Source organism: Neomonachus schauinslandi, chromosome 1 (assembly GCF_002201575.2).
Source record: "Neomonachus schauinslandi chromosome 1, ASM220157v2, whole genome shotgun sequence".
NCBI classification, from domain to species: Eukaryota; Metazoa; Chordata; class Mammalia; order Carnivora; family Phocidae; genus Neomonachus; species Neomonachus schauinslandi.
Genome location: NC_058403.1, coordinates 63,489,979 through 63,556,636, shown reverse-complemented (window position 1 = coordinate 63,556,636; position 66,658 = coordinate 63,489,979). Strand labels below are relative to the sequence as shown.

General features: G+C 44.5%; 3 protein-coding genes across 3 annotated transcripts in view; 1 reads left to right on the top strand and 2 right to left on the bottom strand.

Moving 5' to 3' along the window:
* Positions 1–9,860: 9,860 nt before the first annotated feature.
* Positions 9,861–33,731, bottom strand: PLA1A (phospholipase A1 member A). The gene is made up of 11 exons (XM_044920110.1): positions 33,580–33,731; positions 26,792–26,993; positions 25,114–25,291; positions 24,498–24,606; positions 23,379–23,480; positions 20,484–20,573; positions 18,297–18,464; positions 16,802–16,891; positions 11,359–11,416; positions 10,863–11,027; positions 9,861–10,067 (listed from the first exon to the last, which is right to left on the bottom strand). Exons 1-11 carry the CDS (start codon positions 33,650–33,652, stop codon positions 9,977–9,979), a joined length of 1,326 nt encoding a protein of 441 aa, XP_044776045.1. The 5' UTR covers positions 33,653–33,731; the 3' UTR covers positions 9,861–9,976.
* A 9,631-nt stretch (positions 33,732–43,362) lies between these two features.
* On the bottom strand, positions 43,363–49,526 carry ADPRH (ADP-ribosylarginine hydrolase). The gene is made up of 4 exons (XM_021691948.2): positions 49,410–49,526; positions 47,083–47,408; positions 45,702–46,062; positions 43,363–44,083 (listed from the first exon to the last, which is right to left on the bottom strand). The coding sequence occupies exons 2-4, from the start codon at positions 47,393–47,395 to the stop codon at positions 43,669–43,671; spliced, it is 1,089 nt and encodes a 362-aa protein (XP_021547623.2). The 5' UTR covers positions 47,396–47,408; positions 49,410–49,526; the 3' UTR covers positions 43,363–43,668.
* A 14,706-nt stretch (positions 49,527–64,232) lies between these two features.
* The window catches only part of CD80 (CD80 molecule), a 19,829-nt gene continuing 17,403 nt past the window's right edge, over positions 64,233–66,658 (top strand). The window contains exon 1 of the mRNA XM_044914223.1: positions 64,233–64,363. Within this exon, the coding sequence (XP_044770158.1) occupies positions 64,261–64,363 (103 nt within the window). The 5' untranslated portion in view covers positions 64,233–64,260. The remainder of the gene's footprint in view (positions 64,364–66,658) is intronic.

The window sequence follows — 66,658 nt, the reverse complement described above, 5'->3', positions numbered from 1 at the left end:
CTCTGGGACCACCTCCCTCAGCTCATCTCCCTCCAGACTTCCTGTCTCGGTGCTTGAGGGCTGGGCATATTCTTACTTATTGCCCTGGTCCCAACACCTTACATGGTGCCATGTGCCTGGCATTCACAAATGTGCCAGGCATAACAAAGTTCAGCAGAAGATACAACTTCCTATTTCTGGAATCAGGAAGGATTCATGATGAAGCTGACTTTGAGCCGTGCCTTCAAGGACAGAGTTAGGCAAGGCAGAAGCAATCCAGGGGAAAGAAATACCTGAGTCAAAGACCCAAGGCTGGAAGGTACAAGAAAAGCATGGCTGGAGAAGAGAAACTCAGAGGATAAACATTTGTTAAACTCAGAGGATAAACATTTCAACATGGGTCAGATTAGGATCTTAGAAACTTCTAGTTCACTTTTTTTTAAATTTTATTTATTTATTTGAGAGAGAGAGAGAGTGAGAGAGAGAGCACAAGAGGGGGTAGGGTCAGAGGGAGAAGCAGACTCCCCGCCGAGCAGGGAGCCCGATGTGGGACTCGATCCTGGGACTCCGGGATCATGACCTGAGCCGAAGGCAGCCGCTTAACCAACTGAACCACCCAGGCACCCGAAACTTCTAGTTCACTTACCAGCGTTCTTTTGCTTCTGCCCCCTTTCAAGCTAGGGAACTTTGTCTTTGACTCATGCGTGACTGAGTAAGGATCCTTTCTGTTTGGTTTCTCCAGGCCCGGCTGAGGAGCTCAGGCCTGCTGCCTCCCATCTCCTGCCTGTGGACAGCTCACACTGCTTGCCTGCCCCTTCCTGAAGTGTGCGACAGGAGAGCGTTGGTCACCCCTAATTTCTCTGGTCTGGTTTCTTCTCTTTTCCCCGAATTGTGTTTCTTGTAACCTGATTCTTCACTATTCACCACATACCTTCTATTTCTCTTCTTCTTTTTCAGCTTCAGGAGCTCTCAAATTATTTGACAGCTGTCATTTCTTCATCACAAACATAAACACATATTTTTTAAACCCTATTTATGCTGTGTTATTTTATCTGACCCAGTAAAACTGACTTTAATGCATCATGGCCAGACACTGTGCCATTGCCAGGAAATCACGTTTAAAAAAAAAGGAGGAGACGGGGATGACATAAATAGACGTTGATTGAGTTAGGATGCCCCATCAACATAGTGTAGGGTTAAGAAAACAAAGTTCTGGGGCTAGACGACCTGGGTTTGAATTTCAGCACTGCCACTTTCATTGTCTGGTTTCCTAAATGCTCTGCACTTCAGTTTGCAATAAAAAAAGAACCTCATGGATCACTACATCAAAAACTAATGATGCCCTGTATGGTGACTAATATAACATAATTAAAAAAAAAAAAAAGAACCTCTCTCATATGTTGCTGTGGGAGTTTAATGAGACTTAAAACTATGCCTGGCACATAGTAAGCATTCAATACATTGCAGTTATTTTTAAGAGAATTGCCATCAGAATAGTGCCTGGCACATAATTGGCCTACAATAAAGGTTTGCCACATGAGTGAATAAATGAACGAATGAACAAACATTCTGGTTTGGGGGATCACATGTCTCCAGTTTTGCCCATTTCCCTGTACTCTCCAGAGAGGAAATACAGCAGAGGGCAGCTTCTGAAATGAACCCGGGGCTGAGAGTGAGAAGGAGTGATCTTGAGGTTGGGGTCCGGACCAGGAGGGCTGAGTGAACACTGGAAGTTGTACAGTTGTGAGGGCTGGTAACTGCAAGAGAGTAGGCGCCTTTTCACTGGACTTGGCCTAACCCCAGGGCCTTGAAGAGAGGTGTTCCCAGAGTGGGCTCTCCTTCCCTGGATATTCGCCTAGATCTCTTTCTACCTCTCCACCCTCTGGTTCTGTCCAAAATAAGGACTGTTTGTACTGACACAGGCCTGGATAGATGGGAAAGACCCAGAGCTTCAAGGTAGCAGCAGGAATTCACTTCCAGGCAAACACTGTCCCTTGTTAACCTCCAAAAAGTTCCTAAAGCTCACGTGTCTCAGGTAATGAAGCGTCACTTTGAGTTCCTAAAATCCAGCAGAAGCGCAGTGCAGGTCTAGAAGTGCGATACCAACGGGAGAGGGGCCATGCTGTTTCTCCAGTGGCTGTTTGACCTCAGGCGATTCCCTCCATCTCTCTGGGCTCTGGTTTCCTCCTCTGACACTCTGTGGTTTGTTGACTAATCCAGGGCCTCACCACATGTCTGAGAGAAGAGAGAGGAAGGGACAAATATCAGCCACATTTTGAAGAAATTAAGAGAGATGGTGTCTAAGTGTAAATAAGGTATTGGGAGGGAGAAAGGAGGATGGCTTTTTTTGTTTTTGTTTTTTGAGCATTATAGTGTTCTGAGCCAAAGATGACTCAGGCTTCAAGCCTGCATTTTGGATGATGGTGTCGTGGCTATTACCGTTGAGGAGAGGAAGAACAACTTCGGGGGAGATGTTGAGTTGATTTTGGATGGGTTGAGTTTAGGCTGTTGTCAGGACACAGAATGGTCCCATAAAGCAAACAGTTACAGTTTCATAAATGAGAGGATGAATACTAAGGATAGGGAGGATTTGGGGGCCTGGGAAATGGAAGAACTCAGGCACAGGGATGGTCACATCACCTTCAGGCTCCCCTCTCAGGGGAGGAGGCCAACCTCTCTGGGGTAAAGGTGGGGTTGTGATGGTCACCCCAGGGCCTGAGAGTGCCCACGAGTGAGGTTAGAGGCATGATTAAGGCTGGGGGCAGCAGTGTATGTCTCTCTGAGAAGGTCACTTAGGGCCACCGAACAAGGAGAGCAAGGACTGGGTGAGATTTCAGCAATTTGACGAGATGTATGTTTCAATATAATTCCTTTTATATACCCAGAGCTTCGTCCTGTAGATTTTTTTTTTAAAGATTTGATTTTTTACTAATCTTTACACCCAATGTGGGGCTCAAACTCACAACCCCGAGGTCAAGAGTCACATGTTCTACCGACTGAGCCTGCCAGGCACCACACTCCTGTAGAAATCTTTAAAGGTTCAAATGTAACACTGGCAAGCAAAATCCTAAAACAAGATGAATAAATGAAGGCCATTCTGACACTAAATGAAAAGACACCAACCCGTTGTTAGAGTTAAGCCTCTCAGGTCAGTTAAGCCTGATCTCTCTTTGCTTTCGTCTACATCGTTAGAATGCTGTCTTGAATTCCATTCAAGAAGCTTTTATTGCATGCTTACAACGTGGAGGACACAGAGAAAAAGAAAACACAGCCCCTGCCTTTAAGGACCTTACAATCTCTTTATAGAAGCCTGACATACATGCAGGAAACTATTGACCACCACTGCAAGGCAGCATAGCTACTGACTGAAATGACATATTGATGGCCAGCCCTCCCGGAAGAAATAGACCTGGACGTGGACCCTGAACACCTGGTAGAATCTGAAGGGGATGGTGGGGGCAGCAGGTGCAAAGGCTGGAGGCGACATCGTCCACACTATGTTTTAGGGGGGTGCCGGCTCCAGCACACTGGGGGACATGGCAGGTGATTTCAGTTAGGCAGAGTGGGACCAGACTAAGGAAGTTTCTGTTTCAATAAGACATTTGCATGCAAGTGCTAGAAACCATCTTGAGCAGGCTAACCTGTATTACACGGTGGTTAGAGCCCAGGTTCTGGAGGCATGTGGCTTGGTGTGAATCCTGATTTCACCCATTGCTAGCTGCATGACCATGGGCGAGGTGCTTAATTCCCTCTCCCTCTGCGTCCTCATAGGTAAAATGAGGTAATATATGGAATTGCTGGGAGGATTGAGATAATTTATATAAAGGGATTAGACCACTACCTGGCCCTTACTAAATGCTCAGGAAGTTTTAGTTTTTCACTTTCTCTTTCTTAACTTTCTGTATTGGCTGAAATTTTTTAGATGAGTTGAATTTTATAATCATAAAAAAATAAGCCTTTATTTTTTTTAAGTTCTTTATAGCTCCCCCCTCCCAGTGGTTTCACTCTTCAGAGACTATGGCATCTGAATGAATGCCATTTTTAAAGGTAATGAAATCTCAGGCCCCTATAGTTCTGAAGGAAAGTGTCATTCCAGTTTCACAGATGGGTATGAGTCAGCCAACTTGGAACCAGTTGAACACCACATGGGAACTCCGGAGGAGAAATTTGGGGATTTGAGTAACTTATCTTAGGAAGACAAATACTTGAATAAGTAATTGCAAGAAAACATTTTCTTTGAACCATTGTCAGAGAGTTTGTGAATTGGTATGACATTTTTGGAAAGTAATCCAGCATTACTAACCTTTTGATATATCTGTTGACCTACCAATTCTCACACAGGAAATCTACCATATAGAAATGGAGGTACCAATAAATGAGAGAGATGTACAAAAATATCTATTGTGGCATCATTTGTAGTTGAAACAACCTTAATATCCATCACAAAGAAGATGGTTGACTAAGTTATGGCAGATCCATACTGTGGATTATTACACATCCAGTGAGTAAATTAGACCTATGTCTAATAGGAGCGATAGGTTATTAAGTGACAAAGGAAAATTGCAGAGCAATAGGTGTCCTATGATTTCATTTTTGTTAAAAAAAAAAAAAAAAGCTTTGTATGTATATATTTTTATCTGCATGGAGTAATGTGTACAAGGATGTATATGGCTATTAACATAGATGACCTCAGGACCATGGCAGCTATAGGTCTATACAGTTTGACTTGTTAAAATGAGCATCTATTGATTTTGTAGTTTCAAAAATACATATGATAATGTAGAGGAGTGTTTTGTTTGGAAATTAATCTGAGGGTCAAGAATAGAAAGAGATCACCTAGCTGCTTTAAATGAATCCTGGTACCCAGATCCTGAATCACAGTCTTGCTTTAGAAAGACCTTGTAGGGTAACTGAGCTCTTTGTTCGGGGATCACTGAATAATCCCAAAGAAAGAAGTTAGAACATGGTAGGTAGATACATTTGCTCCAGTGACCAAAAAGAGTTCCCGGAAAGCACAGATTCCTCGGAAGCTCGGTGTGTTATCAGCAAAGTCCAGGAACAAATCACTAACAACATCACTTTTATATATTTAGGAAATGAAGTAGCAATTAGTAGGAGAGCCTACATGGGCTCCTGGGAATTAAGTCATGCTAAAACTCAATTAATCATATAATTTCTCTGTGCTCTCTCTCTCCCTCAAATCAGGGGATCATTGTAGATATAAAGTACTGAAACTTTTCTCATAATATGTAAGTAGTCAAGATAAACATGAGTTAGAAATATATGTGAAGGGTGAGACCCAGGGTATTGATTAATCTGAAGGAAGCTTCTAGAGGTAGGTCAGAAGTAGGGCTTTAACCTTTACCTTCTCCTTTCAAGTTCTCGGCTATATAAAAACTGCAGTCTATAAAAATGTCATATATAAATGTGCATATATATATAAAATATATATATTTATCTGTATATATATATTTATCCCTATGATATATATATAAAAATTACATGAAGCTTGGAGGGAGAACTAAATGTTCTTAAAGATAAAATCAGGATGGGGCGCCTGGGTGGCTCAGTTGTTAAGTGTCTGCCTTCGGCTCAGGTCACCATCCCAGGGTCCTGGGACTGAGCACCACATTGGGCTCCCTGCTTGGTGGGAAGCCTGCTTCTCCCTCTCCCTCTCTCACTGTGTCTCTGTCAAATAAATAAATAAAATCTGTAAAAAAAAAAAAAAAGGATAAAATCAGGATATAAGAAATTCCTGACAGGGAATTTTTTTTTTTTTTTTTCCAGAAGGCATGGCCTTGTTCCCAAACCTCAGGGACTTATGTTGTGATTTTTTCAATGGGGCTTGCCACAAACTTCGCACAGCATATTTTCCTACCACTGATAACACCAGGGGATGCACTGAGTCATGTGACTCAAACAGGAGGGCTGCTTGCATTGCAGTCTGGACTGGCTGCAGAGCCCTTTCCTGTTTTACAGCTCTCAGATCCAGCCACTGTTCTCACTCCGGATATGGGCCATCAACGTATTGCTAGCTGTAGAACATGCCGCCTCCAGAACCCAGAGACACCTACCTGGCACTGGGCATCCATTTTCATTTTGGTTGGTGAAAGATGAAATAGTTTGTCTTTCTCTTTGGAGGGGATGTCCAGCATGCCTCTGACCACGGGACCATAAATTTTTTTTAAATTTTAATTCCAGTATAGTTAACATACAGTGTTATATTGGTTTCAGTGTACCATATACTGATTCAGCAATTTTGTATATTACTCAGTGCTCATCAAGATACGTGTACTCTTAATCCCCTTCACCTGTTTCACCCATCCCCCCGCCCACCTTCCCTCTGGTAACCCCCTGTTTTCTCTGTAGTTAAGAGTCTGGGGGGAAAAAAAAGAAATTCCTGACAAGTTGGAGATACTACAACAATAATATGGAATGGAATTGGGTTGTATGAAAAGTTCATTCAGGTTCAAAAAATCAACTCCACAAGAAAGAAAGCAAGCTGGATACAGTAAGAATATAGACTCTTTAAAAATATAGAATAAGAATATAGACTATGAAAATATAGACTCTACAGTTTCCCTGAAGTGACTCTTGGGCTGAATTACTGGAGGACTACTATGAGGAACATGTGAAAATATACTCCTGGTATATATTCTGTGGGAGGAAGGCCTCCAATATCGAGCCCAGTCCTGGGATCATGGCACAAACTGAACATATTCAGGGTAGAGTGACCAGAGAAGAGAAGGGTCTGGAAACCATGTTTGTAGTGCCACGTAAGGGCACAGGCTGACTACTGAAGTGGATTACTTCTGTAATAGTCTCTGTTCATGAGAAGATCTTCAAAGAGTTGTGAGCGACGTGGGTGTGGAGGGGAGACCCACGCTCTTGCCTTGGCATCAAGAAGAATTCCATGTTACCTCTCCCTTTTTTTGAACTCCACACATGCCCCACCTACTTAAAGCCGGGTTTCCCAAAGTGTGGGCTGCTGGGCAAGATGGTTTAAGGTAGCACATAGACCCAGCTTTAAATAACATTAAATCTCATGGTGAGATTGCTATTTCTATTTTCATTTTCTTTCAATTCACTATTACATACAGAAGAAAGTCTCTGACTGTTAATACGGTTTTGACATCTCTCTCGTATTTGCTGATCTTCCCTTTTTAATAAGGAAAAGACAGGCCTGGACCGTAGAGCCCTCAGCAAGCCACAGTATCTTGTTGGAATTTTAAACATTATGTTCTCATTGTACTAAGTTGTGATAAAAGGAAACTGGTTTTTTGTTTAAGGTGATGATCTAAAGTTTCCGACAGGGAGGAAAATCAAATGTGGGAGAGTCTAACGGCACTTTATTTATTTATTTATTTTTAAAGATTTTATTTATTTATTTGACAGAGAGATAGACAGAAGAGCACAAGCAGAGGGAGTGGCAGAGGGAGAGGGAGAAGCAGGCTCTGCACTGAGCAGGGAACCCGATGCGGGACTCGATCCCAGGACCCTGAGATCATGACCTGAGCCGAAGGCAGACGCTTAACCATCTGAGCCACCCAGGCGCCCCTAATGGCACTTTAAAGTAAGAAGCTATTAGCAAAGCAACACAGGGGTGTGTCCAAAAGCAAAACTGAAAGCATGAGGACAGGGTAAAACAGGTCAGGTCAGCATAACACCAGTCAGCACCCCGTAACATAATTTTGATCATAGAAGCATAATTCGCACACACCGCGAAGCGATAAGCACTATGGGCTAAGCAGTGTCTCCCAGGATGGCAGATGAGCTACAGGAAGTGCAGCCTGAACCCACCTCTGGGTAAGCCCGTGTCCAGGCAGGTTCTTGCCCGGGTCCTGGGTGGAGGAAGGGAGGGAGTAAAGAAAGGAAAGAGGGGCTTTGGATTTTGAAAAATAAAAATGAACTCCAAACCTGCATATTGGGGGAGATTTCTTCAGACATGTTATTGGTCCTCCTGACTGTGGTGCAGAAAATAAAGCAGGTATGTCAGTATTCACAGCGTGTCCCCTCTCCTCTTGCTGCATTTCTGCAGCCCAGACAAAGGCCCAAGCTCTCTAGTCTGGTGAGCTGGGTGCTGGCTCAATGACGCAGTTGCAGCCTGTGGCTCACGTCATTTTCCTGCCTTTACTGGCAAGCAGGAGTCAGCAAGTCAGCAGTTTCTTTCAAAGCACATTTTAAAAAGTCTTGAACAGGGGTGCCTGGGTGGCTCAGTCGTTAACCGTCTGCCTTCGGCTCAGGTCACGATCCCGGGGTCCTGGGATCGAGCCCCGCATCGGGCTCCCTGCTTGGCGGGAAGCCTGCTTCTCCCTCTCCCACTCCCCCTGCTTGTGTTCCCTCTCACTGTTTCTCTCTCTGTCAAATAAATAAAATCTTTAAAAAAAAAAAAGTCTTGAACAGATAATTTGCACACCTATGTTCACAGCAGCATTATTCACAATAGCCAAAAGCTGGAGTAATCCAAGTGTCCACGGATGGATGAATCAATAACCAAAATGTGGAATATACATACAATGGAATATTATTCACCCTTGAAAAGGAAATCCTGACACATGCTATTACATGGGTGAACCTTGAAAACATTATGCGAAGTGAAATAAGCCAGATACAAAAGAGCAAATACTGTATGATTGTATGAAGTATTCTAGAAGGGTAGAAATCATAGAGATGGAAAGCGGAATAGTGATTACCTGGGGCAGGGGAAGAGAGGCAATGAGCAACTGTTCAATGGGGATAGTTTCAATTAGGGAAGATGAAAAAGGTCTGGAGATGCAAAGTGGTTAATTGTTGCACAACAGGATGGATATACTTAAGACTACTGAATTGTACACTTAAAAATGATTTAAATGATGCTTTAAAGGGTTAAAGAAAACGAGTAAGTCTGGAAGAATCCAGGGAGTACCCAGCTGTGGAGAGAGTGGGGAAGGGGTGTGTCAGATCTCTGTTCCTCACCCCCACCCCAGCCACTCTCCACCCTTCCCTGTCCTGCTCTACGCCCTGGCTCACATCAGCATGCCTCTCGCCTTCTGGCTTCTGCTTGGAGTCATTCAATGGGGAACACAAGCAGGAGATGAGGGCAGAGAGAGGAGTGAGGTCACGGAATCTATCTTCCCGGTCTCCTCCCTGCAGGACTGCTGCCCGGCGACCGTGTCCCTTGTCTGAAAGTCTAGCAGCCCCTCTCAGTCTCAGGATTCTGGTGCTGTTGCCTCTTCAGACCAAGCGCAGTAGCAGTTGCCAGGGCCCCTGGCCCCAGGGAACCACACTATCCCTTTTGGTCTTCCCACTTCCTACTAACACCTCTGTCAATAGTCTTTTTATTAAATTCTCCACAAATTACCCATTTTGAGCACATCATCTGTTTCTGGCTGGACTATGTCTGATGTGAGGTAACTTACAACAAAGTTGGGGAAACACTGATGCAAAGAAGATCCACTTCTATCCCCAAAAGATCTCTTGGATCCTCAAAACCTTCCAGATATCCAGAGGAGGCAATGGTAAGCGGTCTTCCATCTTCCTCCCTGCCCTCCATCCCCTCTCTTGTTCCAAGAACTTCTTTTCAATTGCTATTTTAGTACAGAGAATTCAGCATCCATTGTTTTCTCCAATCTATAGACAATCACATTTTTGTACATAACAGAATTCCATTCCAATAAAACAAATCATTCAGATATTCCATGGTGTTTTATTATTTTTTTTTTAAAAAGCATTTTTCCTGTGAATGTTTCTATTGAATCCTAGATACAGATATTCAAGGATATGGGGCAATTGCAGTTAAATATGAATAGTAAAGCTGAAATGGCATTTTTGTAAGGCGGTTCAAATTGGTAATAGAGACAAAGCTCCGTTAGATGAGTTATCTCTCCCTTCTAAAGTGGATAACTATGAGGGAAATAATCAAGAGTTTTGCCTTCCTTCTAGTAGTAATGGCCTAGAATAAGTTGAACATAGCTACCCAACCTCCTCTGAAGTCCAGGGAGATGTATCCTGTCCAGGCTTATACTATTACACACGTTATTTTCAGGTCAAAAGAAACAGTCACACTTGCTTGTAAGGTCAATGGCTCAGGTAAGCAGACCATCTCTTTGCTGCAAAAGAAGAGCAACAAGAAGGTATACGCTCAGGGCAGGTTCCTGATTGGTCAGGAGAGAGGGCTAGGAGTCGTGTGCTCTCGTGGTTCCATGGTGTCAGGTGGAAGCAGTCTACAATCGTCCATTAGAGGAGTCTACTACTCCTGCCCTCCACGTGCCCAGAGGGGTAAGACTAGTATAAATCCCTGCTAGAGGCACAGGTGGATCCACACCTGTGAATATGACCAGGCTGTGCAATTAGAAAGCTTTACTCCAATGAAATCATATGTAGAAACTAAATAAGACATATATAAAACAGACTGTATATTTATATATAAAATTATCCAGCTGTATATCAGATAAAATGAAGTTTCTTATATTGAAGTGGGAATGGGAAATTGAAAGTGGTAATCATTGTACAACAGGATGGATGTACTTAAGACTACTAAATTATACACCTGAAAATAATTTAAATGATTTTTTTAAAGAGTTAAAGAAAACAATTAAGTCTGGAAGAATCCAGGGAGTACCTGGCTGTGGAGAAAGTGGTGGAGGTGTGTGCCAGATCTCTCTGTTCCTCACCCACACCCCAGCTATTCTCCACCCTCTTTGGCTTTCTAACACCTCCAACCCAAGATGGCACCAGAGGAAATTCAAGAAAACCCTGGGTCTTTGTCATCTCTTCATTGAGGAAGCTCACCACTGTGATGAGATTGCACCTCAGCAAATGTCACATCTAAGGTCAGGATTGGTCCTTGTGGGTGTATCGGGGTCGGGTGGAGTGGGGTGGAGTAGGGTGGATTTTGGGCTTACTTGTCATTGACCGGCAAAGGAGCAGTACAGAACTTCCCAACAATGGTGGTCCAGTCTTTTCTCCAAACTCGGTGGGAAGAGTGAAACTTGAGTTTCACTTGGTTTATCTGGCACTGAGGGGTGGCGTGAGCTATGACTCCTTTCCCCTGGAGTTCCTGTCTAGGTCTGCAAGGGAAAGGGAAATTAGTTTACCCAAGCACATTTGGCCTTTGCTTCCCCCTTGGTTCCTACAGGGCGCTGCTGGTAGTGTGGGTTAGCTGTCATGCACAAAAGAACTCCTTGAAGGTGGGGACTACCATCCTTTGTATCACACTCACCAGCCCCTCTGTGCACATACTCACAGCTTTAAACATGGGTTCAGAAAATAGTTGTTGATTTTTGAAAGCAAACAAGTGGACATGGCAGCAAAATAGTAGCTCTTAGATTTTCATATCTGGGAAAAAAGTCTGTGTTTCTTAGATTCCTAATTGGAGAAGATCTTCACTTTCAGGTCTACCTACTGGAAGTACAGCCCTCTTTTAGGGCATTCAGTTCCATAAATTTTGTGTAGACTACTGTATTTTAGACTGAGTATGAATGTGTGGATGGGGAAAAAACAAACAAAAAACGGATCTTGAAACCAGACAGAGCTGGTGTGGTACCCAGGTTTCCTCTCTTCCCAACTGTGTGGCTTTGGAGTCACACGCCCTAGGTCTAATCTCCAGCTCTCCCACGTGCTAGCCCCTGCCCGGGGCCTCTCCGGGCTCAGAAGCAGTGGGGCCTGGAGAAAAAGGAGGAGAGCAGGGGGACGGGGCTTTCGCCTTTGCACGTGGGCGTTGGGTATCATCGAAGAGGGGGCGCATGGCTCAACCACATGGTTTCCCTTTCCTTTCTGGCCTCTGTGGGGTGATAAAAATGTCTTCTTTGCGTACTTTTTAACAACCCAAGGTTAGTCATATAGTTTGTTTTTTTCTTTTGAGGAAGATTCTATATGACTTTAGAAGCTGTTCCTGGTTTATTTTTGTTTTTTAATTTTAGAAGTGTTTTGAAATATATAAGAGGGGGAAAAAAAAAAGATTTTTCCTTATAAGAAGCTGAATGGATAGAAGAGCTTGCAAACTAGCAGGGTATGAAGGATGCTGTGAGTGATCTTGAAGAGGAAAATTACCCAGAGCAGGCCCAGGCCCACAGGCCCTAGTAGATAGAAAGTTACTAGCTCTGTTGGTAGAGCAAGAGATAACCAGCCATTTCTGCCTCTGTCAACAGGCTTCCCACCACAGCCTTCCTACACTGCTGTTCCCGCCTAAAGCAGCTCCCACCCCCCCCCAGTTTAAACCCACCTACCAGCAGCCAGCACAGCCCTTGGAACCTGACCCCCTGCACTCCCCTATAAAACACTCTATAACGCCGCTGCCCCGGGCCCCTAATTTTGAGTGCAAACTCGTTTGGGTCCGTACGCGTAAAATAAACCTGAGTTCTCCTACTTCTCTGAGAATCACTTGGTTTCTCACCTGTCTGATTTTTATTTTTCCGCAACAACCTAAGGACTTGGTTTGGGTAAATTTTCTAATTAGAAGGAAATCTTGGGGTTTTGCAAAGCTATAGAAAGTAAGGAAAGACCACACATAAACCCCCCTCCTTTTTTTCAATTTCTATTCTGCAAAAAGGAAAAAAAAAAAAAACAAACAAACAAACGAAGGAATTGAAGATAACCATGTTCTGAATCTTCCACAAAAGATTAAAACGCAAACAGCTTTTGGGAGAAGGAAGAAAGAATCTGTGGGTATCCATTCCAATCACCCAGGGAGCTTTTAAAGGTGTAGTGGTTGAGGCTATGCCCAGAGACTCTGCTGTAATTGGCCTGGGAGGGGGGGAGTTGGGAGGGGCGGTCAGTGGTAGTTAACGCTCTCCAGGTAATTCTAATCAGCAGCTAGCTGTGTGTCATTATCTTGACTCCAGCCAGTGTTGGCTCATCTACCAAAACACAGAGAGGTGATGAAGACACCTGATGGAAATAACACGGCCTCGAACTGATCTAATGAAAATTATTCAGCTATAATCTGCAAGACTCACGTGGGCACCTGAAGATCTGTGTTGGGATCCTGACTGCCTGCCATCCCTCTCTCTGTGGCCTGTGTCAGCTGGAGCCCTGGTTGGTGGCAGGGTGTTTGGGAGTCCAGAAGTGTGCTTCTCTCAGCAGAAATTTGTCTTCCCTGACAGTACAATTAATGTCTAATGCTGCAGCCTCCAGAGGGCCTTTAGGGTTGGTCTTTTATAGAAAGCTAACCAGGGAACTTAAATCCTTTTAACATCTCTATTGATAACACCTTCAATGGCTTACTTCCTTTTTAAGGGCTGGTTATTCTTTTTTGGTCACAGATGATTATCATAAAGACACCCACCCCGCAAGCCTAGGGCAGGGTGGTGCCCCATTACCAGTTGTTTTTTAAAGAGACAAGGACCCCTGCTGCTGAGTTCCTCTCCCTTGCCAGGCTTGAGCCTCCCTATAGTTGAAGTTCTCTGTCTTCCCACCTCAAGCCTGGTCCTGCCAGCTGCTAGGCCCAAATGTAACCCCACAAGGGAGGGAAATGCTCAGCCTGGTTCTAGGGATTAGCACCAGATGGCCTCAAGCCGTGCTGGCCTCACCTTGTACTCATTTGCTAACTGACCCTCTGTCTGTGATTCAGTTCTAGTCACTCACCCAGTACCACCTCCACTTTCCAGGAGTGGGTGCTCCCCAGGCTCTGGTCAGCCCTCCCTGGGCTAGTGGCTAATATCCTCCTACTTGCTGACATCCCTGATGCCCCCTTCCTGGATTCCTGGATAATGTTTCCTATCAGGGACCCAATTCTCATGTTCTCACCACCCGTTGAGACATCCCATTACTTCTGCTTGTGTGTAGGAGATGACTGTTTCCCCGTCTGTGCAGCCTCTATGACAGCGCCACCCTCCCAGGCAGCACGAATCCTGGGGCTTTCAAAGCTGGTGTCATTGACACAGCCTGGACGAGGAGCCCGGCTCGCGGTGATACCCCCGGGACCGGCTATCTCTCTGGCAAGAGAGGTTAAGAAGAATTACAGCTTCTTTAACATCTGTCCTTTCCTTATTAAGGGGAAGGCCCAGCTGGCCGCACTGTGCAGTATCTTCGGTCTTGGGGCATTTTCACAGACGTCTCTGGTGATCCGGACACAGCTGGAGAGGCAATCCCTCACCTCTGCCCTACTTGTACTTTTTCATTTGTCATGTTTAACAGGCAGTTACTGGAGGGACATCAAGTGGATTTAGGTAGACTTGGCACTAAGCTGGAGGAGTGCTGTGATCCATCTGGGCTCATGGGGCTGGTAACAAGACTCATTGACAGGTGCTAAGAAGCCAGGAACCCACAGGAAAGAAAGAAAGCACCGTATGTTTCTCCTCCGCAGAGGAAAACATCCAGTGCCATGCCCCTTCTGTCTCTCTCTCAGTTGTTTGCTAGGGGATGCAGATTGTTATGGTGATGGGCAAGGGCTGAACTGGAGTGGGTAACTGCAATGTGGAATAAAAGTTAAACTATGTAAGCTTTAGGAATTTCATTCTCTAGGCTGAGTTTGATATATTACACCACTCCTTCCTTTATCAGCAGGTCTCACCTCATCAAGAAAGTTTCCTAAGATTCTGCTTCTCTCTACAGTATCTGGAAGCCCGGGGAGGGTCGGGTCTACTAATGTTGGGTGGGTGGGAACCAATCTGTGCAGGACTGAGACATGGGAAGCAGCACACAGAGCCCTGGAAGGGAAGAGATCCAGGAGACTCGAATCCAAGGCCCAGCCCTGCTTCCTCACTCTGTCCCTTGCCCTAAGTTACCAAACCTCTCTATGTCCTGGTTCCTTCATCTGTAAACAATAACGCTTGACATTACCTCACAGAACATGGCAAGGATGAAATGAGGTAATGGGGAGAAAGCGCTTCATGGGAAACGTCCTACAAGGGGAAAGTAATATTGTTAGAAAAATTGTTATTTGGAGAGGGCTTCTCTGCCCAGCAGGTGCATGCCTGGCAGGAGTCAAGGGTGACCACTGAACACTGCTGTGGCCCCGACGGGCCAAGCGAGCCAGGCAAGGGGAGCCCAGTGCCGTGGTGCCATGGGGGGTGGGTGAGAGGGGGGCAGCTACGGGCTGCTCGTGCCCCCTGAACTGCCAGGTGGACGGCCCGCCCCTCCAGGTAGAGGAGGGTCCCAGCTGCAATGCTGAGAACAAAAAGCTCAGAACTGCAAGGCTCAGAGCACGCACACAAGCAGGTATCCATGCTGGCTTGTTTCCTTCTGTGCCTCTCTGAGGTTGGTGAACAGACAGGGTCATGCTTCTGGGCCACAGAGAGGGTGTCTCACCACAAATAGGAAACAGTCACAAAAATGGTGGCTCCATGGATCTGCCTCCGCAGAAACCTTAAAAGGCCTCTAACCTCAAGTGTGCCCCAGGCTCTGGTCCTGGCCTCACCGCCTCTGCCACTGGACAAAGCATCCTCCCTCAAGCTGACCTCTGGAGGGGGCGGTGAGGACAGAGGAGTAACCAAGAAACACGGCCGTAAAGAGCAGATTCGCTCTCAGAAGCGGAGGCAAAGAGGCCAGAGTGGAAGTGGGTGGTGGCATGGAGAGAGAACAGATCTGGGAGTCAGAAGACCTGGAGTTGAATGCTGCCTTTTCCACCTCACTGTGTAGCCTCGGGCACAAGGCTTCGTATCTCAGAGCCTCCCCGTCCTCACACCTAACTCAGAGTTGGGTTGTCAAATGAGTGGATATATGTGAGAAGCCCACAGTTGACTCTTGTAACCCACTTGTTCCTAAGAGGTAGCCAGGAATTCTCTCTAGCATGATAAACACCCACATCCAGTCTCCTCCAATTCTCTGGCTGATAAAGGGAAAGGAATTCTATTACTTATCAAGTTCTGGTCACTGTGCTAGCAACTTCCTGTATACTATTTTATTCTATCCTCACAGTTCATTCTTTGAAGTAGGTACTGTTATTGCTCCCATTTTCTACATACGGATGTAGAGGTTCAGAAAGGTTAAGTCAGATTCTCCTGATCACACATCTCGGAAGTGCAGAAGCTGAGATTCAAATCCACGTTTATGTGACCACAATCTGAGCTTTGGGCTCCATATCACACGGCACCAGGAGTTCTGGTTCAAGGAAGGAAGGGTCACTAAGATCCCTCCACCAACCAGACATAAGCTGATCTGAAAATCAGTTAGAATTAGCATGGCCATATAATTTATGATCCTAACCAGCATACTTTTGTCCTGTACCCACAATAAACCAGATGAGATCCCAGGATAACAAGCATAAAAAAGGAAGTATAGTCCATCTACTTAAGATGCAAATAGCACAGGAAAAGATGATGCTCCAACCTGGGACGGATTTCATAGATTCTAAGACATACTTTCCTCTCACATTTAACATCTTTTACTAGCATCTTCGCTTCAGTGAAATGCCTTGGTTAGAAGCAACAGTGAAGAATTGAAATATGTATGTGTAGGGGAAGGAGGGCAGAGGGCAAGGTTCAATATTCTTCAGAGACCCTGACCTAAGAGGGCTGCCAGGGTGGGAGACGCATAAGATGAGCATCAAGGAGGGGGTAAAAAAGTATGCAGGAAGGAGGGAGCCAGAGGGCCCTCCCAAATACCACACTACAGAGAACCCACACTGGAGGGAGTTGGGGAGGGACAAGGAGAAGTATATAGACAGTAAGATGTCCCTAAGTCCTCATCTGCAGCAGAGCAATGGGTTGGACTAGCTCCGAAAGTTCAGGATCTAAGACCAGTAGCTGCTGCCCCCCAACCCCCTCCGATGACATCTTTGCCCCAGTCTTTCACCTCCCGCCTCAGCCACCATGCTGTGCTAGACACAGCCCAAGCCAGAGCCCTGGACTCTGCGGGACAGCACACTAGCAGAGCTGAGCTACACGTCTTTCCCCCAACTCACCACAGTACGGAGCCCGGGCAGTGGTCAAGAGGAAGACTTTCACTTCCTTAGGAAGCGGCTCTATCTTGACACCACTTTGTTCCATCAGCCCTGGAAGCAGAGAGGCAAAGACAAAGACAGCAGAGCCCTGAGGACGCCAATGCAGTGTCCCATGGCACCCAAGCACGTTTTGATTCATTCATGCACTCGTTCATTCTACAAACACCCACACTGTATGCCCATTCTATGCCATGCCCTATGGTGAGTCCCAGGGTACCTGCAACCCAGTCCAGCCAAGGATAAACAGGAAGTAAACAGGAAGTACATTCTTCAAATCATCTGGCCCATTCCAAGAGGTATTTATCAGAAATTTGAAATTATGTCTCCAATTGGCAAAATAATCTATAAGAGAGTTGTTTGGATGGCATTTATATCCTGTGCAGACAAAGCACAGGGAAGCGTTTGACCTGAAGAATAGCAGTTGACAAGTCAGGGAAGGGCACTCCAAGCAGCAAGTACAGTTCAGACAGAGACACACAGGGTGAAGAAACGAAATATTCTTGGAAGTACAAGTAGTTAGCATCCCTGGGGTGTTCAGAGCCAGGGAAAGTGTGGTGAGAGGTGACACTGGCAGATAGTGTGAGGTGGCTGTTTATATCAGCAGGTCCATCACACCTGGGGGACATTGTGGCATATGCCTACCGAGTCGGAAGTAATGTTGATTTGCTTTATTGTGGGAAGCTACATCTACTTGAACATTTTGTCAAGCTGGTATCCGTTTCATAAGGAATGCCAGGCTGCCACAGTTCTGAGTGGCAGCCGGGGGTGAGAGTGAGAAAATGAGGGAGGGGAAGGAACCATTTATATTTCCCAGAGTTCTTCCTGAAATCCATCATCTTGGAGAACCCTAGGATGTTCTCAGCAATGACCTGCAGAGAGTAAGTTGAGGCCAGATCCCTCAGCCTTTCCCAAGTCCTTCTCCCCAGACTGGCCTGGAACATCCAGGAATGTGCCCAACCCAACTAGTAATGAGGCAGGCCTCCAGTTGGCACATGGCCACCACAGCCTCACACCTCTGAAGTGGGCCATGGGTGCCATTCTTGGGGATTCCCCACACAACACCCTGATTTAGAGTCTATCAGGAGTTGGAGAATGGCTGGCCTAGCTAGAAAGACCTAGGGCAAGCATCTGGTCTTACAGTGGGGGCAGAGGCTCTGGGCTATACCAATGTTTCTAAAGCGTCCCGAGTCTGGACTTGCAGATGAGGGGCTGTGTGTGAAGGGTGTGTGCCGAGCAAGTATGGCATCAGGCTGCAGGACAGAGGGTGAGGAGTGGGACGTGGAAGGCCAAATGCCTTCTTCCAGGTGGGAACAGGCTGAACACCTAATCAGTGAATTTCCTTACTCCGGGTGGATAGACTTGTTGATCATAAGAAATCAGGACTTACAGAGGTAACAACTAGCAAGACTTGAACTTTCCCCAAATTGTCAAAGGAAGCCAAAGGGGTGGCATTTACCAATTCTTGGGCAGGAAAGCAGAAAAGGGTTAAAACAATCCAGACATTGTCCAGCAAGAAAGGCCTTGTAGTTGACACAGGGAAAGGCCACGAGTGGACAGGAATTCTCCAGGGCACTGATGTAGAGGTGCACAGCCCTCATGTGATCACAGATCAGGTAACTGTAGCCTGTGGGGGGGGGGGAAACACAACCAAGGCTTTAGTTTAAGACAAATGAAAATCCCTTCATGCTACTTATTGTAATTCTATTGAATTTTATATTCTAGCAGGCTATAAATACATGGGATGAGACTCCTGAGCCACATTTTAAAATGTTAATGGACATGGCTACTATATTCTCCCTCTTCTTTTGAATTTTCCTGAGATACCTAAGCTTAATCTATCAAAAAAATTGTTTAATTTGAGACCTATCTTCCATGATCATGCAAATTCTCTTTTGGAAAATAGGAGCTTACTGGGAATTGGTGATCCTGACCCACTTCTCACAATGAGTATCTGTTTGCACATTTTACCTTCTTCATCATCACCTACACAATCCAATTTTTTACAACCTCATGATACCCAACCTACTGATGAGACAATCAAGGGAGTCAGCAGCAGTTCATGGTAAGTCTCTGAAAGCCAATGTGCTTCGAGTTCACCTGGCCAAATGACTGATTCACTGAATTTGCCAAATGTCCCAATTTAATAAAAACCTGGTTTTCTTGTTATTGTTTACTGTATAAAAATTTGAAGTAACTCACATTGGATGAATTGGCTGGGCTAATAGGTCTATAGTGAGCCACAGCTCTAGGGTTCTGGGGTCTTCAGATTCTCCCATCACCTTGGGAACCCCACTCTGGGACCAGCAACCAAGTCCGAGCTTGTATTAACCTGCCTTCCCCCATGTTTGGGACACTCTATGGGCAAGCTCCTTCCAGCTGCAACAGGGAGCTGGGGGACACAAACAAAACCCTTCTCAAATTGTGTTATGAAGAAAAATGACAAGTGGCCAACTAAAATGCCACAGAAATATTCAAAGGTCATTAAATCCAAACTATCTCATCTGATAAAAAATCCTAGAAAATCTATAAATTGTGAAAAAGAAACATGTTTTTGGAAAATCAATAAATTTGGTAAATTAGATGAGTGGTTATTCAATAAAATTGTCAAAAGAGCCCTTAAAATGTCAAAAATTTGGTAAAGCAGGAAAAGACTAAAAACAAAGTAAACAGAAATCAGGATAAAATTCTCATAAGAAATGCTGATAGGTTGGCTATATTCATAAGAAAAATAAAAAAAGACTAAACAAACCTTGATCCTTACCTTTTGACAAATTTAATGTTATTTAAAATAATGCTAAGAAGAATGTATTCAAAAAGAACATTCCAGGAGACTACAACTGACCCTTGAACAAAGGGGAACCTCCCATGCGATTGAAAATCCATATATAACTTTTCACTCCCCCAAAACTTAATTATTAATAGCCTACTGTTGACAGGAAGCCTTACTGATAACATAAACTGTTGATTAACACATATTTTGTATGTTATATGTATTCTATACTGTATTCTTACAGTAAAGTAAGCTGGATAAAAGAAAATGTTAAAAATCATAAAGAGAAAATATATTTATAGTGCTCTACTGTATTTATCAAAAAAAATCCATGTATAAGTGGACCTGTGCAGTTCAAACTCATGCTGTTCAAGCATCAATTGTGTATTTAGAAAAGAAGAAATGTATATTCATTGAATGTACTCAAGATGATTAACTTGAAACAGTTTTGGAGAACTGCCAAATTTAATAAGTTTGGGGAAATGGTCATCTGTGGATTGATCCTTCAGCTAGCCAGCTTTGGGCATTCTACTTCTGCCACAACTAGGCTCTTGCCAGGGATGTAGCTAGTGTGGACCATGCCACAGAGCAGGGCCCAGGAAGAATAGAGTTTATTGGCTTAAGTGATGATATATCACTGCAGGACCTAAGAAGTGGGGAGGCCAGCAAAAGTATGGTGCAAGCTTTTCATTTTGGGCCCTCCTCTCCCAAAATTCCCCAGGCTCCTAAAGACATGCATTCAATAAGTGCAGGAAAGGCATTATGGGGAATAGCAAAGGACACTAGAAGAAAGACTTCCTGTGGTCTACACTGGCTGTTGGTGAATTCCAGCCTCCGGGGCAGCCAAACCCCAACTCTCTCTGGTTTTCTGACCTGCATGAATGAAGGTGGGACAGCCGGGTTGGTCTTGGACTCCATTGACAAAGTAGTCCACATGTCCAACAGGAATCCGGATACCCAAATCTGAAAGGAGGCAGAACCCCATTGTTTCGGACTGCAGGGGCATATTTTCTGGGCCCCACAGCAGGGTCCCCTGGCAGCAGAGCCTGAACTCTGACTTTGGGAGCCCACCCACTCTGTGTGCCCATTGGGTGCCCACCTCACTCCTCAATGCTGGGACACAGCAGAGCATGCCCTCTGTTTTCTACACTGAAAGGCAGCCAAGAAGAGTAAAGCCATGAACAGATATTCATATTTGTCTAATAAAATCAAGAAAAATACCCCTTAACATCAATCAGTTCTGATAAATCACTAAATCTTATAAGCCTGGTAAATGTCCTCGTTGAACAAGTATTTATTTTGTTTGGAGCTATAGTTCAGGTAGATATATATTTGGGGCCACATTTCCACAGTGCCCCTCATATTTTTGTGCTGTCTTGACGGAGCAGAAACCTGGCTAGTTTGAAAGACTGTAGCGTGAGGGTGCCTGGGTGGCTCAGCCGTTAAGCGTCTGCCTTCAGCTCAGGTCATGGTCCCAGGGTCCTGGGATCGAGCCCCGCATCGGGCTCCCTGCTCCTTGGGAGACTGCTTCTCCCTCTCCCACTCCCCCTGCTTGTGTTCCCTGTCTCGCTGTGTCTCTGTCAAATAAATAAATAAAATCTTAAAAAAAAAAAAAAAGAAAGAAAGAAAGACTGTAGCGTGTAGCTCTCATTTCTGACCATATCTGACCCCTGAGACTGGGTCCGAACCAGCTGCCAAAGACCCCAACTTTCCTCTTCATAACACCTTTCCCCTTCCCACATCTATCACTACTGTAAGTGATTGGTTGTATGTTATTTGTTTAATGGCATCTCTCCAGGGGTTAGCCAAGGACCTAGAAGTTATCCTTGCTTCCTCCCTTTCCCTCATTCCCTACACTTAGCCCGTCACCTGTCTGGTCAGCTCTACCTCCAAAATATATTTCAAATCTTTCTACTTCTCTACGTCTCTACCGCCCCCACCTCTTCTCTATGTCTCTACTGCCCCCATCTCCCACCCAGACCACTACTGCAAACACCCTCTAATGAGCCTCCAGGCTCCCTTAGTGTCCCCTGCAGCTGATTCTCTGCACAGCAGTTGCAATCATCTTTACAGGAAAACCTAATACCTCCCTGTTCTCACCAACTACAGAATAAAATGTAAACTCCTCACTATGGCCAGCCTGGTCCCCCTCCTTCTTCTCCTGCCTCACTCCCTGCCCTCTAACCATGTGGTTTTCTTTGCTGTCCCCACCCATGTCCAGGCTTTGCTTCTGACTGCTCTTTCCACCTCGAATGTTCTCCCAGATCTACCCAGGGCTGGTTCATTCTCACCTGCAAATACTCACCTTGGACAGATTTTCCTCAGTAACCCTACCTGAAGTGGCTCCCTCACCCAAATCACCCTCTGCCCCACCTCCTCAGTCATGGTACTCACAGTGTGTAATTATGTCTGCTTATCTGTCTGTAAGCTCTACAACTTACAGCAGGGACTTTGCCTGTGTTTTTTTTTTCTGCTATATCCCCAATACCAGCACCATGCCTGTCACATGTGAGTACCTAATATTTATTGAAGGAAGTAATGAATGAATGCCTGCTCAATTCGTCTATATTTCTACATGGGTGGGGACCTTCTTCAATGCCTTGTGCCTTGCACTATTCTCAATGCTGACTATGTAGCTCAATAAAAATTGGTTAGACAAAATGGAATGCTTTTTTTTTTCCCCTCTCATCACATTAGGAGGAGGCTCCAACTTTGAAGGGGACTGAGAGGCCTCGCTCTGGTAACTGGGGACCTAATAAGTCACCTATTTAGCAAATTTAGAGACAGAAGGGGTTAACCTTCATAATTAACATGGTTAACCCAACAGCTAGGCAGAGGCCTGTGGGCTTTGCTTTCCTATCTGTGAGATGATGAAGGAGAGGGTTAAATAATATGCCTGCATGGGTTTTTTCCAGAATTATGAATCTGTGAGTGTTGGGTGCTAAAAGAAGGCTTCTGGGGGTGTCTGGGTGGCTCAGTCATTAAGCGTCTGCCTTCGGCTCAGGTAATGATCCCAGGGTCCTGGGATCGAGCCCCACATCGGGCTCCCTGCTCTGCAGGAAGCCTGCTTCTCCCTCTCCCACTCCCCCGCTTGTATTCTCTCTCTCTCTCTGTCAAATAAATAAATAAAATCTTTAAAAATAAATAAATAAAAGAAGGCTTCTGACCCAAAGGAATGAGACCTGGACACCTCTTACTTGAACGGCACATTCTTCTGGTGAGGGATAGGCATTATTTCTTCCTGTAACTGCCATGCTGAGCACAAGGCCTGGCTACCTCCTAGGCATTTCATAAAGGGTAGAAATGAGGAAGAATGCCCAGCCCCCTTTCCCAGCTGGTCAGAATAGCTTAATTTGGTCATAGGATTCAGGGTTGGGGGTCTTTCTTGTGCCTGTCACTGTTGGAGGGGAGGATTCTCATTCTTCACTGGCCTGAAGGGCTGGGCTCCTCTCTAGGAAGGAGGGAAGTCCTGACAGGCCTGAGTATCTGCCCCAGAGGGGCCTGTCCCACAGGGCCAGGCACATTCACCCTGAAAAAACAGCATGACTTTCCCCTGTGCCCGCCAGGCAGCAATGCCTTCCCCCACACAGCCTCATCACAAGGTTTAGTATTAATCAGAGATCAACATGACACTGGTAAACTCCTCACTGCAACAGAAGCTCAGAAGGGAAGGAACCTGCCCAGAGCCACACAAATAGATACCGGCTACCTAGCCCCTGCCGGGCTCATTCCCCTACCCTAGGAGGGTCACCCACCCCCCATACTCACTGTCAGCATCTGTGTGGATGGCCTCCACGAAGCGGGCATCTCCAGGATCCAGGCGCTCCTCCAGACTGGCTTTGGTGTACTCCGGTCCAGCAGGGTCCAGGCCTGCTGGGACAGACTGATGTCAGAGGCCCCTTTCCTCTCAGCTGCAGCAACCCTCATGGACCATACACCCTCATGGACCATACACCTCTCGGGGCAGCCCTTCCCGGTCAGTTCCTAGAGTCCTCCAGCAAGGATCCAAGGGCAAGAGGACCAGCCCAGGACCACTGTACCCAGGAAACCCCATGTTGTTGTCTCTAACTCTCAACGACCCAGCTTCTCTGGCTCTGAAATGAGCTTGATAACATCAACCATCTGGCAAGGGCTATAATATTAATCCTCATGTACTCAACACAACAGCTATAATTTTTTGAGCAGTTACTGTCTGCCAGTCCTTGTGCTAGTCCTCATAACAACACAGTGAAGTAAAAATTACTATCCTTGTGTCTTAGTTTGGATGCCCTTTTCTCTCTTTCCCAAAAAGCAGACCCTGAGACAAGGATTTAAAGCACAAGGAGCTGATTTGGGAGTAGATCAGAGAAAGTATAGTGAGGGATTAGAAAAATGAGTCAGAGTTTGGAAAAACGAATGTATTATCACTTTGGGCAACTGGGTCTCATCTCACTGGCACCCTTCTGAGAGGCTCTGTAGAACATGACTCAGAATTGTCCTACTGAAGGGCCGGAAAGTGGGGGTATTTACCACACAACTCTAGTCCCTTATTGACTGAGGGTAGCTTCTGAAGCATAAAGTCCCTAGTGCTTTTGCAAGTATTTAGCATAATTGTCTAAGGGTGATTTCCACAGTGGGCCAAGGCAATATGAGCTATTACAACTCACGTCACAGAGGTAGTAATTGAGGCTCAGAAGAAATACGTGGCTTCTTACACTGACATTAGAGATCACACAATAACAACACAATACCGTTTCACGCAAAAGAGCCACAATAAATAAATTTTAGTGGAAATAGATCATTCAATCATAAGAACAAAGATCCCCTCTGCTTGCCTGAACAGAGGCATTTCCAGGGCATTCTCTCTCTATCTCTAAACTCGGGAGGATGGGCAGAGAATACTGTTACCTGTGATCCGTCCTAACTGGCCTTTGTAGAAATGTCCCACCATGCCCCCAACATGGGCCCCCAGGCTAACACCAATGATGTGGATTGAAGACTCCGGTACACCCAGCACCTACAATGGGGCATTTACAGGGAATTACACATGGGTCACAGCAGCCTCTGGCCTCACAGGGTCACACTTTTCCCTGAAGCTTCAGAATCAGAGGACCCTGGGCATGACATCCCCCCACACACCTTCTTTGGGAGAAAAAGGCAGAATTTTCATCCCATTCATTACTTTCCCTCTTCCTAGACACCCCACCTTGATGATTGCCTCACTTTCTCTTTGGTGCCCAAAGTGTGTGAGTAATGACCATGGCCACTTCCTCTTGAGGGATTCCATATCTAACGTCAGCGGCAATTCTACAGAGGAGAAGCAGAGGCTCCGAGTGGGGCAACAACTTGCCCAAAGTCAACACTGTAAGTGGTAAAGTGGAGATTAGAAGGGAAGACCCACAAGCTACTGGGTGGTGGCTCTGCTTCTGCCCTAAAGCTCCTCCTCATGTGTTGACTCTTTCTTTTTGTCCCCTCTCTCCTTCATAAGCAGCCAAAACTCACCCCCAAGCCCTTCAGCACCTACCAGAAGTTTTCTGAGGAAACGGGAGATCTCAAGTCCCAGCTTAACCACATTTTCCACGGCTGAGAAGTAGACACCTGTAGAACCATAAACCCAGTCCACAGCAATCACATTAGCATTTGCTGCCCGAAGAAGAGTGCCAATGAATTTATCAATCCAGGAAGGCTTTGTACCTAAAGCCCTAGACAGAGGGCCAAGAAAGGATAGGAAAATTATCTGCCAAGCCAATATCCATTGTCATGGAAATGAATATGATACTCTCTATTAACAGAATAAACCCAGGGGGGAAAAAGGTCAAAACAAATAAGGGGGGTATATGGGCAATATATCTTACACCACTTTGAGCCTAGGGAGAGCATAATCCCAAAGTCACCAGGGCTTCAGCCTGCATATATGGAGCCTTTGTGTAAATTATAGAAAGGCCTTTTGTTCCAAGTAGATGCAGCCTCATGCCAGGGCCCAGAACTCAGGTTGGATTTCAGCCCCACCAGGCCTCAGTCGGGTATTTTGGTGCAGTGCATACTACACAAACCATATATACTGACACTGCTTGTGTTACTCATGGGGGAGAAAAGATAGCTTTGTACCTTAGAGTTATGATTTGCAATCTTAATTCTCATTCTATAATATAAGCACTCTCCTTGAGGGATATTTTTATTTACTTGTTCATTCGGTCATCCTTTCATTAATTCAATGAGCGAGGAAGTATGGTAGGTGCTTCTCTCCAGCTCTGTTGGCTATCTCCGGGTTGGGCATACACACTCAGCCTTGGAGAGTGGCTGAATATAAAAGAGAGACTTTGGCACAAGAGTGAGGAAGAATGCCTATGGAGGGATGTGGCTGGGTCCCTGCAGTCCAGTGATCTGAGGAGCAGAGAGAACCCAGAGACCATGAAATAGTGATCCTTTGTGCAATGGCTTTGTGTCCACCTCTTTCTTGGATGCTCCCATCTCTAGTTGCTCGATATTGCTACTATTTCACTGCGTTCTCTTCTTCTTTCCTCCCACCAACCTTCCTCTCTTTCTGGCCTTGCCAATGGGCTCTGGAGAGATGTTGGAAGGATGGATGGTGGTTGAATTAAGACTCAGTATTACAACAATATTTGGACTGTAGGGCATCAAAGAAACTGAAGAAGAGAAGTGTCTAGCACCTGAGGAAGGTTAACCTCAGGAGATGATGGAAGTAGCACCTGTGAGTGGAAGTTTCTTAAATCATGAAACCAGGGAAGAAATGAAGAGGAAATAAACCTCTGGATAAAAACACCATGCTGTTACCCTGATTGCACAAAGCCTATGACCTCATTGGCTGAGATGAATCATATAACCCATGCTTCAGGGAGAAAGGGATCACTGAGACCATCTGTACAACTTCCCTTTTATTCAGATGTGGAAACCAAGGCTCCATGTGCTGGGGTGACTTGTTCAGGATCATACATATTTACTGTGTGAGAATGTGTCGACAAGACTGAGCAGAGGAGTAATGTACATGACCAACAGGAATGAGCAACACAATGTGTGTTCATGTTGATATGAGACACCTTCAAAGGCAGCAGTAGGTGAAAGATGAAACATGAGACTGTCAGTAAATCCCTTTCTCCTCTTGCTCCCCACTAACTTCCTATGGCATTATGGTCACTCTCTAGTTCCTAGCTGAGATATTTCTATTGGCTGATTACTCCCACCTGAATCCATGGATGAGTAGTTTGGTTCCTAGAGTAGCATTGAACCCAGAGTTTTGGATGTCACTGCTTTCCTGCACTAGCTGCCCACAGCTGGGATCCAAAGGGGTGAAGAGGAGAAACTGGACTTTGAGATTGGTGCCTCGGAGAAGATTAGCGTTCTGGAAGTTAGTGCACTTTGTTTGTGGGGTAGGAGGTGCATCCCCTGGAGGAAAAAAGCAAAAAGAAAAACAAGAATGATCCAAGGTGAGGTCATCTGTTCTTAGAATGAAGAAAAGTATTCTTGAGAGGAAGAAAGAAACAGGGGCTTACAAGCATTTATTATAAATCAGCTAGTGCAATATTCAGACTAATTTATTAAAGACATCACTTCTGTAACCAAAATCTGTGAATAGTTTTCATATCTAAAGATACAATGCCAGAAAAGGATATGACTATTACTCAACCAGAAAAGATTAAAGGCCATGCATGGTGAAGTGGATATTGTTATGAAATAAATTGAGTTGCCCCTATCAATCCATAGGTTGAAGTCCTAATGCCTGGGACCTCAGAATGTGACTGCATGTGGAGATAGAAATTATTATATTAAAATGAAGCCAATAGGGTAGGCCCTAATCCAGTATGACTGGTGTCCTTGTAAGAGGAAATTTAGACACAGACACAGAGGAAAGACAACATGAAGACACACGGAGTAGACGGCCAACTGCAAGCCAAAAATTAAATCAAATAATGTCATGCCTCTATGCAAAAAAAGCCTCTAAGGCATTTCCCTCAGAATGAAATCTGAAGTTCTAACAATGGATTGAAGCCCTGAATGGTCTAAACCATGGGCTCCAGGAGCACTCTGCCTGTCCAACTATTGCTTCATCTGTTCTGGCCATGTCCTCCCAGGTCTTTCTCACTCTACACAGTCCTAGACCCCCAGAGGGTGTTTGCACTGGTCATCCCTTCTGCCCGGAGTGTCTTTCCACAGACATCAACGTGGCTACCCCCCTCTTCTCCTTCAAGTCTTTGCTTGTCAAAGGTAACTACCTTGTTTGAATTGTTACCTTCCTGTGCCCCTCACCCAAGTTCTCTCAATCTTCCTCATCCTGATCTATTTCCTTTTATAGAAATCATACCCTTCTAATCTCCTATGGAATTCACAAGTTTATCATTAAGTGTATTGTTTATTGATTTCCCTACATTAGGATATTCTTTCAAGAAAGCAGGAATTTTTATCCATTTTGTTCACTCTCCTGCCTAGAATAGTGTCTGCCACAGACAATAAACATGAAAAGCTAGTTCTTTGAAAAGAATAATAAACTAGATGTACTTTTGATAAGACAGAGTAAGAAAAAAAGAGGGAAGTCACAGGTAAACAATATAGAGAATAAAAAGGGGATATAAATAGAGTAGATTTTTAAAACCATAAAAGAACATGTTTATACCCACCCAAAAGTTCAAAATACAGATATCTTCCTAGAAAATGGACAACAATTTCCTGGAGAAGTATAGCTTACTGAAACTTAGTCAAGAAAGAAAAAACAGAAAGTCAAATGTAAAACTGTAGCATTAGGGAATTGAAACAGTAGTTTTCAGTCTCTTCATCAAAAAACTCTACTGGGCCCAACAGTTTTACAGAAAAATTCTACCAATCTGTCAATTCTTATCACTGTTCTGGTGAATAGAAAAGGGGAGAGAGAATCTAAATTCATTCTATGAAAATAACCAAAATATCAAAACTGGGCAAGGACAGAAGGAGAAAGGAAGACAAAAGCCAATTTCACTATTAAACAGAGACATAAAAACCCTGAATTAATTATCAGCAAATCTAAGCCCATCAAGGATAATAAGAACTAAACACACATCATGGCCAGGGTTTAATCCAAGGAATGAAAAGATGGCTTAACATTAGAAGATGTATTAATGTAATTCATATATGAAAAATTAAAGAAAAAAAAGATATATGCTCATCTCAATAGATGTAGAAGAAAAAAGCACAATAAAATTTAATACCCAACACTTTTAACCTAAGAAAAAGTGTTTACCAAGAATCTATAGCGATGACTATAGTTATGGGTGAAACATTAGAAGCATTCCATTTAGAACTGGAAACAAATGAGAATGTCTGCTATCAGTGCTTCTCTGAAATATTGTCCTGGAAGGTCTAGTCTTAGCCAGGGAAACAAGACAATAAAATGGGATCAAAGTTACAAATTTTGAAAAGGAGGAGAGATAATTACCAATATTTGCAGATGATAGAAGAAAACTTTTGATCACTTGGGAATATGGAAGGTGGCACAGTGAATCATGCTCAGATATCCCCTCTCCCCAACTGCCACTCCAACCAAAGACTAATCGTAGATGAATATCAAAAGAGAAGAGAGAAAGACATAGCCAATCTCAAATATAAAGATTATATCTCTGTAAACAAGAACAGAATTGCAGGATGGTGCTGGGTTCCTAGTCTGGGAGAAGGCAGCTCTGTGAGGTAAGTGGGGTCCTAGAGTGCTCCAAGTCAGGTGTGGAAAATCAGCACCAGGCCCACCTGTGGTAGTGGGGGGAGGGGATCCCCAACTTAGTAAAGGAAGCTAAAAACAAAAGCAATACAACCAAAAAAATAGCTATAGTCCTTTTACTTGGGGCTATAGCTTTATTTAGGGAGACAGGATGGAAAAACAAGGCCTCACTAATAAGAGCTGAGACAACCCGCCCCCAACTGGAGGAGAGAGTCTAAAGATGAGAAGGTGTGGGAGGCAGCTGGGTGGCTCTAGTCAGTTAAGTGTCTGACTTCAGCTCAGGAAATAATCGTCCTGTGTCCTCCGATCAAGCTCTGTGCTCAGCGGGGAGTGTGCTTGTCCCTCTCCCTCTGCCCATCCCCCACCCCTGCTCTCTCGTTCTCTCTTTCAAATGAATGAATAAAATCTTCAAAAAAAAAAAAAAAAGATGAGAAGGGGAGGAGGTGATGGGAGGGAATGGGGGGGAGGCCAAACACAAGCGTCTCATTGAACATTGAAATGAGACTGATCTATTGTGTTAGAAGTCAATATAATAGTTATCTTTGGGGTGGCAGTGATTAAGAAGGGATACACGGAAGGGGTTTTAAGAACCTGGTAATGTTTTATTTCTTGATCCGGATGATGGTTACAGAGGTGAATTCACTCTGAAAATTCATTAATCTGTATACTAATAATCTGTGCACTTGTCTGTATATATGCTGTACTTTAATAATGAATTTACTTTAAAAAATTCTGCAAACAAAATGCCTAAATATATACAGAAATCGAATGTTTACAAAGATAGTCAAAAGCCAATAAATGAATCATGAATTCATTCCAGGTAAAATAAGGTTTTAAAAGCCTTTGACATTGGGCGCCTGGGTGGCTCAGTTGGTTAAGCAACTGCCTTCGGCTCAGGTCATGATCCCAGGGTCCTGGGATCGAGTCCCAAATCGGGCTCCCGGCTCAGCAGGAAGCCTGCTTCTCCCTCTCCCACTCCCCCTGCTTGTGTTCCTGCTCTCACTGTCTCTGTCTCTGTCAAATAAATAAATAAAATCTTTAAAAAAAAAAAAAAAGCCTTTGACATCGACTTTAAAATAAGTATGCTGAGAATCTACAAGGATAAAAATAAAGACAGAGAATAAGAAATCATGATATAAAAACAGGCATAGATGATAAGATATATAGGAAAAAACTAGTTCAAAAATTGGAAATGAAAAAGATAACCATTGAAATAAAAAAGAAATCAATACTATAATTTTTAGTACAGAAGTAAAAAACTTTTTAAAATTTATTTATTTTAGAGAGAGAGAAAGAGAGAGAGCACAAGCAGGGGGAGAGACAGAGGGAGAGGGAGAGGAAGAATCTCAAGCAGACTCCATGCCCAGCACAGAGCCTGATGCGGGGTTCAATCTCATGACCCTGAGATCTTAACCTGAGCGGAAATCAAGAGTAGGATGTTTAACCAACTGAGCCACCCAGGCGCCCCAGAAGTAAAAAAAACTTTTAATATGAAAGTATAGTTAAAAAGTATAGACAATAGATGGAGAGGTTCCAATTTTTATCTAGTAGCTATTCTATAAAGGAAGAGAATAGGAGAAGCAGCAATATTTTGAAAAGATAATTGTTAAGAATTTTCCATAACCGAAAAAATATATGAGTTCTCCAATCAAAAATTACACTCAGGGTAATGAGTGAGATAAAAAATAAACAGGGGCACCTGTGTGGCTCAGTCAATTAAGCATCCAACTTAATTTCGGCTCAGGTCATGATCTCAGGGTTGTGGGATTAAGCCCCAAGTGGAGCCCCATGTGGAGCCCTGCGTCAGGCTCTGCACTCAGCAGGGAGTCTGCTTCAGGATTCTCTCTCTCCCTCTGCCGTGCCCTTCTCAAATAAATAAATAAACCTTTATAAATCAATCAATCAATCAATCTAAAGGTATATTATAGTATAACACCAGAACATCACAGATAAAAAGATATTTTAAAAATTCCCAAATGCATTGGAAAACTTTGAAGAAATGGATAATTTTCTAGAAAAATATAATTTAGTGAAACTCACTCAAGAAGGAATTGTAAGCGCAAATAAAACTACTAGCATCCAAACATTAAATTGGTAATCAAGAGTCTTCTCTGGCCTTAAAGTACACTAGAGCTAGATGGTTTTATCTGAGAACTCCACTGCTTTAAAGTACAAGTAATCTTTATCTTATATAAACTGTTCATAGAATAAAAACTTATTTCATGAGGTTATAATAATCCTAGAATCAACAGGACATGGGTAATACAAGAAAATGATAGATAATTTTTTATGGACATACATGCAAAATAATATATATAAGTATATACAAAAATAAAAATAAATTTTGGCAAAATAAAACAGCATTGTATTAAAAAACACACCATGATTAAAGGGTTTGTTCCTGGTGATCTTAGTCTGATTGGGCTAGCCCATGGGGCTTAGAAGAAAATATGAAAAATTGTCTTTATAGTAAGAGTGCTTAAACAAGACACCAGAAGCACAAATCATAATAAGAACTAAGAATTAAGACAACAATGTAATGACTATTTTTTCTATCAAGTTGACAATATGAAAAACGTTTGATACTACAAACTATCGGCAGACAGGCAGGGAAACAGCCATGCTCACATACTAATCGGCAGACAGGCAGGGAAACAGCCATGCTCACATACTAATAAATTGCTACAACTTCTTTGCAGGGCAGTATTTCCCACATCTATCAAAAACCCATAAGACAGGGGCGCCTGGGTGGCTCAGTCGTTAAGCGTCTGCCTTCAGCTCAGGCCATGATCCCAGGGTCCTGGGATCGAGCCCCGCATCGGGCTCCCTGCTCGGCGGGAAGCCTGCTTCTCCCTCTCCCATTCCCCCTGCTTGTGTTCCCTCTCTCTCTGTGTCTCTCTCTGTCAAACAAATAAAATCTTTAAAAAAAAAAAATCCATAAGACAGAAATCCTTTCAGATCTAGTATATCATGTATAAACGGCCATTTAGAGTAACAAGATAGCTCTGTGTGTTCATATGGCAGAATTTCACACGAACACACAAATTTTATATACATATAAGGAGGCCATTCTATACACACACACAAATAAGTGCTTGAGAGAAAGCACACATGAAGCTAGCAGCACCTTTTAAAAGCCATCCACTAATGCAGGGGATGAATGCACTCATGCACTCTGAACTTTGGAGCAGGGAGGGGTGCTGAGAGAGGCATGAGGTGTTGCAAGAGAGGGAAGAATTGCAGCAGGCCTCCTGGAAGATGTGAAGAACATACATCAACAAAAAGGTATGAGCAGCTCCAGACAGAAGGATTGACACATTCTAAAGCTGGGGACTGACAATTAAATGTCTTGTGAACACGACTGAATAGGGGCCTGCTATGGGGAATAGGGTTGGGGGCGGGGAGCAGCTTTCCAAGGGGAAGGACCAGTGCTCAGAAGAGAGGGATCTTCACCAGCCAGAGAACCTCCAGGCCACGGGAGTGTTTAGGAGTGTTTAGATTTGCTACATTAAGACAGCAGGCGTGGTGGGTGGGGTTTTTACCTGGGGAAAGGTAGAATGCAAGTAGCACCTGCGGGAGTTTTTTCTAAAGGTCATCCTGTCATCTGCAGTTAGCAGGGACTTGCTAGCATAGTCCCACCAAGAAGGACGACAAACCTAAATTTGAGTTGAGTCAGTGGATTAGCAAGGACATCTACCGTTCACAATGCCAAAATCTCTGTTAGTCTGGAAAAGTAAAAAAAAAAAAAAATTTTTTAAAGATTTATTTATTTATTTGACAGAGAGAGGGAGAGAGAGCACAAGCAGAGGGAGCTGGAGAGGGAGAAGCAGGCTCCCCAGTGAGCGGGGAGCCCGATGAGGGGGCTCGATTCCAGGACCCTGAGATTATGACCTGAGCCGAAGGCAGACGCTTAACGACTGAGCCCCCAGGCGCCCCATGGAAAATGGTACACTGGATATTTATAGGGGGAATGTAAATCATATTTTGGAATTAATCAAGTCTTATTTTTTTAGAGTCATCCTGGCTTGTGCCAGGTGAAGAGGATTAATGCAGCTTTTAGAGAAAAGAGTATAAGAACTAGGGGGCTTGAGAGAGTGTCCTGGTCACCATCAGTCCCTTTATGATTGTAGGGTTTTTTTCATCCCTCTTCTAAATTCATCTCAAGAGAGGGCTTTTAGGGGACCTTCCAAAGGTTAACACTGCATAAATAGATGGCTTAAGAACTAGAACCTCCCAAATTAGCCGAGCTAATTTGGAAATTCCACCCAATTAGCCGAGTCCCCAAATTACCTGCACTTCCAATGCTGAGCCACAAAAGGAGTCCCCATGAGCAGAACTGTATTTTCCTGAGACCTGGGGGCATCGCTGAGCTGCAAGTCTCAGAGCTGGGGTGAAGCCGACTCCTACAAGCCAGCCTCTCAAAGTTTTGGACACCAAATACCCGCTTGGGTGGCACTAATCATTAACTGGCCTCTTGACCTGTAGAAGAAAAATGAACTCTCCCTATCTGTTTAACCTCCACAGTTAGTTGGTTTCTTCTTCTCAATGAAAATAAATACACTTTTCTTTTCTTTTTTTAAAGCAAGGGATGTTGAAACACATTGTCCTTCCTCTCTGAGCCAAACATCAACAGGAAGTGATTTCCTGCACCTCTCCCACTTCCCATTGCAAAATGTTAGTAAAAGCCAAGGCAGGAGTCTTTCATCTCGAGGTGATGACAAAATCCTCATCGTCCTGGAATCATCTGTGGACATGTTTGTCTCTCTAGGAAGACTCTGAGCAGCTTGAGGGCAAAGACTTTCTCCTTTCATTCTCCTTTCAGTTTTTGTTTTTGTTTTCTTGAGCGAGAAAGAACATGAGCGGGGGGGGGGGGGGGGCAGTGGTTAGAGGCAGAGGCAGAGGAAGAAACAGACTCCCCACTGATGGGGAGCCAGGCAACAACTGGGACCATCATCGATTAGGGAGCCTGATGAAGGGTCAGCCCCAGGACCCCGGGACCATGACCTGAGCCGAAGGCAGACGCCCAACCCATGGAGCCACCCAGGCGTCCTCCTTTCAGTTTTGAACCCCCATGGCCTAGAACAGAACTGAACCGATGTGTCTAGTTACATTTAACAGAAAGAGTAGAAGACTTCAAAGTTTGCCTCTGAGAGTACTATCCTGTCATAGACTCTTGGAGCTAGAAGTAAAGCCCAGCCTCTAAAAAGAGACGTTCACCTTCTTAAATTCGTGAAAACAGAAACTGAATGGTAGAGAACAAAAGTGACCTATAGAAACCCTGTTGCTAGAAGTGGCTGAGCTGGCCTGGAACCAGGGCGTTTCCAGTGTGCCACATGGCCTCTCCACCCGAAGGAGTGCCAGAAACCACAGAGAGCTTAGTCTGGGCAGGTCAGGGGCAAGGGGAAGGCAAGGTACTTGCCCAGCACTCCTGAAACTGTAGCACGCTGCTAGGGGGCAGGGAACCTGCCAGCAGGGCAATACTAAACGTTTCGGATGATAGCTCTGGGAGGTGGGTATAGCTTTAGGGCCTAGAGAGGTTAAGTAACTTGCACCAGGCCATGTAACATTGGAACAAGCTAATCCCAGTGTCCATACCAGGCAGGAACAACCCCCAAAGAGGCACTGGTGGCATGTCAGCATGGCTGTGCCAGACCTGGCCAGGCTGAGGATACATGGTTTGGGAAGGGCCAGCCCTGGCTTTCCCTCGTGCACGTGATCCCACTGCTCAAGCGCAGCTGCCACCAGGAAGGCGAGGGGCAATAAACAGGGCACAACCAAAGGCTGTTCTGCTGTCACAGACCACGCCAGGGGTGGTAGTCCAGGTCCTCGGGGAAGAGATGCCAAGACGGGACTAGATGTGAAAGAGATTTACTGGTGATAACATCTGCAAAGAATAAGGGGCGCTAAAGAAGTTAGAGACAGCCCTTAGACAGAGATGCAGGTCAGACACCTGTGAAGGAGAGCGGGCAGCAAAGAGGAAGACATTGAAAAGTCTTGGACTTCCTCACAGTTCCTGGAATGTTCTGGCAAGGGGAATGGGGAATCCTCAAGCTGAAGTTTCTCGTTAACGCAGTCCTGTGTCTTCTATGCATGAACCTGGGGATTAGCTCTCCATCCTGCTCTGTCACTAGCTGGGGTCAGTCTCTGCACAAAGACGAGGGGAGATCCAGAAAGGTGACAACTGGGACCATCATCGATTAGGTTCCCTGTGGCAGCAGACTGAAGGCTGCATTTTCACAGCCACTGACACCACCTCCAGAGTGGGCACGTCACACCAGTTACTCCAATTACCCCAGGAGAATGTCAGCCTCAGGACAAAATTTGGGTCTCTTTTGCTCAATGAGGTATCCCTAGAGCCTAGTGCAGTGCCTGCCACACAGCTGGTGCTCAATATTTGCCAAGGGAAGGCATGGTACATCTGATAGACTGTGCTCGTCTGGAGAGGACAGTGGCAAGGGGCCAGATCTGAGATAACACTTAGGCCCCCATTGTCATGTGCAGTCAGATGGCTTTATTTGCCAAGGATCCGAAAACCCACGAGGAGGCAAGCAAGAGACCAAGGATGGGTGTTCAGTATCCAGTGCTCAGAGTTCCCTGCTGTGTGCTCAGTGCTTGGAACAGTGTCTGGCATACAATAAGTGCACAAAAAATATTTGTTTGGGAAAAAAAAAGAAAGAGGGAGGGTGCCTGGGTGGCTCAGACAGTTAAGCATCTGCCTTTGGCTCAGGTCATGATCTTGGGGTCCTGGGATCAAGTCCCACATTGGGCTCCCTGCTCAGTGGGTATCTGCTTCTCCCTCTCCCTTTCCCTCTGTACTCTCCATCTCTCTCTCAAATAAATAAAATCCTTAAAAAAGAGAGAGAGAGAAGAGGAAGTGGAGGGAGAGGCTGGGGGGAAGAGAGGGAGACTTCTAGGCTACCACCCTGAGGGGTAACCATCATGCCCATTGAATCCCCCTGCAGCTCTCCCTGTCTGCCTATTCCCAGCTCAGATTCCCTGCTCCCTTGCCCTCTGTCAGGATCCCTAGCTAACAGCTCCATAAGTGAATATGCCTTTATTTATTTCTGTGTGTGTGTCCATGTGTGTCTGTGGAATCACTGCATTCACTGTGGGGGTGGGGGCGCGGGCATATAAACTAGTGTAATAACCAGTATGAACCAATTCTAGGAAATAATTCTAGGCCTCACCAGCTTAGGACTACAAAATGAGGTCACATTAATTTTTAAAGTGTAACTCCATGGGTTCACCAACTCAGAAGCTCTCTAAGCCTGTTCTTTTGAGATTTTATGGAAGTTTCATCATGTAGGCATGATCAATCATTAACTCCATTTTTTAGCCCCTCTCCCTTCAAGAGAATGGGGGGCAGGGCTGAAAAATCCAAGCATCCAATCACAGCTTGGCCTTCTTGGTGACCAGCCCTCATCCAGGAGTCATCCAGGAACCCACCCAGAGTGACCTCATTAGAACACAAGACACTCTTATCACCCAAGAATTTACAAGGGTTTCAGGAGCCCTGTGTCAGGAACTGAGGCCAAAGACCAAATATTAGAACTAAAGATGCTCCTAGCGCTCTTACAATGTAGGAAATTACAGGGAGCTCTGGGACAAGAACCAAGGACAGAGACCACTATATATATTTTCTACTATCTCACACCTAGTCTCATCCTCACCACAGCCTTCAAGGTAGGCATTGTTGGCTCCAAAGTACACTAGCCCTCAATAACCTGAGGCTCAGAGGGGTAACCATCATGCCCAGGAGCAGTGCCGGGTGTCAGTGGCAGGTCTTTTTGCAAAATAGCACAGAATGTGCCTTTCCTTAGGTCTAATTACCCCATTCCTGCAAGAAGGAAAACATGCATGCCTTCAGAGAGTGCCTTCCTCCCAGTTTCCTGGATTCAGGATTGGTGTGAAATAAGGGACACCAGAAAGCACATCTCAACTCAAAATGTCGCCTTCACTAGAGCAGGCTCCAGTAGACATCATCCTGCTGGAGATTCCTTTGTTTGCTTAAAGTCATGTTTCCTAGTTTCATTCATTTACTGCCACCTTCCCTATTTTTGCCATGTCCACTTACCACCTGTGCTTACATGTCTTTCAAGTTTTCATTTAAATAAGCTTTCATAAATGTACTTTAGTAGGGCAGTTTATATCAAAGAGAAGACATAAGACTAGCCCCTGAAGTGGTCTGACAAGCAGACTGTGTCACCTCCGCTTGGTGGCATTAGCAATGGGAGATGGTTGTCCATATACCATCCAAAATGAGGCAACACCATGGTTTGAAGCATGGTCCTCTATTCAAAGCACAAACCTCTATCCACAGCTCTGTAGCTCAGGAGAAACCATAGCGTTCTTTATTGGACTCTGTCCCAATCTTCAGACAACCTCATTTTTGACTCATGTTCTTTGGATGTTAGAGTTGAAAATCCATGGGCGCCAAGCCCAGAGACTCTGAGAGTGGACGCTTGCCTGAGACCGCCCTGCCTGTACAGATGATGATATGGAAAAACAAAAGGTTAAGTAGGACCCTTAAGAGGGGCAGGTGTAACCAAGCACAGTATGGAGAGAGAAGTCCCAATCGTGGCCCAGGGATTGGGTGGGGTGCCTTTGTGTCAGAGGAAGAGGAGGCTCTCTGAGGAGGGGAGGGATGCTGAGAGGAGAGTGAAGATTCTGTCCATTTCACAGTCTGACCTGGCCTCCGTTCTGCCCCTCCCTACGGCTGCACCCAAATCCACATTTGAAGCCCTGACTTCACCTCATAGTTGTGGAGAGGTAAACAGAGGGCACGAGCTTCTGCCATCACCATGGAACTCTTGGGTTTCATTTTGGCCTTGTCTAAGGAAAACTTTCTAACTACAGCTAACAGTTGTAGTGTGATAGGACTAAAGACACATGGCCTGGGTTTAAACTGCAGCTCCTTCTCACCTAGATGTGCGACCTTGGACAGATGGCGGCTTCTCGGAGCCCAATTACTTCATCTGTTAACGGGTCGTGATGGGCAGCACTTTCTTCCTCTTCTTTTTCCTTCTCTAAATGGGAAGAGTCTACCCTACTCCCCAGGTGTCATTTCTCCCAATCCCCAAACCCTAAGGATGAAAAATGATGGCAGGGCTCCCCACTATGCCCTAGCTGGATGATCCCTGGATTCCTAACCAGATCCCAGCAGCCATTCCTTGAGGAGCTGATTCAGTAGGCTGGTTGGTTGTGAAATCATCAGAATCTCCATTCCTTCCCCGACACTCGCTGTAGCTCTGTGGCTATCTCAAAAAAGATACACTTTTACCCTGGAGAAGTAGAGAGAGGAGTAAATGGAGAATATGGTGGCTGAAGAAGCTTGGAGAAGGGTGGCTGAACCCAATGCTAGTTTTTCAGATCTTAAAAAAAATATTGCCAAGACTTCTAGACAACATCTAGCAATCTTAGCAATCTAAGATCTAGCAATCTTAGATAACAAAGAAAGCAAATGAAGCACCATCATATAGCAGGTCGAAAATATTTCATTAATCCTGTAATGTTACACATGATCTATTCTGTTTTAGTAAACATGTATTAACGTGATAAGCATGATAAATTCATATGTGCATCAGATCTTTTTTAATTTACTTTAACATGCATATAAGGACGCGTGCATGGCTCAGTTGGTTAAGCGTCTGCCTTCAGCTCAGGTCATGATCCCAGTGTCCTGGGATTGAGCCCCGCGTCGGGCTCTTTGCTCAGTGGGAAGTCTGTTTCTCCCTCTCCCACTCTCCCTGCTTGTGCTCTCTCCCTCTCTTTTCTCTCTCTGACAAATAAAATCTTAAAAAAAAAAAAAAAGAACATGCATATAATTAAGTTTATTATCTCTTTCATCTGTTCATTCTCATCCTTCCTCCTTCTCCACACACACACACACACACTAGCACTCACAGTCAGGAGCAAAGGCAGAGACCATGAGTCACATGTAGGTGGGTGGGCAGAGGTTGTGAGGGGAGTGTGCAATTGTTCTCTTCTGTTTGCTTCTTTTTTCTCAGAGAGATAGCAAGCAAGGTTGCCAGTTGAGAGTAAAGTCTGAAGAGGAGATTTTGAGGTTTGAGAAAAAAGAGTCTGAAAATCTGAACTCTTTTTGAAGTGTGCCTGTGATGAAGAGAATCTCAAAGCAAATATAGCAGGATCTCTAGAGTCTTTCTCGGGTGTCCCCAGTTGTGGCTGAGGTCCTACCTGGGAAATAACAAATGCTTATTCCCCACCCTCCTACCCCCTTCCCCCACCTCCTCCACTGCATTCTAAAGGGACTGGAAGGACTCGGAAAGGCAGATCCCAGTAGGATTTAGGAGGAGGTAGCAGAACTGCTCTGTTATCAGACCTCCCATCCCCACCTCCCCCAGCTGAAAACTAGTGATTTGAATGAAAAATAAAGAGTCACAGTACAGTTCTATGGGGGTTCTCCCTTACCTTTTTGAAAGGGGAGGAGAGGTGGTGCTCTTTCTGATCCTTCACAACAAGCCTGTGAGTGAGGGCCTACCCAAGATTGAAGGTGACCGCATCAAGGTCACATGGGCATCTATTTCTGAGTTGGATGTCTCAGGGCCTATTTGAGAGACATGGGCGGAAATGTAAGACAGCAGCAGGTGGGAAGCCTGCACTCCCACTGCTGGATGTAAGCAGAAAGGACGAGCTTCCCCTGGGCTGAGTGGACTCCTCAGAAGAGAGTTGTCTTGAGCCTTTCCTACCAGTGCTCCACCAGTAAGAAAGATCTCAGGGCAACACTTGAGAGGAGCAAGGAGCCTAGAAGAGGGTGGGGAGGAATGTCCCCATTTCTCCTCCAAGTTCCTTGGGCCCAGGATTGATGGTGGTGGGGAGGGAGGAGGGCATGGCATCAAAGTTTTAGAATTGATAAAACTGGACTGGAATTCCTACTTCTGGGCATAAATCCAAAGGAAATCAGGGGCACCTGGGTGGCTCAGTCAGTTAGGTGTCTGCCTTCAGCTCAGGTCATGATCTGACGGTCCTGGGATCTAGCCCCGCACCGGTCTCCCCGCTCAGTGGGGAGTCTGCTTGTTTCTCAGCTCCCCCCCCCCAACTTGTGTGCACGCGCGCTCTCTCTTAAATAAATGAATGAAATCTTTAAAAAAAAAAAATCCAAAGGAAAACAGGGTCTCAAATGGTCTGCACTTCCTTGTTCACTGCAGCATTATCTACAATAGCCAAGGTATGGAAACAATCAAGTGTCAACAGATGAATAGATAAAGAAGATGTGGTATATATATACATACAATGTAGTATCATTCAGCCCTGAGAAAGAAGGAAATCCAGCCATTTGCAACAACAGGGATGGACTTTAAGGCATTATGCTAAGTGAAACAGCCAGACAGAAAAAAAGACAAATACTGCATGGTATCTCACTTATATGTGGAATCTTAAAAAAAAAAAAAAAAGTCAAACTCATAGAAACAGAGTAGGAAAGTGGCTGCCAGGGGCTGGGAGGTGGGAAAATAGGGAGAGGTTGGTAAAAGGGTACAAACTTTCAGCTGGAAGATGAATAAGGCCCAAGGATCTGAGGTAAAACATGGTGGCAACAGTTGATAACACTTTATTGTAGAATTGAAATTTCCTGAGAGTAGAACTTAAAATGTTCTCACTGCAACCCCCCCCAAAAAAAATAAATATGTGCAGTGATAGATGTGTTAACTAGATGGGGGGAGTCTAGTCACAATGTGTATGTACATCAAATCACCACGATGTACTTTAAATACCTTATATGTGTCAATTACGCCTCAATAAAACTGAAATTAAAAAAAAACACTGGACTGGGATCAACTGGATTGGGTTTTATACGCTCCCCACCCCCCACCAAAAGACCAAAAATTATGTGATCTGCTAAGGGATAGGAGAAGCAGCTTCAACAGGGTACTCTGAAGGCAGTAATGGAGGAAAAATAAAATCATTTCATGTTCGTTTCTCACTAAATTCAGACGATTGACCAAACCAGGTACAGAGGTAAAACAGGTCATGCCTCAGATTCCACTTGTTAAAATTCTCTCCTGCTCTTTCCTATACTGTAAGATTGATATAAACATCCCAGGTCTGCTGTTTGGTTAGTGCTAAGAGAATTCTAGTGTTCCACCTTGAAAGTGGAGGCTAACTACTGGGAAAAGAAACCTCAGAAAGACAAGGAGAAATGTTTCCTCTTTTACATCTCCAGAAAAGCACTCACTGTTCTGTGCTATAAAGTGAGATCTTATCAAGTGGGAAATCGAAAGCAGTCATGAGGGTCTCCAACTTATTAATCTTCTGCTCAGGAATCTTGCGTAAAAATGTATACACTATGTGTTTTCTATGATTCTAAACTGTCCTCAGAATATTTATACAAAGGAGTCTTTTAAGACACAGGAATTTAAGAAGTTATTACATTGTTCTGTGACTTGTAGCCCAGCATCCTTGAAATTCTGCAACTCCAGTTGGTTGTCTTACTGAAGAATCTGTTTTCGTACTCGTAATATTTAAAACATGTTTGTTTTCTGAAATATTTAAATACATAGGAGAGTTTTTTGAGCCAGAAAATGAACTTTGGAATTCCCTTCTCCCTTTATGTATAGAAGACTTATAAGTCCCATGCCTTTGCTGGAGTTCTGCTGCAAATATGGAGCTGAGAGCTTTGTCGCATGCAAGTCGGCACAGGTGCATGGTTAAAGCATCAGACTCTCCATCTCTCCCAGTGCATCACAGGATGCTCCGGGCAACCGTGAAGCAGCAGGTGTCTGAAACAGATGTGGAACTGCATGTTGAAAGCATTCACATCCACACAACATGATGAACTTCCCAAGTAAATATTTATTGAACGTCTCTCATGGGCCAGGCAGGGAGGCCACAAAGAGAACAAGACAATTCCTCACAAGGAACCTGAGGTTGTCCTCAGAAGACACCCAATGACCACACAACAGGATCAGTGTGATGACAGGGCTGGAGACAGAAGGCTGTGGGCATATGAGGAGAAAATGGCCAAGTATCCAAACAATCAGAGCAGGTTTCACCTAGAAGGTTCTACCTGAGCTGGGACTTGAAGGATGATTAAGAACCTACCAGGGGATGAATGGAGCACTGGGTGTTATACGCAAACAATGAATCATGGAACACTACACCAAAAACTAATGATGTAATGTATGGTGACTAACATAAGATAATAAAATTAAATTAAAAAAAGAAAAAAACCTACCAGGTGAAAAAGGAGAGAGAAGGGCAACAAGAAATGAAGAAAGGGGGTGTGCATTCACTGGAACATGAGCAGAAGTTCGGCATGACTGATTTGTTATTTGTAAAGAGAACTCTGGAGGGCAAGGAGGAAAGGAAGACTGGATTAAGGCACCAGGCAGGTTAATGAACAACACTCATTCATATATACGGACTCAGTAACTCCCGTGTTCCCAGGTACCATGCTAGGTTGTGTGTGGAGGAGAATAAAGACAAGCAGATGGACAACAACAAAACTGGCAATACGTGAAGTGTCACGGCCAGGGATGTACAGGGTACAGCTAGGAGTAGCACCTCCCCAGACCTGAGTAGCTTGGACTGCAGAAATCCAGCTGAAAGATGGTTGGTGCAAAAAGGTAAAAGAGATAGTAGATGTGAAGGATATTGAGGAGGCAGAACCACCTGGCAGATGCTGTTGGGACCCCACATATCACCCTCGCTGTTCCCATGCACTGTACAGCTTGCCGCTGCAACCATCTCTGAGTCTTCTGCCTGAAGACATCTGGGTTTGGCTGGCACAAGAGGCAAGCCAAGGAGTACCAGAGAGTTAGCATCCCGAGGATAGGTCCTCAACCACTGTCAGATGGAAAGGGGCGGATAAACACCTCAGGTTTGCTTGCGCCTCAGGTGGGACACCTTTGAGCAGTGGCTTATACAGAGAACCCAGATGGACTAAGTCCCAACTGCCCATAGTGGTAACGTGCTCAGTAACATACCTTCTACTGGCCTCCCTCCCCTCCCTGTCTCACTTCCCCATTCTCCTATCGCTTCCTGGAATCCCCTCCCCAGTAAATGACTTGTACTTAAATCCTTGTCTCAGAGTCCAATTTTGAGGAACTCAACCTGAAACAAACAGAAAAAACTTACTCAAAGCTTAGACAATGAACATGAAGACTCAAATATGAGGCTTGGAGACTTCTACCTTGGGGAGATGCTGACCCTGTCAACTGAGATAAAGATTCTTCAGGATAGAAAGAGGGACAGATTTGGGGGGGGAAACAGGATGAATTTGGAAAGATGAGCTTCAGGTGCTCAAGGGACTTGTCATCTCAAAATTCCTGGAGTACAAGGTTAAAACTCTTGACTTGGGGAAAAGCGAAAAGAAACTGGACTACACAAGAGGAAAAAAACCATAAGAAATGATGTCACATCTCCCTAAAGGGTGATTATAGTGTCTTCCTTTGACCCCAGAGCATACAAAGCCCTGGCTGTCTTCTCCAGCCGGTTTCTGTATTCCAGTTTCTCATAGTTGGAGCGGCTCACTCCTTTCAGACCATACATAACTCCCCACCAGCAGCCAGCAATAGCAGCTGTAGAATCGCTGTCTCCCCCATGGAAAAAGGCTCGGTGGGCAAGCTCCTTCCAGGAGTCTCCCGCACCCAGGATGGCATCGTAGGCAATCATGGGGGCGTCGTGCCCACTGCTGCCACCCCAGCCAGAGTAGCTCACCGAGGCATAGAACTGATCCCTCTCCTTCACATCAAAGGGCTTGGGGAAGATAGGGGCTGACTTGCCATCCAAAATCCCTCTAAGTTTTAGGTATTTTTCCCATTGGTCTTGGAAGTAGGACCTGTAGGAAGGAAAAATTCTACAGTCAATTGAAAAAACAAATTTGAGAGCCATAAGGAAAGGTACCAGATAGATGTGTGAACAGGGAAAATTCCAAGATGACTTCAACTTCTTGTGCTAATATCAAAATTGTAATTAGAAACTCAAAATGAGCTCTAAGCAGAATTTGTTCAATAAATTTTTGCCAAAGATTAATATAAACAAGGCACTGATACCTGTTGCTAAATAAAGAAGATACATAGGAAGTTAAAGGTGAGAAATGAAGGTCTATTTTTCCTGAATTGAGAATAGTGTCAAATGTCACCTGCCAAGGGTGAAATTTATTTAACTTTTTTCCTTTTCCTTTCCCTTTCCCTCTCCTCTCCTCTTCCTTTCTTTCTCTTTCTCTCTCTTTCTTTTTTTAAGTAGGCTCCACGCCCAGTATGGAGCCCAGTGTGCGGGTCCTGAATTCACAACCCTGAGATCAAGACTGGAACTGAGATCAACAGTTGGAAGCTTAACTGACTGAGCCCCCCAGGTGCCCCTTTATTTATTTTTTAAATTTTATTTATTTATTTGACAGAGAGAGAGTGCGCGCGCACACAGGCACGGGGAGCGGCAGGCAGAGGGAGAGGAAGCAGCAGGTTCCCCACTGAGCAGGGAGCCCTGTCGAGGGGCTTGATCCCAGGACCCTGAGATCATGACTTGAGATGAAGGCAGACGCTTAACCGACTGAGCCACCTAGGCGCCCACTTTATTTTCTTATTAAAACTTGTATAAATTTAAGGCATACAACATGATATAATATACAAATACATAGTAAAAAGATTATGATAAGCTAATTAACACATCATCTCCTTATACACTTATATTGCTTTTTCAAGACAGAACTTTGGAACATCATCACCACAGGTGATTTCAGCAGAAAGCTTCTAGACCTTTTTACTCTAAGAAAGGTGATGTGACGTGAACTCACTAAAAAGGGGAACCGTGGCTTTACTACTTACGAACTAACTAGTGAAAAAAACCTATCTCTTGGGCACTGTAACCAAGGATTTCAAAACACTGTGTCATGACAACACTGAAGAAACAAGTTCCAGGAATAAGCAGGAAAGTTCACAGCAGTATGAACTTTGCAGTACAGGACAGCCACAAAACCGACAGAAGGCTGGGATACAGAACAGGATCCCTACACAACAGAGAAGCGCTGCAGGTGTACCACTCATTGAGGTCTTCACTGGCTACTTGGTGGCAACCACTGCAGGCACTGAACTTGAAACCCTTAGCAGGTGGCGGTGCTGGATGCAGCAGATAACAAAAATGGATGGTGAAAACCAGGATGGTTGCTTTGATCTATGAATTCTAAGCATACATATGCATGCACGTGCAGTCAGATTCAATCATTTTTTTTTAAGATTTTATTTATTTATATTAGATAGAGCACATGAGGGGGGGCATGGGGGGGTCAAAGGCAGAGGGAGAAGCAGGCTCCCTGCTGAGCAAGGAGCCCAATGTGGGGCTCGATCCCAGGACCCCGAGACAATGACCTGAGCTGAAGGCAGACAGTGAAATGACTGAGCCACAAAGGCACCCCCCAGATTCAATCATTTTCCCGCAGGAGCGTGCATCTACCAACTTACCAGTGTTGAAGATTCTTCTCCAAAAAGTAGCCTGATTGGATAATGTACTTTTTAGCTTCTGGTAGCACCTCCATCAGTTCTTTACCCCATTGCCTGGGAGGCTTGCCGTTCACAGCAAAGGCTGTAAAAAGAGCAGAAACAAGGGCTCCCAGGTAGCCTGTGGGGTGGTGGTGGGTCATCCTGCCGCTCTCGATGCTCACCTGGATCAGTGTGTCCAGCTGGCTGAGGTGAGGGAACCGGAGGCCGATGCACATGGCACGCATGGCAGCCCCGCAGCCACCCTCGTGGCTGTTAAAGGGAATCCTCCAGCCATTGGCCTCATCTGGCTTCAGCAGCAAGGCATTCTGCACTGAAGCACCCCCTGGGAAAAGTCGGGGAGAGCAGAGGGTCAGTGTAACCAAAGCAAAGGTCCCTGCAGGAGGAAACAACCAAGCTCGGTCTCTAAAGTTTCTTTGATGGACAGGGAAATCCCCCAAAATATGATGAATGCCCCCAGACTCCAAACCCCAAGCCAACACTGTTCCTTACTTTTTTTTTTTTTTAAGATTTTTTTTTTTTAATTTATTTGAGAGAGAGAATGGCAGAGAGAGAGAGAGCATGAGAGCAGGGAGGGTCAGAGGGAGAAGCAGACTCCCTGCTAAGCGGGGAGCCCGATGTGGGACTCGATCCTGGGACTCCAGGATCATGACCTGAGCTGAAGGCAGTTGCTTAACCAACTGAGCCACCCAGGCGCCCCTGTTCCTTACTTTGTATATAACCCCTAGCATGAGAAGATTGATGATACAAGAATCAGACTCATATAGAGTGTCTTGGAATCTTTATCAGTTATTACTGAGACATCATAATAACTCCAAAAGATAGGTTTAACATATTATTGTCTTTTCTTAAATGACTAAGGTAAGGCTCAGAGCTTAAGAACCTTGCTCAAAATCACTTAACCAGCTAGCTAGTGGCCTCATCAAAACCATCAGACTCAGAGCCCAAGCCCTTAGATAACCCAATGAGAACCTGACCAATGGAGATCTGAATGCTAGAAAGTGGCTGCAGGTTCTACAGTGAGGAATACCAGGCTCATAAAAGGAGCCATGGGTTCAGAGCAACAACGTGCCTTTGGGTACCCTATGTTTTGTAAGCCTCTTTTTTTTACTTAATATATAATATCTTTCCATATCAGTCAATATTTATCTGCATAATTTTAAATGGCTGTGAACACATTACCATAATTTTAAAAATTAGAGAACATTTAGGTTGTTTCTATTTTTATCACAACTACAAAAAACAACTGTCTTCTTGATATTTAAATCTCAGTCAACATTTTTAATGAGTGCCTTGGGCCTGTTTTATTCTCCACCTGCCCGTGACCTCCACTGGCCACACTCACCTGGTGCCCAGCCATCCATGTCTTCCATGCAGTCTTGGTAATGCTTAGCAAGTAGGGCATAGAGGTGAGCCAAATCCAAGACTTTGCCGGCTTCCACAAGAGCTTCAGCCGTGGCCAGGTGCATCACCGTGTCATCGCTGACTCTCCATCTCTCCACATCGATGGCGTCCAACCCACCACGCTGGGCCAGCTGCTGGTGAATCTTTTCCCCATCCCGGAGAAACTCCCACTTCCCGTTGAAGTACCCCAAGGCATCTCCAGCTGCACTCAGCACCATGGCAGCCACATATCTCTCCATCAGTCCCTCACACATGGTGAGGCTGTCTCTGCAGGAATATTAAGATATACAGAGGATGAGGAAAAAGAAGAATCAGAAAAAATAACGGCCCTACCTACATGTTACTGAGCACTCACTACTTGTAGGGCATTGTATTAAGTGCATCTCATTTAATCCTCACAACTGCTCTATAAGAAATGTATTAGACCCATTTTAGGGGTGAGTACATTGAGGATCACCAAGAGAACGCAGTATTAGAAACATGATGTGCCTTATCTTAGGTCACAGAGCTACTAAGTGGCAGGGCTGGGATTCCAGCTTAGGTCCATCTGACTCCACAGCCAACGATTTTAACTATGACTCCATCTTTGCCTCTCTGTGAGTAGCAAGCCCATTAAATTCTGCGAGTCAAACCAAGCTCATCATTTTCTCTTTTTAGTTGGGATTTGGCCTTGGAAGTATACCCCTCCTTTATTAAATAGTAGTACTTTCCATTGGCATCACAATACACAGTTTACAAAGCACCTGCACATTCTGTCTCAGTAGTAGGCAGGGATGACAATACGCATTTCACAGATAAGAAAACTGAGGCTCAGAGAGGGTAAATTCACACAACCAGTGATGGAGGCACTTGAGATCCAAATCTTCTGACTCCAGGCCACTCCTCCTCAGCACAGATCTACTTACCTTGGGCAACCTCTTTGTGCCTCAGCCTCTACATCTCTAAAATGGTGACAAAATAGTAACAACCTCACTGGTTTGTTGTGAGAAGTAAATAAATTAATTTTTGTAAAGCACTTACAACAGTGCTTAGCACATAGTAAGCACCATTTTTATTCATACACAACCAGGGGAATAGATTTTTCTGTTATTGAACTAGAATACTTTCTCCCCACAACCTTCCTTTCAACATCAACATTTTAATTTTGTCTTCCTGCTAAATGATTTGCCTTCTAGAGTCTTAGGATCTCAGCTAATATTCCCTCCACAAATCTAGTCCCTGGTGAAGTGCTGGTTTCCCTGGAGGTGCATTTCCAATTCTCCATTGTGCCCTACCGCCTGCAGCATTCATGTTCAGCCCTCCACCGTCTGCCCCAACTCTACCCACCTCCTTCACCGGCAGGGGCCAGGCGCTTTTAAACGACCCGCTGCTGTGGGCCAGAGAATGCAGGCTGGCAAGCACCTGGAGAAGAGTAAATGATGAAGACCAGCTGAGCATACCAAACCAGAGGTACTGACCTTACTGAGTTTCTTGATTCACAAAGGCTCTCTGTAAAACGTTGTTTACGTATTTTATTATTTACAAACGATACCTAGGAACTGGAGTTCCGGGCTACAAGACCTGGCTCTGCCAAGAGTCAGGTGTATGACTGTGGACAAGCCACCCACTCTGGACCTTGACTGTCCCATCTATGAATAGGAGAGTGGGGGCTCCCACCGTGCGCTGAGACCTTCGCAGTCCAAGCTTAGCTGGCTTTTAAGCACCAACTTTTAACCCCCTGTATCCCCTCTCCCAATGTCCTCAGCTTCTAGTCTGCCATTCCTTCTGGCTCTACCCGAAAGTGTGTTTTTGTGAAGGGCAAGCAGAGGTGGCGGACGATGACCATTTCTTTCCTCGGAAATTCTCTTTTAACATTTACACGTACTGCTCTCAGCCTCCCGGTTTCAGAACACCATTATTCCTTAAACTCCTCTTCTACCGTTTACATTCTTGGCCCCGAACTATAACTATATATTCATACAAATTCAAAACTTCAAAACTAAGGTCTGGGCAGCGGCTTCCTGGCGGTCCTCTCCTTTTTTTTTTTTTGGTAGTGGTGGTGGGGAAGCACGCCTGGACAGGGGCTGGGTGGGTGCCTGGTCACCGCCTGGTAGGCGCGCGTTTGCGCGCGCGCGGGGGGGACGCGGGGCTGAATGCGCGGGTCTCCGGCGGAGGCGCGCGCGAGGGCAGGGCCGAGCAAGAGTCGGGGGAAGGAGGGCAGGCGGGACCCCGGGCACTGCCGGGAGCCGGGCGCCCGCGCGGGTGTGGGAGGACGGCGAGGAGGAGTACCTGCTGGCCGGTCCTAGAGCGCGCGCGAGGCGAGGGCGGGGCCGAGCGCCGGGAGCTCAGGGTGCGCGGAGAGGTCTGGCTGCAGCCGGTGTGTGGAGACGCAGAGCCACCCCGCCGCGAGCGGAGCGCACGGGGAGAGGGCGGAGCCGCGCAGCCGCGTTCGGGGGCCCAGGTTCGACGGACCGTGGACAAGTAAGAGCTGCGCGCCTTCCCGGCAGCGGCGTGGCCTTTTGCTTACGGGCAGGGCCAAGGGGACCTGCGTCACCGGCCACCTGGGCTGGCCACAGTGCCGGGCAGCGCCTGCCATTTCGGAACGTCGCGGCTCAGAGAACCAGACTCTCAGACTGAGTGACGATGACTCACCTGTAGCCCTTTGCAGACGCCTGGGCCTTTCAGAAGAAATGGGAAAATAATAGCACCTACTTCTAAATGGTGGTTGTAAGGATTAATTTTAACTCATAATTTATTTGGTAGCAGTTTAGAATTTTTGCACCCTGATAGTAAATAAAAGCAAAGAAAAACTAACAGTATTTTTGTTTGGCTAAATTAATTATGTCACCCTTGAAAAGAATGAGAATCACCATATGTAAGTATTCTGTATACTTGTCCAAAATTGTAATTTGCTATGCCTATCTTTCTGGCTGTAATTACCCAGACCTGGCTTGAGAATTTTGTTTTTAATTGAGATGCAAATGCACTCCTTTGGTGTTCTGTTCAATGAGTTTTAATAAGTATATATACCTGAGTAACCATAGTCAAGATACAGAATATTTTCATTACTCCAAAATGTTCCCTTGTGCTCTTTTCCAGTAAGCCCCCACCTCCACCTTCAACCTTAGCCAAAGTGATTTTTAATTGTTTGCAAAAATCAAATCACTGTCCACCTCTGAGGATGTAGTAAAAGTTCCCTGGTGAGGGACATTTTTTAATAAGCATTCCTATCAAACTCATAACCGTTTCAGTTTAAAATGTCTGTTGAGGATATTGTTCATATTACATAGTGCTCCTTCCACAAGAATCCATGGAAAAAGTGTTTCTTTGGCTTGAATATAAATAATAACTAGGGTTGTTCTTAGCCATTAGTTTCCTTTTACTTTATGGTGCCTGTGAACCTTGCTATCACTTGGACTCCTGACTCATTCATGCTACTGAATGGCTGCAGATAGAGGTTTGTACAGGACCTCTGAGCCATAAACTTGTCATCCTTCACCTTGTTTTACCAAGTCCCATACTTTATTAGCCTCCATCCCCACTGAAAGCACATTTTTTTTTACTGTGGTTAGTTTATCTACTGCCTTCTTTAGTATCCTAGTGCATAAAGCCAGCCAAAGGCTCTGCCTTTACTTGGGAAGAACAGCAGTGCACCTGAACAGTAATGCCCCAGGGTTTTACTTCTTACTTCTCACAAATTTTAAAGGCTGATCTAGATGATATAAAATTTCCTGGAGGTTCTGCCCTATTACAATATGTAGATGACTTCCTTCTCTGATCCCTTTCCCAAGCCTCTTCACAGGTGGACAGCATCCATCTGTTAAAACTTTTAGCTTTAAAGGGACATAAAGTCTCTAAGGAAAAATTGTGCTTTGTTCAAGCTCAGGTTTGATATCTAGGGCACCTGATTTTGGCACAAGGACTACATCTAGATCCGAATAGGCTTCATGACATCTTGAATTTCCCAAAATTCAGAACTAAGTACCAGCTATGAGGTTTTTGGGGGGCTAGCTAGCTACTGAGTGTGGAAATTGTCCAAATCTCTCTCTTATGGCCCATCCCCCTAGATGTTTTACTAAAAAACTACAAACTTGACCTTATTATTTAGGAAGATTAACATGACTTAGCCTTTAAAGCCTTAAAGGAAAGCTTAATAAATCCTTCTGCCCTTGGATATCCCAATGATCAATTTCTCTTTTTTCCTTTTTGTATGTTAAAAAGAATGGAATGCTCTTATGGTACTCACCCAAAAACATGGGGACCACACTTACCCAAAGGATATTTATTATAGCCACCAGCGAGGCCCTACTGTACAAGGGTACCCTCCCTTGTCTCAGACCATTCCTGCCACAGTCCTTTTAGTCAAGGCCACTGAAGAAATAATCATAAGATCCCCCCCGCCCCAATTATTCTTGCACTCCATGTGGTAGAAGCCTTTCTAAATTCTCACCATACTCAGCACCTTTCATCTAGTCGCCTCACCTCCTACAAAATCTTGCTAACCACTTCTCAGATTCTTCCTCACTGTAATAACCTTAACCCTGCGATTCTTCTCCCTTCCTCCCCTGAAAAAACCTCTCACTACTGCTTAATACTAACAAATCACCTTCTGACTTCCATAATGACTTACAGGAAACTGCTTTATCGTGCTGACCTTTCACGGTTTATTGATGTTTCTTATTTAAAAGGTGAAAATGATAAATATTGTGCAAGCTATACGATTGCAACTCCTTTTTGAAGTTCTTGAGGTGGCACCATTGCCTTTGGCTACCTCAGCCCAACAGGCCGAATTGTATGCTCTCCCTTAGGCCTGCATTTAGCCAAGGGCCACACTGCAAATATCTATACTGACAGGAGATAGACCTTTGGAGTAGCTCATGACTTTGGAATGCTGTGGAAACAGCGAGGCTTCCTTATTTCCAACAAAGATAAAATTTTAAATGGTTCTCACCTTCAAAATGCCATATTATTAGATGCCATAATTCTACTGGCCACTTTGGCTACTTTCAGGTCTCTGGGCATTCCAAACACTTCACTGATGTTTCCACCAAGAACACTGTGCTCAGAAGAACCAACAACCAAGCCTCTGTCATGGTCCATGGGGATGTTCCCCCGATGATAATCTAGAAAAATTTACTAGAGATGTTCAAAATTGGCCCCAGAAAAAGGAAAACAAAACTGGAAACCTAATAACTGTTTGTTCAATAAAAAGAGCACTTTGGTTTGGCCCAAATAGAAACCCAGTCCTACCGGAGGCCTTAAAATTCCCATTACCGACTACTGTACATGCATTGAATCATTGGTTCACTGATAAGATTATAACTCTTGTGAATGCACACTAGTGGGGAAATAACGAAGAACTGCAAAAAGTGCCTATTTTGCTTGCCCCGCCTGTCCAAAATACAACCTAGAGAAATAGAAAATACAACTGCTCTTGGACACTTTAAATTCCCCAATGGGCATTCGAAGTTTGGTAAATGGATTTCATTCAGCTTTTCCCACCTCAGGGATAAAATTACGTTTTAGTCATGGTTTGTATGTTTTTTCACTGGACTGAAGCTTTTCCCTGTAGGCAGGCTACTATCTCTTCTATGGCTAAAATCCTATTAGAGAGTGTTATGCCTACCTGGGGAACCCCCCTCGAACTTCATAGTGACTGGGGAGCTCACTTCATTGGTCAAGTGCTTCAAAGGGTCTGTGCTATTTGGATAGTTCTATGACACTTTGTGCTTACCACCCTCGATCCTCACGTCTAGTTAAATGCACTAGCAGCATCGTTAAAGACTCAGTTGGCAAAATTTGTAGAGACTCTTCAAATATCCTGGCCAAAGGCAATGCCATCAGTCCTTCTAAGTCTCAGATCCACACCTTCTGGAACCCACAAACTGTCACCCTTTGAGATAATCACAGGGTTCCCACTGCTCATGGCTCCTGTTTCCGTTGATCTACAGCTGATAAAAGGAGATATATTTCAATACCGTAAAGGCCTAATTGCTTCTGTTGAAAATAACCATGCTCTAGTAGAAGAGTCCTTCCACAGTACACTCCCAGGGGATGAAGGCCTCAAGCATCACTCCTTATAACCCAGAGATTTTGTCTCTTGGAAAAGACAGATCCAGAAAGACTCTCTTCAACCTCATTGGAAGGACCCCCATCAGGTACTGTTAACCAACCCCAGTGCTGCTAAACCCCAGAGAATAACCCCTGGGAATAATCCATGTGTCACACTAAAGACTGAACAAACCCCAACTTGGGCCTGCACATCAACTGGAGACCTGAAAATTTCCAGGAGTTGAAGCAGATGGCAGCTGAAGAAGTCCACTTTCCTAAGATGACCGGACCAGGCCTATAAACCTTCCTTCCCTTGTTCACTCTCTCTTTCTTCACCCTCTCTTCCATGGGGAGACAATGCCCTTGTCTGCATTTGCCAATCGCTTGTAAAACCGGGGGGAACCTCTCCAACTGTCAGATTTGTCATCAGAAACCTTGGTCTGTCCTGACAGCAGGGACTCCTTCGTTTACCCTGTAAGGAATTTTGCTGAAATCCCAGATGCCACTGTATTCCTAAATTGTTCCACAGGTCCCTTTTATAAAGTCAGAATACAAAATCCACATACCCCCGTTCCTTGCCTCAATTTAACCCAATGCTGGGGTGGGAGAACGAGATGCATCAAAAATACATATAAAAGCTACTGCAGAGCAGTCAGCATAAATCAGACTATTTGTAGGCTTGCTATCAAATCCATGTATTAGGGTAGTCTTTCAATAAGTAATGATAACAGTGTTTGAGTCTTGGCTGAATGAGGCTAATGCCTCTATTAGCAACACAGGGTCCATCAATGCTAATAATTATGAGGGAGCCCTATGTACACAACTTGGCTACTTTACATGAGGAGGTTTTGCAATGGCCGCTATACTTGGGCACCTCACCGTCTTGACAGCTGAAGGATGAAAGGGCAATGTGCTCTTCCTGTATTTACCGTTCCGTTTTCTCTACATAACAGATCAGAAGCCTACCACTGGTCCACTCCACTAAGCCCCCATGGCCATCTTAAACAGAAACTTCTAGGAGGCATACAGGACTCTGGGTTTGCTGAGGGAGAGATGATCAGGAATCTCTCCCTAATACTGGGAGAGTTAGCCAACCACAGCCAAGGCAATAGCAGCCCAGAACTAATCACTTGACTTGCTGCCTAAAGTAGTTTTGGATAATTGAATAGCCCTCGATTATTTACTTGCTGAACAAGGAGGTGTTTGAATAGGCAATACCACCTGTCCCATATGGGTAAATTCTTCTGGGGAATTAGACCCCCAACTGCACAAAATTAGGGAACAAAACATTGGCTGCACTAAATTTCATGTAATGATCCATGGTCCTTTGGCCTCTCTCTGGTTACCTTCAGGTTTGGGCTCCTGGGTTAGAGCCATCACACAAACTAGATTTGTCACGTTACTTTTTGTTTTGTATAATCATTTTTAAACTTTGTACCTATTGCCTGTCAAGCATTTATAGAAGCAACATGCCCAATAGGGTGATGCTAACTCAATACTTCAAGATGATCTCCAATGGTTATTTATGACCCTGATAAGATATAAACTTTAGGTGGGAAATGCCTAAGAGTTCTCCCTCCTACCCTTCCTTGTTACTCAAATGTGACCTCAATGTTTTCCAACCTGTGCACTTTCCCTCTGACATGAGTCATGACAACCAGGAAAGGTCCTTCCTGGCACCAAGGGACAAAACCACTAAATGCAGAAAACCTGAGTCCTGATCAGTGATGTTTTCAAGGAAACATCTTGAACAAAAGGGGGAAATGTGAAAATAAAAGAAGGCTTCGTTCAAAACAGTCAGGCAGCCCTGAAGAAGGAAGCTCTCGTGCACGTACCACACACTGCAGTTTATTTTATATACCCAGACAGGAAGAAGCTTACTTCACTACCCCAGCAGGAGGAGTGAAGATTTTCCCTTTGCCCAGCAACAACCCAGCCAATGAGAAACGGCCACATCTCAACCACTGAGAAATAGCCACAACCTTGAACTCTGGCTCTCCTCCAGTAAGCTTTCATTCAAAACCACCCTGCCCAACTTTCTCCTTTCCTCCATAAAAGCAGTCCCCTCTCATTTGTTCTCTGGGTCTTGACTATGTTTTACTGAAGTTTACGTGTCCCAAATTGCAATTCCTCTGCTATTCTTGAATAAACTCATTTTGCTGCTAAAATAACTGGCTATTTTATTTTTAAGTTTGACCTACTGACATTTTTTTCTCCTTGGTCAAGAATTAGAAAATATTTCTGGGACATCAAGGACATGGTCATGCAAACCAAAAGAATAATTTGTCAGCTCCAAATACCTGCAAATAACCATTACCCTCCCCCCTCCCACCGCTCCCCATACTCACCAGGCTTAAATAATAAAGACACTTATTATCTAATATAGCAAAATGTCTAGACATATCTAGATCAGCTTACAAAAAAATATCTTAGAAAGCAGAAATCCCCAGGGTTAATTATTTGTCATCATCCGGGACCGAGTTCCTTCCATTTTCCTGCCCTGCTGTTCTCACTGCGTTAGCTTTATCTCCAGGCTGACTTCTCTGACACGTACAAAATCCAATTACAATTACAGACAATGTCTAATGGGAAAGGCTGTGTCTCTTCTTTCAAGGATGAAGAAACTGTTAAGAAAGCCTGTCCCTGCACCCCCTCCAAGACTAAACCAATCACTGGCAGGCAAGTTAGATTATGAGTTCCCCGTTGATCAAGGATATAACATCTTCCCCTAGAGGTAGATACTTACACAAAAACCAAGCTTTTGTTCATAAAGGAAAGAGTGAATGCTGTTCTGCCAAGAAGAACTAATATTTATCTGGCATTTTACTAATGCTAGGCATTAGTGTAGATGCTGGAAAGAGAGGTGTTGAAGATTTAGTTCTTCGCCCCCAGTTTCACTGAAGGAGACGTACTGCAAGTATTTCATTACTCACCAATCCAGTAGTATTTGCCATTTAGAGGCTTTTTTTTTTTTTAATTTATTTGACAGAGAGAGATACACAGCGAGAGAGAGAACACAAGCAGGGGGAGTGGGAGAGGGAGAAGCAGGCTTCCCGCAGAGCAGGGAGCCCGATGTGGGGCTCGATCCCAGGACTCTGGGATCATGACCTGAGCCGAAGGCAGACGCTTAACGACTGAGCCACCCAGGCGCCACCGCCATTTAGAGGCTTTTATTGAGAAATAAACTTGTGGGACTCAGACCTGATCTCTGAGATGTTTCATCTGTATGGTGGAAATAATGGTACTTTTCATAAAGAGTTGTTAACAATGTCCGGGAGTGATCTTCATATATCCTACAGACGTTAAACACATACTGTGTACCAGGTATATGCTAGGCCCTGACCCAGGACCCTCTCTCGTGGAATGGACCTAGCCATGTAACCTCATTTTAGGCTGCTGACTCATGATATTTTTAAAATATTTTTTAATAAAATGTTTACATTTTTTAAATGATAAAAGTAATGCATATTTCCAGCAGAAATGTTGGGAAAACTTCCAAAAATTTCTCCTAAAAAAATAACCACACGTGTTCATGAAGATAAATGTTCCTGAATGTTCTTTGCAGAATTGTTTCTAATAGCAGAAAGTTAAAAATAACCTCAATATCTGTTTACATGGGAGTATGCATTTCCTTCTCCTAAATCATGGCGTAATTATGGAACTGTTCAAAACCATGAGGTAGACATTTAAATCAGTAGACTATGGGTAAATAATCAAGCTCACCTAGAAAGAGCTGAGAGATAATTTTGTTAGGTAAAAAAAATCAAATTTTAGAATGAAGAATATATACGGTCTTAGGTAGGAAAAAAAAGAGCTGTGTGTGTGTGTGTGTGTGTGTGTGTGTGTGTGTGTGAAATGACTGAAGGGATACGTATCAAGTTGTTAATAATGATTATGATTATCTCTCAAGAGTACGGTAATGGGAGAGTTTGCCAGGAGTAAGTAGAAACTTTTAATCTTCCACAATTAGAATTTTTATATATTATGTGTATAAAGAAATTTTAGAAAACATAGAAAAAACAGAACCACTCACATTTCATCACTCATACTGTATATAGTCTTTATTTTATGCGCATGTTTTTTGAAAAAAATTGGATCATTTTGTATATACAACTTTATATCCTATTTCTAATACTATACTATAGTGATATATAATTGTGATACATAATAGTGATACATAATTGATTCCAAATGCTCAGATAAGATAATGCCTCTGGAAAAAAACTCCCTTTCATATTGATACAAAGAAAATAGGCCCTGACATTCAGTAGTTCTCCAACCAAAGTAGGTCAGAGCTGGTTCATTTGAAGGAAAACAGAAGCACAGATAACTGAAAAACAGTGTATTAAATCTTTGCCACTTCATGGTCCTGAATGCGTAATACCACATCTAGTTAAAGCATGAGAACTTAAAAAAGAGAGCGAGGGAAAGCAAGCTCATGCACTAGCTAACAGGAAATGGTTAAAAGGCAGGGCCCCTTGAACTCTCAACCAGGCACAAAATAACAAAAAGATTCAAAGGAAAACATACCACAGAAGAGGACTTCAATAAACATCTGTTAAAATGACTTAAAGTGGGGGAAAAAATGAAGTAGAGGCTTTTTAGAAGAAAACAGAAAAAAGCTAGTACAGGAGAAATTGGAAGAGCCCAAAGCAGCTGCTCACATTGTGCTGTATCAGCAATTCAATCCAGAAGACTCGGTGAGCACATCACCCTGGGCAAGGCAGTAATACCCCGATATTGGGCCAAACATTTTTCTAGATGTTTCTGTGAAGGTATTTTTTAGATGAGATGAACACTGAAATCAGTGGATATTAAGGAAAGCCAATGATCTTCCATGATATTAGCAGGCCTGACCAATTCAGTTGAAGGCCTTAATAGGAAAGAAGACTGACCACCATGGAAGGAGGAATTCTACCAGCAGACTGTCTCCAGGCTTGATGTAAAGGAAGTTTTCAACTTTTCATGTTTGTACACCCTGCTCCTGGGCTCCCGGGGAAGCTATACTTCAACATTTACCAAGTCAAATTGATTCCGCAAGACCTCAAAGCATGGGCTCTATTTCTGACCAGAGCACACATTGTACATCTGCTTTGTTAAAGAAAATCACCACAAAGGTGTCTTCTGAACACAAAAGACAAGAAAAAGCAAGAGATTTCCCTCCTTCCCATAGGGTTAAAGTCCTACAGCCCTGCATATATTAGAAACTTAAGGTTCTGCAACTTTCTGAAGTGTTCTTTGTCTAATAATTTGTAACTTTTTATGTAAACATGTACATAACCCTACACCAAATGTTCCCTCTCTTCTTTGTGAAGACTGTATCCCAGGCAGCTGTCCTAACTTGGGCTCAGATAAAACTCTCTTCCTTTTCTTTTTTAGATATTCTAAAAGGGTTATTCATTTTGCATCCACGGACTTCAGCTACAGCATCTGCTCCTCCCTGGGTCTCCAGCCTGCTGGCCTACTTTGCAGATTTAAACTTGCCAAACTCCACAGTCAGGTGAGTCAGTTCCTTAGAATAAACCTCTTTCTCTCCATGTGTATACATACTGGTTCTGTTTCTTTGGAGAACACTTACTAATATAGCATATAAGATGTGCCAGGCCCTTTGCTAGGTCCTCCTTGCAGTTACAGAGGTAAGGCAAAAATCACACTAATAGTGGAGACTTGGTAGATATAATGACATTAGCCCACGAGACTATGACAAGAGGGAATGTTCAAGGTACAAGGTCAGCAGATATGAGAGAGACATAGCCAGCTTAGAATGTTCAGAGAAGGCATCCAGAGAAAATTACACCTGGGCTGATTTTTGAAGCATAATTAAGATAAAGGTAAAACTAAAGTTGCCAGAAGCCCAAAAATAGCCCAAACAGCACACAGGAGAAGCAAAAAAAAAAAAAAAGGTAAACCAAAAATGCAAGTTTAGGTTGGCATTTTCTCCCCAAAAGATGCACAGTTGCTCGGCCTGGAGTAACTGGCTAAATATGCATCTGCAGAATGATGAAAATGCCAACAAAATATTCGTGGAAATATTGAGTGGAAATTGTGGAAATTATGGGTGGAAATATGACATCCCATGGCCAGGAATTATTTATGTGGATTCTTTCTAAATAAGCCCAAATCCTTATTGATAATATTATTACATTCAGGTTCAAACTAAATGTAGAAAATGGATCCAGAGCTAAGTAACAAGGAATAAGAAAAAGGATGCTAACCTGGTAACTCAGAGAAAAGAGCAATGCAGAGCTGAGATTTTTTTCACACAGACCGAGTGGTTTTGAGGAGCTGGATAATGATTCTCTATCACCCTAAAGTGTTTCTGTTTGTTTTGAGCTTGTAATGGATATAAATGCCCCCCCCCCCTTCTGTGGATGACTGAATGAGAGAAAATAAGCTTAAAGTAAAGCAGGAGATAGTTTGGTTGTGTTTAGGGAAGAATTCTTTTTCGAACAAAACTAGAAAGGATACCTTTTGAAGGAGTTTGCAGCATTTTATTGCTCAATCCTTCAAGAAAGGAAGAAACAAACACTGTGTCCTGAAGACTTGAGGTTCTGTGCCTGAAGGTAGGGACCTACCCCCAGATCCTGGCCAGTCCCTGTTCTAGGATTGGGGGTGATTAAGAATTGGGGGAGATTAAGGATTGGGGGATTAAGGATGGGGGGAATTAAGGATTCAGGGGGGGCGGAATTAAGACAGCCATTGGCTGCCACTCCCCTAGCCACAATGTCCACCAGAGCCCTTAACAAATTTGCAAAAGTCACTCTTTTCAGTTTTCTATTTCATTTTCTTTGTCCCGTGAGAAACATAATAAGGAGCCAACCACCAGGCAGGAAAAAAGCCAGAAATGATCTTGGTGCTTTCAAAACAGGACAGTGCGGTGCCATGAAAGCAAACTTCAATGAATTAAAGATCGTGGGAATTAGAGATTTAACAGGAGTGTGTTATTTTCTGCTTAAACACACCAAGCTATTTATCCACCCCTAAAATGGAGTAATTGCCCTCCTTCACTTTCCTCCTTCTTTCTCCTTCAAGTTTTTCCTCTTCCTCCTCCTCTCTCTTCCCTTCCTCCCCCTTCTTCTCTTTCTTACTTGTGGAATATTTTTCTGAAAAGTGAAGTAATGGTTGCCATTTGCTGCTGGGCGCAGGTTATAAGCCAGTTCGAATGAAGCAGGGCGAGGAGCCAGACGAGCATCTCAGCCCCTCCACTGAGAGGCTGAAGGTCGCTGTGACTGTAAGGTAGAAGTTGCTACATCCTTCCTCATCATTATTCAAAATATGCAGCTGACACTCAGACCAAGACAGAGATGTATGTAAATGCTCACCAAGCTTTTTTTTTTTCCTCACAGAGAACATGAAAACGCAGTGGGCCCCTGTCATAGAAAGTCTTGCCTAGCGTGCTTTATAGAGCTTGAATATTCCAAATCTGAGATGGACAGAGCAGCCACCCACTGAACCCTGCCACAGACTTGTCGCTGGGGCGACACAAGGTGCCTGTGCTTTCCCTGTCTCCTACCCACACTCTCTGCTGTTTCTGGCTGCCTCTGGAGAGATGGTGTCTTTGCCAAGAGACGGGAAGTAGAAGAGGCCACGTTTATTTAGTAAACGCTGCCACCACTCCTGCCACCCCACTCTACAGTACATCTGTGTCTAATGCCACATTTCTACCTCTACAGAAATGTGTACAAGATGGGAGGGATGTGAGACCCTCCCTTGGGCTTAGATTGTCTTGATTTAAGGAGGCAGCATTGATTAAAACACCACTATTTCAAATTGTTTCTTTCTTTGGCACCCTAAAGTTTTTTCACTTTCCAGAACATGGCACCCTAGTAATATTCAAGTCAGGTCAGAGCCTTTCTCTTCTAATAGGGAGAAAGACAAGGTCCTTCCCACTGCAGGTAAGTTTTACAAAAGCATCCATAAAGAAACTGGAAATCTGGAAATGGAGTCTCTTAAAATTACTGGGCCTGCATACCCTTTGAAAATCTGCAGGTGCCCTTGGGGGTTTATCTCAGTTTGAAGATGTTGCCGTAGCCCAAACAGCTGCACCTTGTGGGTGGCAGGGAAGCACAGCACTGTGGATGCTATACCAGGAGGGCCGGTGTGGGAGCGGACCTCGCAGATCACATCAGAGAAGCTGCCACTCACTTCGTGCATAATATTTGTCTCAAATGCAGTCAGCAATTTTTTGAGGCCTGAGCTGAGCCTTGGGTCTTATTCCCCCTAGTGAGGTCCTGTATCTGCCATACCACAGGCCTTGTCAGAGCCTAAGCACAATCATGAAGTGGAAAAGCCTTTATTCTTTCCTTCTCTTCCTTCAGGATGATTGTCACTCCTCCCCACCCTGTGGACATCCAGGGGCCTCAACGGTCATCCTTCCCTATCAGCTTTTAATTTAAAGGGACCTCAGTGCCCTCGTTAACACTGAAAAATATTAGGATAGATGACAGCTTACACTGTGATTTTTGCCAGGAGAAGCTACTTTCTAATAGCCTGAAGTCAATAGTTCAGACACTTCTCTACCATATTCACAATGTTTACCATATTCATGTATCATATCTACATTTCCTTTTTTTCCTCTGAATTGACTTACCTTTCTACTTTTACAAATTTAGATAGAAAACTATTGTATCTCTACCATAAGAGCATCCCTCCTGTCTCAGCCTAGAGTATCCAGAAAGCAAAGTTGGAAACAAAGGTCTAGTTTATTGGGAATGTAGTCCAGCGGTGCAGAACGGGAGGATTGAGGCAGGGAAGAAAGAAAAGCCAGTAGAAGTGTGCTTTACCACGCTGGCTTCTGCTGCAGGCAGCTGGTACTCAGTCCCACTAGGGCCTTCTGGAAACCCTCATGAAATGTCTCTCAGAACTCCCCACCTGGAAGCTGTCAGCTTCCAACCTCCTCTGGTCAAGAGTAGCCCCATGGGCACTAACTACCCCCATATTCCCAGGCTGCACATGTTTAAGTACAGAACTTGCAAGGGTAACCCATGTCAAAGCAAAAGAGAAGCCCCAGGGCCAGGAGCCGACTGCAAAAGGTGCAGGCCCAGGCAAACTGCTGTCAGGTTCTATTTGTACAAAACCAGTCAGCTGCACCAGCATGTCAGCTGTTTACCCACAGAATGCTCCAGAATTCTACACAGGCTAGTTGAAAACAGAGGGAGTCTGGGGGTGGGGTGAGGGGTAAGGGGGTGGTACTAAAGTCTTCTTCACCCTACCCCTCAGTCTGTCATTGTGCTCACCTGACGTGCCTGGGATCCTGTCCAACATGGCTGCTGGAAGTCCCGTCTGTGAAGATAGTGGGGGTGGGACTGCAGTTAAGGGCAGCCTAGTGAGCCCAGCACTCTCCAAAAAGTGACCACGACATATGAGGTAGACAGCCCACTCCTGCATTGGCATGACTGTTGAGGAGAGAGGGGTAACTGGGTGTTAAAACAAAACTTGAGACTCAGAAACTACTGGCCCACAAAGCTCACAGTCTATCTACTGCCAAAGCCAACCCCCAACCTTGGCCTCCCACTCACCCCCAGGCTGCCCTCTACAGTCTTCTCTCCCCTTGAGACTTTTGGTTTGTGCGAGGTGGTGAGGGAGGTGCTGTGTGACTTGTCTTAGCCACACCCTCTGAGGAGGTGGCTGACAAAAAGGGACAGCAAGAGCAAGCTTCCTCAAATCATACATAACACGCTACCCATCCCCTGCTTTGACTTACATGCTTCTGGTGAAAGAACATCAGCTAGATCTTCTAGTGAGTAAAAGGAAGTTGGAAGGGGCATTGCCACCTCTGGTATATCACCCAAAGAAAAGCTGAGCAACCTGCCATTATTTTGGAGACAGCAAGAAAAGAACATCTCAGAACTGGGGCCTCATCCTTTGATTTTTTTTTTTTTTTTTTAAACACGAGAGAAGAAGAGGAATTGTTCTTCAGCAAGTAAGTACATTTACTACTATCTTAATATGGGATAGCTCAGTAGGAATAGTTACCAACATCCTGACTGCCTTTTAAATAAGCATACCATCACTCCTATCTCCAAGATGCATACTTACTTCCAAAGGAGCCTCCCTGGGGTCCCAGCATGGCTGGTGAGTCATCAACAGAGTTACGGCTCATAAAATTCTGGTGAAGAAGTGGATCCGAGCTAATCCTGGTTAAAATGGAGTGTGGCTAATAAAACAGTCAAGTGAGGCTAGAAAATGAGCTCTGGGATGGTTCCCAAGAGGGGTCCCAAATGTCTTCTGAGTAGCATTGGACTGTGTCTGTGGTGACAAGCTCAGAAGATCACACTGGAGCACAACATTCATTTTCAGTTCTAAATTTTGATAAATTTCCTGAAAAAATTTCCTCCCATGGTAATACGTAATATAAATAAGTAATTTTTGTAGAACGTCTTTTCCCTTTTTACTAGCAAATTTTTCTGTTGATTCAGAACCTCTGCTGGTTTAAGACATGTTCTTTGTGCAGGGCGTTTAAGAATGGAGACACTTTTTTATGTAAATGTATTGAGAAGGAAGTAGTTTCATAATTTAAGTCCTGCCTTGGACAAAATAGGACCTCATTGGTGCTCTGTGTTTCTTGGTATATTTTGAAGAGGATCTGAATTTTGGCCAGCGGATATTGAGGGCCCTGATAGTTCTCTGTGCTTTGACCAAAGTCTCATTGTCCCCATTAAGCAGAACTATTCCATGGGAGCTGTGGTTCATTTTGGAAACATGTACAAGGCAAGATCACCTCGGAGTTCCCCTGACCTTTGCTTTACCCTTGAGATGGTGTGGTTTAGACATTGCTCAGATTAAGGTTCCCAACTCATTTCAGGCAGGCAACTAGGGAGTTTTATGACCCATACTAGGCCAACCTTCCTTCCTGGGTGACTTCAATTTTTTTTTTTTCCTTTTCAGGTTGTGAAAATAAATCCACAATCTTTTATATTCAGGAGTTTGGAGACCCAGGTACACCATCCACGGTGTTTTTGCAAACATCACAGGAGAACCCTCTGTGTGAGACAGCTGAATTGTCTTCTGCTCCTGCTTGGTGCTTGCTGGAAGGTACCCAGGTCTCACTTGGTTTGAAATTGTTTTCGCTCTCTAAGCAGTAGAAGCCATGGATCACCCAGCGAAGTGGAGAACACCACTACTCAAGCATCTGTATCTCAAGCTTGAATTTCAGTTCTTGATGCTAACTAGTCTTTTTTACTTCTGTTCAGGTAAGGAACTCTCAGGAGCTTGACTGAGTTTGCTGCTTCAAGGTTTAGGAGGCGGGGTTTTCTGTGCTGCCACCTTCTGTCACCCTGCAAGTTGACCTTCAAGGGCTGGATTTGGGGGGCTGTTGAGAAGAGTGGGGCTCATCCTGCTGAAGAATGGTTCTGACTTTATTTTTAAAGTCAAAACAAAAGATCTTCTTTCTGCTGAACAGCATACCACCTGGTTTCCCCAAAGTAAAGAGAAGGCTTTGGCTTCAACACGGTCTGCCAGTTTGCAAAGAGCCCAATGTCAAAGGTCCTTGTCTTAAGAGCTGCTCACTTAAAGCATGTGTTCACTGCAGGCATCAGAATGTCTAAGTGTGAGGGAGGGAGGAGGAGGGGATGGGAGAGGAGTTTGGGCGCACGGATTACGCGCCTGCCATGATGGTAGTCATGCATTTTCTGTCCTGGGCTGGAAAACTTGCTATTTTACATGCTTGCTGAACCAAGAGAACTGCGACCTAAGTTTCACAATTTATGCATCAGATATTGTGTGGGGGAGCACTCCCTAATGAGTCTTCTGGGGGAGTCTAAAGAGTTTTAAAATATTTAGAAGGAAATTTATACAGGCTTCCTAGAAATATGTGTGTGTGTGTTGGGGGGAAACCAATGAAAAAGAGAAAGAAAATATAAAATGAGGACCAGGGTTTTAGCAATTAAGCAAGTGGAAGGAGATGATCTTTGAGCTAAAGAAAAATATTTAGGAAAGCACTTTGTCCTACAGCTATATTCAGATTTTACTATTGCTGCACTGAGTCAACAAACAAATCCCTGAGCATCTTATGTGTGAATACTTACTATGTACCCAAAAACTGAACCTGGGATTCCTGCCCTCTAAGAGATTCGAGTGTGTTAGTTGAAGAAGGCAAAACTAACCCCCAAGCTAGTGAAGAGCAGTAGAGTGCCTGGTCCCGATCCTAAGAGCCCGAGACCTGGGAAAGGTGGGACCATGGGGAGCTGGGGCAGCCGGGCCAACTTTATGGCAGACGCTGGGTGATGGTGGCAGAATTCTGGGTGGGGCCGCAGTGCAGAAAAAGGCTAAAGGTAAGGATGAGTCTGGCACAAGGGTTCTTTCTTTTGTGTACTCATCTATTAATTCAACAAATATTGAGCATCTCCTCTGTATAGGATACTTTTCTTGGTCCTGGGGACAAGTTGTGAGCAAGATTGACATGGCTTTTGCCTTCATGGCATTTACGGTCATTAGGAAGAACGTGAAACTCAATCAAAGAATCCCTCAAATGAATGTACGAACAACAAACACTGTCTTTCTGTGCCAGAGGGGAGAGTGGTAAGAGTGAGCTGGGTGAAGGCAGAAGAGCAGCATGTGAAAGAAACAGAGGAGCAAGGAAGTGGAGACAGCGTGTTGGGGCAGGCGGAGGGAGGGACCAGACTCCATAGGGCTCCAAGGCCATGGTCAGGAATCTGAATGTTATTTGGAGGGACTCGGAAGCCACGGAAGGGTTTTAAGGAGTGACGTGGTCTGTACCAATCACCTGGGGGCCTTGTCCAAAGCAGTTTTTAGCATAGGGGATTTTCAGAGCAGTGAAAAGACTCCGTATGATGCTACAATGATGGATACATGTCATTTTATGTTTGTGAAAACCCACTGAATGTATAGTGTCAAGAATGATCCCTAAAGGAAACTGCAGACTTTGGGTGGTAATGAGGTGTTAATGTAGATTCATTGATTGTCAGAAATGTACCCTCTGGCATAGGATGTGGATGGTAAGGGAAGCTGTGTGCATGGAGGGGATGGAGTATATGGGAACTCTCTGTACTTTCCATTCATTTTGCTGTGAACCTAAAATGCTCCAAAATAAAGTCTGTATATTTTTGAAAAATACAGTTTCTGCTGAGGTGGGCCAGGGAGGGGCCTAGGATTCTGCATTTCTAACAAGGACTCAGGTAATGCTAATGCTCTTGGGCCACAGACCTTCCGTTTGGGTAGTAAAGCTCCGGAATGATGTTTTAAAAGAAGTGTTGCTAAAGCACGAAGAGCGGCTTGTAGGGCTGCCGTAGTGATGGTGTAGAACCTGTCAGCAGGCTATGTCGGACAGCTTTGATGAAGAGACTGGAGTCGGGGTGGGGGGCGGGGGATTGGAGAGTGTGTGTGCTGTAGCATCAGGGAGCAGCTGGGAGCTGTGGATGGCCCGCAGGAGGCAAGGCTGAGTGAGATCACAGAGGCCTTGGCTTCAGGGAAAGGGATTTGCCACACACCCTGCTCTCCTGGTTCTGGCCAGGAAGCTACACTACCCC

Coding starts and splice junctions, on each gene's coding strand:
- PLA1A (XM_044920110.1), bottom strand. CDS start 33,652: ATGCCCCCAGGTCTCAGGAAAATACAGTTCTGCTCATGGGGACTCCTT. Junction 16,892..18,296: donor GCTTTCCTGCCCAAGAATTG/GTAAATGCCACC, acceptor CTCTGCTTCCAG/GGCTGATGGAACAAAGTGGT. Junction 11,417..16,801: donor TGCCCGGGCTCCGTACTGTG/GTGAGTTGGGGG, acceptor TCTAAAATACAG/TAGTCTACACAAAATTTATG.
- ADPRH (XM_021691948.2), bottom strand. CDS start 47,395: ATGTGTGAGGGACTGATGGAGAGATATGTGGCTGCCATGGTGCTGAGT. Junction 46,063..47,082: donor CATGGATGGCTGGGCACCAG/GTGAGTGTGGCC, acceptor GACTTTTCCCAG/GGGGTGCTTCAGTGCAGAAT. Junction 44,084..45,701: donor GAGAAGAATCTTCAACACTG/GTAAGTTGGTAG, acceptor TCCTTCCTACAG/GTCCTACTTCCAAGACCAAT.